General features: G+C 38.3%; 3 protein-coding genes across 5 annotated transcripts; 2 read left to right on the forward strand and 1 right to left on the reverse strand.

Annotated features, from left to right (window-relative positions):
• Positions 1-23,798: 23,798 nt before the first annotated feature.
• Positions 23,799-24,406, reverse strand: C4H11orf71 (chromosome 4 C11orf71 homolog). Its single transcript, XM_063095323.1, has one exon. It carries the CDS (start codon positions 24,244-24,246, stop codon positions 23,857-23,859), a length of 390 nt encoding a protein of 129 aa, XP_062951393.1. The 5' UTR covers positions 24,247-24,406; the 3' UTR covers positions 23,799-23,856.
• A 129-nt stretch (positions 24,407-24,535) lies between these two features.
• On the forward strand, positions 24,536-32,565 carry RBM7 (RNA binding motif protein 7). Of its 2 annotated transcripts, none has more exons than XM_063094333.1 (5): positions 24,536-24,677; positions 25,623-25,785; positions 26,685-26,772; positions 29,552-29,645; positions 31,153-32,565. In XM_063094333.1, exons 1-5 carry the CDS (start codon positions 24,582-24,584, stop codon positions 31,510-31,512), a joined length of 801 nt encoding a protein of 266 aa, XP_062950403.1. In that variant the 5' UTR covers positions 24,536-24,581; the 3' UTR covers positions 31,513-32,565. The 2 variants fall into 2 exon arrangements, with proteins under 2 accessions (XP_062950403.1, XP_062950404.1); XM_063094334.1 differs by having other exon boundaries at positions 29,555-29,645.
• Positions 32,566-58,317: 25,752 nt separating this feature from the next.
• Positions 58,318-68,071, forward strand: REXO2 (RNA exonuclease 2). 2 transcript variants are annotated; one of them, XR_010023405.1, is made up of 8 exons: positions 58,318-58,510; positions 59,517-59,600; positions 62,130-62,207; positions 62,811-62,922; positions 64,200-64,308; positions 65,730-65,783; positions 66,989-67,087; positions 67,680-67,756. XR_010023405.1 is itself a non-coding variant. In XM_063094086.1 (7 exons), the coding sequence occupies exons 1-7, from the start codon at positions 58,364-58,366 to the stop codon at positions 67,807-67,809; spliced, it is 714 nt and encodes a 237-aa protein (XP_062950156.1). In that variant the 5' UTR covers positions 58,318-58,363; the 3' UTR covers positions 67,810-68,071. The 2 variants fall into 2 exon arrangements, 1 of the variants encoding a protein (XP_062950156.1); XM_063094086.1 differs by lacking the exon at positions 66,989-67,087 and having other exon boundaries at positions 67,680-68,071.
• Positions 68,072-72,089: the final 4,018 nt, after the last annotated feature.

Below are 72,089 nucleotides of genomic sequence, written 5' to 3' on the forward strand. Positions count from 1 at the left end.
TTCAATTTTTCCAATTCCCTTGCTTCCCACCCCAAGACCCATCTACACCTGCAGGGGCTGCATCAAATCCTGCATGTCTAAGAATTACTGAAAAGGCTTTATTCAGTTCCTTCACATTCACAAATTAATAAACCTTTTGTCTCTTGCTGATATTGATTGCTTCCCATGAATTAACTTCAATGAGTAATGATATTAACCAAGTCCTTGTCTCTTAACTGTTTTACCAAAGATTCCTCTCCTAAGAAAATGTAAAGGAGAGAAAAACGAGGGAAGAAATTTCCATCTTGCCACAGATTACTTGCACCGAAGAAGTGGTGTAAACAAAGTCATGTGACAACACTGGCACTTGAAGGTGGAAGCACGGAAGACTTCATGGAAGAGGTGATGTTTATTAGTGGGGTAAACACCACATTGTGCACAACATTGTGCTTTATATTGTCAAATTACAAAATGGAAGATATGGCTCCTGTCCTGAAGAAGCTCTGAATCTAGTCAAGGAATTAAGACAAACACACATGAAATTAAAAAGACAAGACAACCTATGGTTTTACATGTATGATACAAATACATTGAGATTTTTGGAACTGAAATTTTTCTGTTTCTGTGCTAAATAAGACATAGAACTAGGTGAAAGTAACTTAGCTACTTGTTCCTGGAAAGACATGTTTCTGGAAGTTAACCAACGAAAATTGTAGCTTACTTTTCAAGACTAACAGCTTGCTTGTCAATACTCATTTTAAGACTTGCTTTGTGTGGCCACATCAATCAGAATCTCTCATGCTGTTAACTCTGTTCAATGTCAACTAGTTCTCTGAATTGCAAGAACTGCCTTAATACACCCAGATCTGGCCCTAAAATACTAAAAGTATCCTTCCCTAATTCCTCCCCTCTCAGATAAGATTAAGCCTGTTAAGGTAGTGCTCTCCTTTATTGCAATGAGTCTGATAAGCTTTGCTTGATCAAAAGTGCTTTCTAGTGGTCTTTTTGGGGATTGACAGAACAATTCAATAATTTTTCATAAAGACAGATGTCTGGGCTACTTGGTAATTTCATTAGCCATATGGTTTGTGCATAAATACTCCCTTTATTTCTTACTGTGTTTGAGGATGGAGCTCAGAAATAAAGCCATAGCCATGATTGAAAGGTCATGCATCTAAAACACTAATAAAGTGCTGGGGTAAAGGCAAGCATTAATCTGAGTGGTTCCTGGAGAACCATAGGAGTGGCACTTCTGTTTCCTGGTGGCACTGATGATATAACAGACTGGAGCTGAGATTTGGATACTGTGGTGGGAAAATAGAATAGTTTAATCAGGGCCCCTTGCCTCAGGTCCAGTTGGGGGTGGTGCAGCACATTCTTTGTAAATAGTTGTGTGTGGGTGGAGTTAGTGTGCCTGTGCGGTTCCACTACCTTGGCTGGTGTCGACTGCTTTGGGTGTCTGCCTGCATGGCCATGCTCTTGGACCTATGGCTCCAAGGACCTTTCGGCTGGTTACCTAGCTCATAGACCTGTGTGTGAGGGGTCTGGTGACCCAGCCTGGCATGTGAGGGGTCTGGTGACCCAGCTTGTCATGTAAGGGGTCTGGTGACCCAGCCTGGTGTGTGAAAGGTTTGTGACCCAGTCTGGACAATGGGCTTGAGGGGTCTGTGAGCTCCAGACCCACCGCTAGCTTGACAATTGGCCCAGTTGGCAGGATTACAAGCAGGTAAAAGAGCCCTACAGTTGGCATAGTCAGCAGGATTCTGCCATTAGCCCAAGTGCTACAATTGATGTAGTTGGCAGGATTCTGACATTAGCTGGAGCACTACAATTGGCATAGTCAGCAGGATTCTGAGCAGGTACAGGAGCTGAAAGCCCTTGGAAGATGGAGGAAATGTGACTACTTTTGAATATGCTGTGCCCTATGGCCACCTACCTGTTGACTGGAGCCTGGCTACTGCTCATTATGCTGCAAGTTGATGGAGATTTGAAGCAGAAAGCAGAGTTGTTGGCAGATGACATGCAGTGACTGGCCACTCCTGCCTCTCACACCAGGGAAGATGAACAACCCAGTGGTGAGTTGAGGGAGACTGTGCATCTCCAGGCACGACCTGTTGTGCATGAGAAATTGAGACATGAGTAGCCTATGGAACCAGATGGACAACTGGTGGGTGATCCACAGGTGACCCAGTTCACCACATATGTCCTGAATACCTAGGCTAAACTGGTTGACTTGGGGAAACAGGAAAGCAGCAGAAACAGGGAGAGCTCCTGGCTGCTGCAGCTATGGGACCTAGGGGTGGATGGTGTAATGTGCTCTAGAGATTATGTAGTAAACTCATGTCACATTTGTCCAAAGGCAGAAGGCTCGGATGGTGCCACTTAAACCTGATCGCTGGCCGGTTGCTATATAAACCCAAGTAAAGCAGATAGCTCAATGGGTCCGTATAAACCTGAGAAAAGAGTGACTGAGTGAATGTAGTTGTTTGAACTGTGGGCGAAGGCTGCAGAACTGCCAGAGACTGTCAGTGAATAGCCGGTGTAAACTGAGCTGATTCACGTAATTCAGGAGCCAGGGATGGGGCAGCTAGTTGCTAATAGCCAAGACAATGAAAAGGCCCTGAGGGCATTTCAGAAGTCTGGAAGGGTGTCCCACCCATCACAGGCCCTGAGGCCTAGAAGGATTGAATTGTCCCAGAGGGCAGACCTGGGGCACTGCTGCCCTTGGCAAACTGCTCCCTGTATCCCAGCGGCTCTGGCTAGAACAATCCTGCCTCAGCATCTGCAAAGAGCTGAAAACTTTGGTGGTGTTCACATTGTGTTAAGTTTGCAGGCCAGCAGTATGTGAGAGTAGTGGAGGCATGGCAGCCTCCACCTAGATTTTGGAAGATGTATGAAAAAGCCAGGGGACTCAGGCAGAGACCTGCTGAAGGGGTGGAGATGCTGTGGAGGTCCTCTATGCAGCAATGTGGAGCAGAAAAATGGGATCGGAGTCCCTGAAGAGAACCCCCACTGAGGAAATGTCTAGTGGAGCCAAGATGGCAGGACTGCCACCAGGAGCCCAGAACTATGGGGCTGCTGGCAATGTGCAGTGCCAGCCTGGAAATGTGCAGTGCCAGGCACCAGGCAGCTCAATGGGCTGCACTTGGTGGAGCTGTAGGAGAGAGGTTGCCCAACGCTTTAGGGGCCTAGATACCCCTGTGTGCTTAATGTTTGCCCTGTTTGAGTTTTGGATTTGTTTGGGGCTTGTTTCTCCTTTCTATTCCTCCCTTCTAGAATGGGAATTTATACCCAACGTCTGTCCGACTGTATCTTGGTCATGGCGGAAAGAAGTTTTACCTTTTGGTCCTAGATGAGACTTTGGATTTTGGACTTTTGAGTTGGTGCTGCAACAAGCTAAAGACTTTTGGGACTGGGATGGAATGTGTAATATGTGAATGTAAGGGACATATATCCTGGATAAGGGAACATTGTGGAAAATTCTGAACACATAGATTGTATGGCAAGAGACCCTGAAGAGGTGGATTGTTGGGAAAATAGAATAGTTTAATCAGGGCCCCTCACCTCAGGTCTGGTTGGGGGTGGTGCGGTGCATTCTTTGTAAATAAGTTGTGTATAGGTGGAGTTAGTGCACCTGTGCAGCACCGCTACCTTGGTTGGTGTTGACTGCCTTGGGCATCTGCCTGTGTAGCCATGCTCTCAGACCTATGGCTCCAAGGACCTTTTGGCCAGTTGCCTAGCTCATAGACCTGTGTGTGAGGGGTCTGGTGACCCAGCCTGGCGTGTGAGGGGTCTGGTAACCCAGCCTGGTGTGTGAAGGGCTTGTGACCCAGTCTGTGAAAGGGCTTGAGGGGTCTGTGAGCTCCAGACCCAGCCCTAGTTTGACAATTGGCCCATAGTTAGTGCAGGATTACGGGTAGGTAGAAGAGCACGACAACTGGTGACATCGGCAGGATTCCAACATTATCCCAAGTGCTACATACTGCTTTGTGTAAGCCTTTGTAATCTCACTTCATTTCCTGGGCTCTATTAGCTGAGGTTCCTCCTGGAAAAAGAAATACATCATGTCAATGCCTGGGGATCAGATATAAACCGAATCGTGACAAACCGGAGGAAGAAGTGTTGGAGTGAGCAGGACTGAAGCCATATTGGGACCTAAAACTGCCTGGGCTGCAGGGGGGTGAGAGGTGTGTGTGAACATTTTAGATAGGCCAGTTTTTTTCTTTCCATTCTTTCTTCCCATCCCCTGACTTTCTTATTTCACTTGCTAAGTAGGAAAACAAGGCCGAGAAACAAATTAGTACTTTGCAAAGCTAACAGTTCTTTGTTTGAGACTTGTAGAGTTTTGAGAAATGATCAAGACCAAACAACTGGAAGCTAACTTTGGGCACCAGCCAAGTACACAGGCGCAAATCAAAATCTTGCAGTGTCCTGAGGTAACAGCGAAGATGAGAACAGAAGCCAGACGAGGCCTTGGTGAGACCCTACACCTGGACCCATAGACACGGACCCTGGTAACACACATCTACTCTCCCACTTTTCACCTCCCACATTCCATTCCCTCAACCCTTCCTTTAAAAACCTCTCAATAAATGTAAATCTTTGAGATGGGACAGCCTACCATCTCCTTCAGCTGAATACATCTACTTTCCTAACACCAACCATTTGAATTCTGAGTCTTTTTCTTTCCTTCTCAAGGGGGCGGGCAGCTGGACCTGAGTTCAGTAACAGAAGGACACTCTAAGGAAGCCAATTTTCAGAGGACATTGGACACAGAAAACTCATCATAAAGTGGGAGAGTATACAGAATGAGCATCAGTGCCTAGGGGTAATGCATGTGCAGCCCTTGGTCCTTGGACTTACCCATGCCCAATCATCCTTAAGGCACACACGTACTCTGGAAGTATATAGAACTACAAGAACCATCTCACTGGACTCAGCAACACCTTAGGGCCCAAGCAACCCTGCTGTGTGAGTCCCCTAAGTGAGTGAAACAATGGGGGAAGGGTTTCTCCAGCTCAACCCTGGGCAGATCAAGGACTTTGAGGCACAGAGGAGAGTGAACAATGGGTCTGAGTCTCTCTTCCTTGGCAGGAGCAGAGGCCCACAGAGAGCTTGCATGTCAGAGCAGCAGAGGCCAGAGACAGTAGCCCTGAAACATGAGCATAGGTCAGACCACTGTTCTCCCTGCCCCAGAGTCTCAGAAGGGCTTGGGGCTTGGATTTTACAAGGAACTAGAATTATGTTCATGTGTAATAAAAGCTGAGAACTAACAAGACGTAAGTTTGATTCTTAAGGAACTCTAAGCTTGAGTGCACAGGCTGGTGATGCTTGAAAACATTTGAGTGGTATCACACAAAATCATTGATTTCATGATGATTTCCCGTAGGAGTCCTGGCAGGAGGGAGACAGCTGGGGTGGTGGGGGTCATGCATGGAGACGACTTACAATAATGGCTTCAATCTGTGTCTCTTGGTCTCTTTTACCCATTGAATTCTTACTCTTTATAGACTGATCATACTGGGGAGGTGGCTAAGAGTCTAAAGAATTCTAAAATAATAGAAGCCAGTGGGAACTGGAATGGCCACAGAAAAACATTTGTGGTAGAGGAAGATAATCTGAGAAGGTTGGTAAAGAGAATAAGTGAAGGGTTTTTACCACCTGAGTCTATACATCTGCACACACACCCCGCCCCCCATAGCCTGGGACACCGCAGACAGTGCAGCTACCACCTCAGAGTCTTTGTCCTGGGAGCAGGGAAGGAAGCAGAGGAAGTTGCTGAGCACAATTCTGTCACTAAGCAGCACCCACACCTTTGGCTGCATGTATGGATGTTAGCAAACATTCTAGCTTTTCCTGGGCAGCTCTAGTTTCAAATGGTCTGCCCCATCACCCTGGGAGAATGGTGGGGGTAAAGAAAAGAACTGAGGAGCCAAACTACTAGTGTTGTTTCTCCAGGGCTGTCCCTTAACTAGCTGTGGACCCTGCAGGAAGTCACTTTCTCTCTCTGACCTGTTTCCTCACCTGCAGAATGAAGGACTAATACAGACCTGTATAAGTGCGACACACACTGCCAGCTTTCATTCTTCCTTTCTTTCGTAGTGACAGAAATGTAGCAAGGCCCAGGGCTGACCAGCCACACCACTTGTCACCACCTTCTGTGAAGATGTGACTGAGTTCTCCCTAGGGGAATGTGATAGGAGTGACGTTTTCCCTTTCCAGTCTGGCATATTAAGACTGGCAGGAGAGATGATATACTTTCCCCTTTTCACTGACTATGACCCAGGTGAGGTGCCACTCAACACTGGACAAAGACACAAGGTGGGAAGGACTCAGGCCCCTGAATAATTGTGGGGAGAAGAGCTGCTTGCTAAGCTGGTTGGTTCACAAGAAAAAAAAGTATTTTGCTTAAGCTATTGCATTTTTGGGGTTCCCTGAAGTTTAACCTTATCTGGTTGGATGTATCTCACAGGACTGTTGAAAGCCAAAGAAAATAGGGGATGTGATGCCCTCTTATAAACTATAAAGTGTTTTACAAATATATTATAGCTGCCACGCAATTGAATTAATGGGAGCAACAATTCAGAAACTAAAATTACTGTTCAACTGAATTATCCAGCCTGATCTTACTACTCTGGGCAAATGAAACAAGGATAGTAGGCACATGATGTTATTTCTGTGTTTGATAATCAACCCTCTCTTCCTATTAACATCCCTTCTCTTTGGGGAGGCTTGGAAGGTAGTGGCCATAAAGTCTGAGAGGCCATGTCCCCCTCTCCCCACTTCTGCATACAACCAGCCTAATATGAGGATAATGGGAGTTCATGTCCATTATACTTTGGGTGGCAAGAGGCGGACTAGACCATGCCTGAGGACTGCCATTTGCTGCAGAGCAAGAGCCTGGACTGATGCCCCAGGCAACAGTCAGCTCTCCACAGCTGGGTTTCCTCTTAGACACAGCCTAAGCAATTAAACAGTACCTGTCTTGAGAATCTCCCAATTCACTTCATTATAGCCCTTCACGAATCCTTTCAACATCCCTGAGAAAGTGGAAAGCAGTGTAGCTTTCCTAAATTGACAGCCAGCAGATGTTTGGGGAAAGAATTAGCCAGCCCATGAGGGCACACAGGAGCAGAAAGGAACAGAGAGTGGCACAGCTGCCCTGGGCACCTGTACCTGACCAGGGCTGCAGAGCCCACTTTCTACCTAAAAATAGTGTCCTCCCTGGCCCTGGGGGCCAAAATACTTGGCACCTTCAGGGTTGGAAAGTAGAGACTCACTCCTTTGTATTTCCTAGAAATTATGTTTCTTAAGCAGCAAAAAGCCTCAGTAAAGGAGTCTCACACTTGTGTCATTAATACCTAAGCTGGTGAGTCACAAGAGAGGGGCCCACAAGACACCCCTATAAAAGACAGAAGGGAGATTAGAACCCATTTCTCTCTCACTGTAAAGCTCAGACACGCCCTTTCCATTTTACCACACTTTGTCCCCAGCACTGAGAAGGACACAGGTCACCAACTCTAACTGGGTCCCCTTTCTGAAACTCCCTCTTTACTGCAACCTCCCGAGAAAACAGACTTTTGCTTCAGGAGCTTTTCTGCTTGTCTTCTTTTTCCTGTTTTGTTGTCTCCTCATCGAGATTTCCGGTTTGTCATTGAGCAGTGCAAATGACAAAATCTTTCCCCACAGCCCCAGCAATGTGCGGTGGCTACAGGACAAGGGGAAGGCAGTCCCGCAGATGCCGTGGAGGACAAGCGTGTCCTCATCCAAGAGCTCTGCTGCTGTGGCGCCCTCCAGCAAACGCTGTACCCAACTTTACCTCTGATTCATGCTCACCCACTACTTACATGTTTATACCAAACAAAGCACAGTCTCTGAGTACTTCAGACCCATTTTGGAGACAGAAGCCTTTTCCTTTTCCCTCAACTTTCTCTTTGACATAAGTATGTCAGTGTCTGATCTTTCTTTAAATTCTCCCCGCTGCTGTAGACCTTGATTCTCCTAAAGACCAGTGTCTCCTCCCAGCTCACGATCACCTGGCCTTTCTTTGAGGCAGCTGACATTCCCTTCTTTAGAGGGGAAAGGAAGAGTTAAAGACTTTGTTTCTAACTCAGACTTTGACTTTGTTCTGTAGCAAGACATGAACTTCCTTGTGGAAGGACCATGCTGATAGAGCAGGCTGCCACCTCACCTGTGGCAGATGACTCCCTGGGGAGGCAGGACCTGAAATGAGCTCAGAGGTAGGTAGACCTGGGTCTGGAGCCCAGCGTGGCTTCTCACTAGCTGTGATGATATGGACTAATTACTTAATGCCTCAGTGTCCTGCTCTGTAAAATGCAGATAAAGACCCTTTCTCACAGGCTTATTGTAATAATTTAAAAATATAATACATATTAAGTACCTGAAGCTCAGTGACTGTTTGTTTCCCCCATTGTCCAGCATCCTGTACATAGAAAATTTGGAGGGAGTGGTAGCATTGAGACAAACAATTCTGTGCTTTAGTTGCTTGAGATACAGCCCAGGACTGCTTCTGTTGTAAAATACAAAGAAGCATGACAAAAGGGATTGCACACTCCCCTCCAGCTCTTGGCTATCATGCAGTGAGATGTGGTGGTCTTAGTGGGATCTCATCAAAAGGAAACAACAGCAGAGTGGCAGCCTATTTTAAATTTACTACAACTGATGTGCTAATGAGTTATTCCTGCAGTTCTTCAAAAAACTTAAACTACAAAATGTCAAGCTGGAAAAGAGAATGGAATGTGATGATTTACTTGTTTATTTAATCTGAATAACCATATTTGAACTCTTCTAAATCAAAACACATTCGAATTTGTATTCAGATCTTATCTTTAGGATAAACTCTGTTTCCAAACAGTCCAACATTTGGCACTAACTTGGGCCACTTTGGTATATTTTGTTTCACTAAGGAAGATATCAACATCAAAAGATGGGATGAGGTATGAACAGGACTATGTGTAAAAGCCAGTATGTGTCTGAGTCTTTCAACTGTACCTTCGAAATATATAATACAATCACTGAAAGAGAAGTTTTATTAAATGACCTGCAGAGCAAAAACTGAAGTCATTTGTACCAAATGCATAAGACAATTCCTTCCCTTTGTTGAAAAACAGCCTTGGAATCTGATCCTTAGGGAAAGGGCTTTGTGTTTGGAGCGGGAGCTCTTTATAACTCCCATACTCCCTGAAATTATTTGCCAAATTTTGCATAAATATGACTATGTATACTTTTTTTTTTTTCTGGATAGAGAGTCCATCTCTTTAAGTAGATTCTCAAAGGGGTTCTTTATCCCAGATAAGTGTGAAAGTCTCTGGTTTGGAGGAGATTGCTCAATGCCAAGAGATAACCCATTCTTAACGTGTCGTATTACCATGTCTAGGCCAGGCTACCAATCCCACCCTCTCCCACTTGCCATGTTCTCCTCTGTCCCTTCCACAGGCTCAAGGACATGGTTACTGACAGTCTGACTGTGCTTCTGCTCTTTTTGTCACAGAAGGTGCAGTTTACCAAACCTCCCCAACCTATCCGGCAAATTCTCTCCTCCCTGGAAGACTTCTCTTCCTGATGCCATCATAGCCAAACAGTATGTGTCAACTGGAAGTGATCTATTCTTCAACAGACACTGAGCACTGCTTCTCTTCCAGGCACTTTTGTATGATTAAACTCTTTGCCTAAATTAATCCTTGTTGCAATTCCATAAGGTGGCTCTTTTTATTATCATTTTAAAAAGGAAGTGACTGAGTCTAAAAATGGTCAAGTAACTTGTCCAGGTTCTCACATCTGGTGTATTCAAAAGGAAACCACTGAAGGATATTTAAGTTGAAGAGTAATATAATCAACTTGCATTTTTAAAAGATTGCTGATGTCTGTTCAGGAAGTGGGTTGAAGTGACACAAGAGTAGGATTAGAGAGAACACTTCAGAGGCTATTGGCAGTACGCTAGACAAGAGATTATGGTGGCTTAGGGTAGAGTGGTAATAGTAGACAGAGTTGAAGTATAGATGAGGTAGACTGGACGTGTTATTGACTGCAGGTGGTGGAGACTGGGGATGTCAAAGATGACTCTCAGGTGTCTGGCATGAGCAACTGGATAGTGGTGGTAACCAGCCTCCAGGATGGCCCCAATGATCCTCATCTCCTGGCCTTCACACCCTTGTGTGCTACCCTTCCACACAGAATCATGGATATCCTGTGTGACTAAGAGAATACTGAGAAGGTGACTGATGTTTCCTTTTGAGGCTGAGTCATAAAAGTTACTGCAGCTTCCTCCTTGCTCTTTCTCAGATCACCTACTCGGGAGGAAACCAGCCACCATGTTGTGAGGACACTCAAGCAGCCCTTTGAGCTCTATGGAGAGTCCATGTGGGTAAGAACTGAGTCCTCCTACTAACAGACAACACCAACTTGCCAGCCATATGAGTGAGCCACCTTGGAAGAGGATCTTCCATCCCCATTCGAATCATCTTGACTGAAACCTTGTGAGAAATTTTGAGCCAACCACCCAGCTAAGCCACTCTCAAATTCCTGAGCCACAGAAACTGAAATAATAAATGTTTACGATGGTGTTAAGACACTAGATTTTTTAAAAATTTAATTGGATTAATTTTAAAATTTTTTATTAGTTATGAATATTCATGAGATATAAAGCTGATTGTCACCCCTTGTCCCCAAGATGTGATGGCCAGACCCATACCAGCAGCATACCCATTACTACAAATTGCGATTGTACCCCGTGTCCCTCACCCAGTTATCCCCAACCTCCCGCCCCCTCTCCGTTTCCCCCCACTCCACTTTGTTCCCAAGGTGTGTTCTCTCCCTCTGCAAGTTCGATGCACCACTGTGGTCTTTCTTTCCTTCTTTCTTAGCTCCCACTTATGAGTGAGCACCTGTGGTATATATCCCTCTGAAGACACTAGATTTTATGGCAGTTTCACAGCACTAGATAACTAATTCAACATTAGTGCCAGGTTTGGGTTTTTTGAAGGAAGGGTGATGAGTTTGGTTTGAGCGTGTTTAGTTTAAGATGCCATCTAAGTGAAGATGTTGGGTAAACAGTTATACATAAGTGTCTGAAGCTCAGAGGAGCACTGGACTGGAGATTTAAATCTGGGAGTCCTCAGCATATGGATGGTATTTGAAACCAAGAAAGAGTGTGAAGAAAGAGAAGAGAGTGTGAAAGACTTCTGGGAAGAAATGATACTGGCCTAAATTTTTATACATGACAAGAGTTAGTCTGGAAAAGGAGCTGGAGATGTGAACAGGAGGAGAATGCCAGTGTCTTCAGGAAGTGAGGGTATAAACAAACTACATGTGGAAAAGTGGTCTATTTCATTTAAGGCCATGTGCATTTCTAAGTATCTCTGAGCTGAATGATAAAGTTCTCAATTCATACATGCACCCCCTCCAAAGGCCGTCCCTGGTATTATGTTAAAGGATAAATGAAATTACTACACAAACATAAACAAAATATTTGTGGTTAAAAAAAGGAACATATACAGCAAAAAAGTTCATTTCGTAGGTAGAAAAACTAGAATTAGCAATAAAAAAGAAATTGGTAGCATATTCTGTACCTCTTCATGTCCTCTTCTACAAGCCTAGAAGTTTAAGAAATAGGTATTTCCATTCAGTTGACTCCTTCATTTCTCATATACATCCCAGTTGCTAGGTTAAATTCATATAATAAATTAAGCTTTGATATTTATATATGGAATGATATATTTTTAAAAAGTGGCATAGAAAATACCTGGAAAGATTTGAGTTAGATTCTAAGAATCAAATAAGTACAGAGGTAGTAATCAGAAAAAACATATGTAGATATTTACAAGTACTCTGTGCTATGAGATTAGCCCAAATGGTAAGGGTCTGTGTACACAATTCCTGTGTTCAACAGAAAAAAGGAATATATTTTCTTTCCTGGCTACAGGCATGTAAGAAAGGATTAACTCAGCTACCTGACTTTTTGAAATTTAATGGATGTGTTTATGGAGGAATATTAGAGGTGACTGGTCTTGATTCAAAAATGTTAAATTTCCCAAACCTGGACTATGTTTTCAAAAACTTGAGATGGATTTAGCAAAGCAAGGAAAAATAAATTCAGGCTGCTAGCTTGGCAGCTGGTCTGGATACAGTATTTTGCTCTGTTTACTCTGTCAGGAAGCCAGTTCCATTTGATTAAATTCTGAAATTAAAATGCATGCACTCTGGAAGATACCAAGCAGCTTCATGCTTTTACCCGTATGGAAAATGTGATTAAGGAAATGAACTCAACGGCTGTAGCATCAGAAGAGATCAATGCAACAGCTGTATTCAACTAGGCTCAATGGGCTAGACTTTTACTTTATTAAAATGGATGGCTTTAGCATAGAAACTGTGTCCACATCACAGAACTGCCGTATTGCTCTGAACTCAGGCCTAGAAAAGAGCCAAATGGAGCTGCCATCAAATATTATGGCAGCAGTGCGAATGCAGATCCACTCTCACACCACAAAGCAAAAATTTAGCCAAAATGAAGGATAATTACAGAATTTATATGCACAATCTTCCGACACCAACATAATGGCTTATTTTCAAAATTGCTGATATGTCCTAATTTAACAACTTTTCCAAAATCCCCCCCTCCAATCTCAAAATTCTTTGTGGGTGGCAGCATCTTTTGCTTTGGCTGAAATGAAGTGGGCTATGAATAATAACTTACATGTGAAATATTGTAGAGGCCAGATGTAACTAGATAACCCAGCAAAAATACTTCATTGTGTTTATTTACCCAGTCAACAGAGAGGTAGAATTTTCCTGAAAAATATTTAAATTGTCACCTATGATTGCCAAGTCTTCATTTTGGCCATATAGACTTGTTAATAAGTTGAAAAATGAAATGGAATTGAGGTATTATTACTGTATCTGTGAAGCTCAGAGGATGTGGAGGGAGTGTGACCTAAGAGATGTTGAACTGGAGGATGAAGGAGATAAGACCTTCTAGAACAGAAGTACATTGATATGGACACTGTATTCCAGGCTTCAGACATGAAGGAACTCTTTGTAAGGGCCACCAAACACGATCAGATTATTTGGAACTGTTTCATGCTAACCAAACTCACAAGAAGCTGGTACATAGAGCAGAATGCCAATAAGTATGTGGTATGGTTTGAATGTCCCCTCCAAAACTACTGTTGAAATTTAATTGCCATTATGATGGTATTAAGAGGTGGGAGTTTTAAGAGGTGATTAGGTCATGAGGACTCTGCACACATAAATGGATTAATGCCGTTACCTTGGGAGTGGATTAGTTATGTAGCGAATTCAGCCACCTTTTTCTCTCTGTCTCAGCGTTCACTTGCCCTTCTGCCTTTTGCCATGGGATAACACAGAATGAAGGCCCTCACCAAATGCCAAGGCCGTGCTCTTGGGACTTCTCAGCCTCCAGAAGCATAAGCCAAATAAACTTCTATTCTTTATAAATTACCCAGTCTATGGCATTCTGTTATAGTACCAGAAAACAGACTAAGATACTGCGGGACCTGGAATGCTCTGGTGAGCTGAATGCACACTCTCCCTTAAGATGTGCTAGATAAATGTTTGCTTGGTCAGCTTGGAGCCAGGGCAAGAAAAGCTGATGGATCTCACTTGTCAGTTTTATCTGTCTATGCACCCATCTCTACATATTAGATAGTGGTGTTCTCTCACTGGGGTACTACTCTTCCTTCAACAGGAGAAAACCTGGGAAACACAAAATTTAGAAATACCATGTGGACTAATACTTTTGTTAGTATAATCTTTGTTTCTTTGTTTTCCAACTTTATTTAAATATAATTTATGTACAATAAATGCATCCACTTTAACTGAACAGTTTGGTGAGTTTTGACTGTTGCATCATATGCTCATGAAGTGATCATCACAGTCAAATGTAGAACATTTTCATCACCCTCCAAATATTCCTTTGTGCCCCTTCCAAATTAATTCCCACTCCCAGGTAACTCCTGATCAGCTTTTGTCAATATGGATTAGATTTCTCTTTTCTAGAGTTTCATCTCTATAGAAACATATAGTAAGTGTATGTAGTTGGTCCTCCATATCCTTGGTTCCACATCCATACATTCAACAAACTGCATGTCAAAAACATTTTTTAAAAAAATTGTGTCCATACTAAACATGTACAGGCATTTTTTTCCTGGTCGTTATTCCCTAAAAGATACAGTCTAACAACTATTTACATAGCATTTACATTTTATTAGGTATTATAAGCAATTACAATTATAGGTATTATAAGTAATTATAATTATAGGTATTATGAGGGGTAGTCCACATGGTATTTCTAAAAAGTTACATGGTATTTCTAAATTCTGTAAGTATTTGCCAGATTTTCTCCTGTTGAAGGAAGAGTGTACCCCAGTGTGAGAATGCCAGTATCTAATTATTAGAGGATGTGTATAGGGTATATGCAAATACTATGCCATTTTCTGTCAGGGACTAGAGCATCTGCAGATTTGGGTATACATGGAAGGTCCTGGAACCAATCTCCTATGGATACCAAGGGATGACTGTACTCTTTTGTGTCTGGCTTCTTTCACTCAGTATGTTTTTGAGATTCATCTGTGTTGTGTGTACATCAGTAGAAAATTTCTTTTTATTGCTGAGTAGTACTCCATTCCATGTACATACAACAATTGTTTATCCACAATAGTCCTTTTCTTTTTTATTGTAATGTAGTTGATTTACATTTCTGTGGTACAGAGTTGGATAGCATTACTTGTGTGCAATATGTGACATTCAAATCAGGATAACACAATAGCCTTTTGATAGTACCTTCAGAGAGAATTTATGAGGTGCATTCTCATTATAGCCAATAATGAAATGGAACTTGATACAAGAAGGGGTCTAATTTTAGTACCCACACATCAAAATAATTTAGTGACATCATTTTAAGACCTCATTTATAAGATTTTACACATGTATATTTTGCAGTGATTAGAATAATGATCGGAAATCATATTATATATACACTTACACATAAATTAGTCTTATATATTCTAAAACAATTTAGAACAAACATTAAAACAAAAAGGGCTTCTTTGAATTAAGCAACAAAACAACAAAAACAACACCATCTGTATATTTTAAACAAGGTTTTATATATGTCGTTTATGTACGTAAATAATCACATGTACTAGGGTAAACCACTTTCTCTGGTCAAATAAGGCCTACTTGCTCAACAAGTTCATTGAGTACAGAGATCAGAACCAAAAACACTATTGTGTCAACACAAACAATCTTTATTTTGATAAGGTTTAAGATAAATGACTCAGCAGAGGTAAAACATTTGTTCTTCAATCTAGGCTATCACCCCTACATATCATTTAGGACTATTTTGAAGTGACCTACTAGGACAATATAAGACTTGATTGACTTATGTTAAGTAGTTAAGATAACCTAATTAAAAATAATATAGTTAAGGAATAAGAGAAATAATGGGCTTATTAAAATATTTTACAGATGATATAAATTTTAAGAAATGTTTTCTGATAAAAATTTACAATTATTTTATGAATTCAGAAAAATATAATGAGCATATTAGCACAAATCACCACAAATGCCACCACCCAGAAATAATATTTTGGCAAAATTACTTAGTCTTTTCTATGCATGTTGTATTCACATAGGTGAGATCAGATAATATATACAATTTTATATCCAGTTTTTATCATATACTTGTGTAACATTAATGTCATTATGATACAAATAACTTCACATTACTAAAATTTCAAAAATGTTTGAATGGCTACATGGAATACCATTTTGATTTTTTAAAATTTTTATGTGTTTATTTATAGCAACATATTGATTATAAATATTTGTGGAGTACAGAGTTGAATTTCAATACACGTATAAAATGTGTGATGATCAAATTAGGGTAATCAGCATATTCGTCATCGCAAAACTTAATCATTTCTTTTTGATGAGGACATTTGATCTCTCTTCCAGCATTTGATAACCTGCAGTAACTTAATGCTAATTTTAGATGCCTACCTATCTTGACTGGACACCAGTAGAACTTATTTTTCCTATCTACTTGTTTTGTGTCCATTAACCAATCTCTCACTATCCCCTTCTTTCTCTTTCCCACCTTTAGTAATCCCAATTCTGCTCCCTCCTTCTGCGGAATACCATTATAATTTTCTTTTCCTTTTCCTTTTCCCTTCCCCTCCCCTCCCCTCCCTTTTCCTTCCCTTCCCTCCTTTCCCTTTTCCATATGTCCATTCCTCCCTTCCTCCCTCCCTCTCTCCCTTCCTTCCTTCCATCTCCAAGGTCAAGGGTATGGATCCCACACAGATAGCCACAAAAAAAAAAAAAAAAGAAAGAAAGAAAGAAAGAAAGAAAATTGGAATACCAGGAATACCTGGAATACTAAGGCTGGCAGGTTAGCTCAGTTGGTTAGAGTGTGGCCTTGTAACACAAAGGTCAAGGGCTCAGTTCCTTGTACTGGCCAGCCACCAAAAAATAAATCAATAAATCAATAAATCAATCAATAAAAGAAGTTATTAAAAAGGAAAATTTGAATACCATTTTAAATGAGAGGCTGCAAGCTCAAATGGTTTCAGGGGCCAGGCAAGTAACTAAAATACGTGAAATGGAGGTAAGATAGTAGGGGGTGGTGGTAACCTTAAATACATGTCCCACCGAAAGGCATTCAAATTTAGTTTTATTTTTAAACACGGGCTGGCAAAACTTAGTGGAGAAAATCAGGAAGTCACAAAAGAATGTGTGCAGTATAATACCATGTATATTGTTTTAAAGCCGGTAAAACAATTTGGTATTACACTTTGGCATACAGTAGGGATACACATGGAGTGAAAGTAGTTTAAAAAAATAAAGCATGGGAATGCAAAATACCAAATTCTGGACAATGATTGTGTCTGACAGGAGGAAGTGATGTCAGCAGGTTATCGAAGTAAATTAAACAAAAGGGATTTAAAGTGTGGGGTAATATTTTATTTAAGTTGGGTAGTAAGTACATGGGTATTGATTGCATTTTTATATTGTTTTGCACATATTAAATATTGTATAATGAATCTTTTTAAGAAAAACAAAACAAAACAAAAACTGTTAGCTACAGAAAACCCCAGGCTGGATTTGGCCACTGGCTACCCTAGCACAATAGTAGTATGTATTGGATAGTCACCAAGTAAATAAGCCCAGCCAGCCTGCCTGATCAAATTTGAAACCTAAGTCCACCACTAAACAGTTGTGTGTGCCCTTGGGCAATTACTAAAATTCTCTGCAAACTAAGTCCCGAAAGCTAAATCTAACACTCTGCCAGTTTTTTTTTTTTTTTTTTAAATTTCTACTTCCTGCCAGTTTTTGGACAGCCCTCTATCAAAGAATGGTTTGTACACTTCTAAGTGGTTGAAGAACTGCTTTCAACCACTGTTACAGAAGTGTGAATGGCTTTGGATATTAGCTTTTGCTGCAGACTTGATAATTTTTCTCAAATGTAAAATTATAAGCCAAACAGCACTTATATGCCAAATTAAACGGTAGTAAAGTCATTTCAACAATTAACATTGTTTGAATCATGAGCAATCTCAAGCTGCTGTTTACACTTCCTGTGCTGTTAAAGTTAAAATAAGAAGTGAGATCTCCATATCTGGAGGAAAATGAAGGAGAACACCTGATAAAGATGGAGGCACTCTTGCTCTCCAGGATTTAGACTGTCAGCAGAAATGCAAAAAGACCGAGCCAGCAAAAATTTGTAAACCTTAACCACAAACCACAGATTTCCTATTGAGTTACCTAGGAGATGGGGAAGTATGGGAGAGGTTTACAGCTGGCTAAAACATATACAAGACATGCCTTTACCCAATAAAGTTGCTTAGTGCATGCGCTAAGCCCCAGAACCTTGTGTCTGGTCTCTGGTTGACCACCTCGCCAGGTGGCAGCCCCTAGCTCAAGATGTGCTTTGAGCAACTCACCTTGCTGCACTCTCTTGGCAGGGCTGCATGCGGCCCGGCTCTCTGAGGGACTCCTGGCATAGGCTATGTGTGGTCCTGCCTCCTCAGACCCTCAGGACCAAGAGAAAGGTGCACATATCCACACAAATTTGTAGCAGATATATTTTCCAAGGTCAAAGCAGAATTCTAACAGTGCCTTTTGGACCTGGACGTAAGTACAAAGAAACTTTTCATATTTCAAAATCCATTTAACTGTGCAATTGAGGAGCTTCCACCTAAATTTCAATGGGAAACGATTTGCGAAAAGGTAAATATGAAGAAAGAATAGAACTTCATAAATGCCTTCTAGGCAATGAATATGCTCAATTAAAACCACACGCTTGTGTATTCATACCGGTATTTGACAGTACTTATCTGTATGAAAAGGCATTTTCAAACATGAAATACATAAAATCTCATTAAAAATCAGCATTAACAGATGAGCATTTGCTATTGATTTTGATGATAAAGAATACTTAACTTTGTAGTCTAGTTAAGGGAAGTTCCTCCCCCAAAAGAATTCCATTTTCTCCTTAACAGCATTAGCATTACAAAAAAATGATACTAAATTATTCTTATATTTTTGATTTTATCGGTACAAATTTTGAGGTTGTTTTCTCTCGTTGTATAAGTGCCCACATAAGAGCCTTGCTACTGCCTCTTGGACCACAAAGTCTAAAATATTTACTACCTGGCTCTTTACAGAAAGTTTGCCAACCCCTGTCTTAGTATAAGTGTGAGGATTAACTAAAATAATCCTTGTGAAAGTGGTTAGTAGCCACCTAGCACATAGTCAGCACTCATTTATTTTCCTTATCCATCATTTACTTTGGATATATGTTTCCACATTTTTTGTTTTTTTTAATTATAAATAAGGAAAGTGTTAAATGCATCAAACATTTATGTGCATTAACATTTGTCCACATCTTGGATTAGGATCTAACTTACTTTAGCTTATGTTTCTAGAGGAATGTTGATTTCAAATTGAAATAAACTTTTAAGCGAAATTTATTTCTTACCATGTTACTCTTATCTGCTAAGGCCAACAGATAGTTTTAGATCAAAGAGACTCTAATTCCTGCCCGTGCCTTACTGGAATGTTCCATTTTTAGATATTGATACCAAGGAGAGAGAGCCTTCTGTGAAGTTTATTCATTCATTTAACAAGCATTCATTAAATATCTACTTTTTGGACACAACAGGTACAAATAAATTTAGACATGCCGTCTGCCCTCAGGGAGCTTCAATGTAGTACAGGGGATAAGACATAGATTATACTTCTATCACTGGAGCTCAGTATAAAGCCTCACCCCAAATATTTGAAAGAGAATGAAGGAGGAGGCTTAAAGAAAAAGAAAAAACAAAAATATCAGACGTTTACACTTTCCCAGCTCTGTCAGTCAATATAGTCCATTTTTTCACTTAACCTGGTTAAAATTGGTGTGTTCTTTGCAATGTAAAGAGCCTTGACAAATCTAGATGGACAGAAGTTTAACTGGCAGAAAATGAGGACAAGCAGTTTTGTTAAGGAGACTAGGATAGGCATAGGCACAGAAGCAGAAAAGAGCATGTGACCACATGCGGGAATTATGGATAAGAGAAAAGTCTGGCAATGTAGCTTAGTCGGATTATGAAATGTCTTAAATGTCTGTTTGTGGAGCATGCAATTTATTAGGGTTGCACTGCTTCAGTGACTCTCGGGTCTTTGGGAAGCTGAAGGCAATACTTTTCTCCTCTGACTTAGAAGTGCATTTTGTAATATCTGCCTTCAGATATTACAGTGAAATGAGCCAAAGAAATCATTATTTTTTAAAAAAATTACATTGTTAGCATACTTAAAAAATAATTGCACCTACCTGTAGTTATCAGAGGATGTTCCTAATGTCCTTCGTTAGTAGCAATTAGTCTTGATGTTCAGTGTCTAAGGAATCTGCATCTGCTTGCTCGCCTCCCTGTTCCCACTCACCCGCCAAAGACATTGATGGGGATAGGTCACCATGTGCACTAAAGGTGGTGCTGAATCGCATCAATCCATGAGTGAGGAAACCAACCAATTTGCCTAATGAATAACATTCTGGAAACTTACTCAAGTCTGCCTCACTATATAAAAACCCGTTCCTAATATCTGAAAAATTGGGGTCCAGTGGGGACCCAATGGAGCTTTTTGAGTAAGGCAGCATTTCCGTTTCTGTAGAAGAAAGTCTCCTTAGGAAGATAGTATTATGCAAAAATTTTAAATTTATGGACAAAGACATTTGTGGAACACTAAACAGGTTTTTCTGATCTTTGAACATGTTATTACACATTCTGATTCCCTAAGAAAGTGATAAAGCATGCACCAATTGTCAAATTTATTGACTTCGTGTCTTTTTCAAAGGAATGTCTTGTATTTCTAGTGAAGGTTCTGTAAAACATACCTTGGGAAACACTGGATCAGTAGCTATGTGATCAGAGGTGTGCTTTAGTGTCATTAGTCTGGAGGCTATATCCATTTCAGATGAAGTAGTAAGAGTCAAAGAAAACAGGCTATATATGTCTAGGTGATTAAAGTGATTACAGCAATGTAACATAAATCATTGTGAATTTAAACTGGGTGGAACTTTGCAATTGAATGGGCATAGGTAATAAAGACAGGACATCAGTGGTAAGGAGTTACAGGTATTCAAACTTATATATTTGGTTGGCTAAGAAAATGGGCGTAGTTTTCATAGAAATTGGGAAGACAAAAGCTGCACTGTAGCAGGATCTGGGTAAATTCACCAAAGGAATGAAAGACACCATTAATGCTGCTTGAAATGCAGTTGAGCCTTTTGATCATCACATACTCTTCCTTCCTATAGCACTTTCCTCCCACCTTTCCTTTTCCTTTCCTCCAAGTCATCCCTCTTGGAGTTGTGCTTATCACCAGATCTGGCTAAGTCTCATTGGTCTCTTTTTTTTTCTATATCCCAAATGAACGTTCTTTTAAGAGTTTTAGTGCTGATGAGGAGAGGACATAAATATCCTAATAGGACTCCTCTCCAACACATGCTAGCCAGTTGCTTAGTATGATATAATAAGTAGGGGCAATAAAAACAAACGGAAAGTTACAATGGCTTTTTAGAAACATAGAAGTATTAATTTTTTGGACTACTCTTAGCACTCATCTATTTTTAAATGACAACGTGTTTAATCACTGATATTAACAAAAATTCATTTTGTGCACTAACATAGATTTTTAATAACATGGTCTGCTCTTGGGAAAACTTGGTTGTCCCTGCTTTAGGAAATTTCATTGAAAGTTTTATGTCAGTTTTTGCTTCTACAACAGTCTTTGTGACTTGAGGGACATGTTGTAACTTGGATGGTACTACAGAGGTTAAGGACAAGAATTTAATCATCCATTGATTCATTTAAAATAATGCAGCACTTATGTCAACAAGGTTCCCCTCTTTCCAAACAAGACACAATGAACTACACCATTTTTTTTTTTTTTCTGGCACATAGACTATTATTCAACCAAAGCCCTTCTTCAGATGACTCCCACGCTAGAATAAACAGAAATAAGGTCACTCCCACTTGGTCCTCCCTTGCCCTTGTGCACTTTTGTGTACTCTTATGGAAGTCAGCTCCCTGATTTTACAGATTTTAGCCCTTGTTCCCTGGTAAGACGAATATGCTTCAAAGATGTATTTAATGCCCAATTATCTTGTAGGTGATGATTATATAAGCCAATTGGTCTGACTGTGACAGTCCCTATTTATGCCTGTCACCTCAGCATTATTGATAGCATCTTCTTCTATTCTCAAGTGCCCTGGTTTACTGATAAGGTCACCCTATGTATCACAGCTAATTTTTTTCTTCTCATTCCCCAGTTGCCCATTTCCAATTTTAAGCAAGTTTATTTTTTAGTATATAGAATTATAGATTAAATGGGAAAGAAGTCATCTAGCCCTATTTCACACTATGAGAATTTCTTTGACAAAATCCTTGACAGGATTCAGCCTCTATCTGAACTTTCTGGCATCTAATTCATTACCTTTTGACTTGGTATTTTCCAATATTAGGCATCTCTAAGTTTTAATAAAGTCCTCCTTACCTTCAGCCTTAATTTATTCTTCCCCAGTCTAAAACTCATAGTATATAGCCTGGGATTTCTTTCATAACCATGGGTTTCCGTAATGCCCAGCCCAAAGCATCCACTATACATTATGAACTAACTTCTTTTTAGAAATCTGAAGTAGTATTGTTTATACATTATCCTTGGGAAAAATGAGAATATAGTCATTTGTGTTGTATGGTTTAGATGAGAAACTTTGGTGGAAAAGCTGCAAGGCCCTGTTTACTAGCTGTATGACCTTGGAAAATTTACTTCATCTCCTTCAGACTGTTTCCCAGTAAAACAGTGAACACATAATACCTCTCTCATGGGCTGCTGTGAGAATCAAATAACACATACAAAGCTCCGTAAGAACAGACCTTATCTACCATGTTCACTTTACTCTGAGTGCCTAATGCAGGCAGTAGCAGGCACAGAATAAGTCATCCTCAATAAACATTTCAATAAACAAAGAATAAGAGCTCCTAGCACATTGCCCTGCACACAGAACTTAATAAAAGGTAGCTATTATTATTCTTTCAATTATTCTTATGAAAGCTCTGGTTTATCAGCATTCTTCTTGAGATGTGGTTCTAACAATTAAATACTGTGTGGTGTGTGACGATTTGGCTTTATCTGAACATAATTACTTTAAGAAAGTCTAAACAGACAAGAATCCACTGTAGAAAAGCCAGTATAACTCTGCTTACATAAAGAGTTGGCACTGAACAAAACCCAGTTTCTCTCAATACCATGCTTTAAACCTTGGAGAATGTATGACTAAGAGAAAAATAACAAAAAAAGAAAAAAGTGATCAACCAGGTAAGAAAATAAGCAGGACAGTGTCATGTTATGGAAAGCCACTGCAACCAGTAATTATATTACTATATCTAACAAACAGCCCAGTTTGGTGATTACCTATTGATTTATTAGCCTCCCAAGCTAGAACACATGCATTCTTTGATCTCTTTGATGGCAGGACCGTATAAAGTTCATCCAGTGCTGACCACAGAGAAGATCCCCAAATACTGGTGGACAGATGAATGAGTAAAGACAAGACATTTCAAGGAAGATGCTACAGCAGATCTACATTAAGGAGCCAGGATCGAATCCAAATAATAAAATGACAAATATAAAGCGAAATTTCATTTGGAACCTTTAGCAAAGAAATGAATGCCGTTTAATAATTTGAAAGAATAATAAAGTTTAGGTTTTGTGTTTTTAGTGTGATTGAGATTGAAGTTTATAGACATCCCTGAAAAAAAAAGGGGGGGGGGGACGGGAAGGTGGAAGAGGGTAAGTGCTAGGGAAAAGATGAAAGGATGAGCCAGTGTGATAAAAAAAAAGGGCATTTCTTTTTCACCAACAGAAGTAACGGTAAAGAGGTAGGCAGTTACAAGCTCGGATTACAAGTCTCACAGTAGAAGAATCTGCAGGGAAGGGACGATACACTTGTGAAAACCGGAGAAGGGAGGATCTGCTGTTGGAAAGATGTGAACAAAAGGTGAATGAAAGGACTGTTGACCTCTGAGGAGAATGGCCCCAGTAGCTCAGCTTTGTGCCTACCTAAGAAAATCCCTTCTACCGCCCTCTGATCTAATCATTCGGGACGCATAAAACAACTTGAATTAATCAATAGTAATTTTTTCTTTCGTGCTAAGATATATTAACAGAACTCCTACGTATTATATTAAAATGAGCATACATCCCTCTATAAATAAGACTGCGATTACACCAAGAAAGGGGTTTAGAGTGGCCTTGTTAAGTAGCTAATTGAGGAGCGGAGGAAAGGCATCCGTTTTACACTGAAATTCGGGCGGCGACGACCATTCCGAAGGCAATCAGTCGCTGGTGCAGCACACTTCTTAGGAGATCGAGTTTGACCCCAGGGGACGGGTAGGGTGAGAATCTGGCTTGGCGGCTTCGGCACCGGCCGTCCAGTTCCCTTCCCTTTATAAGGCGGGTCGGGCTCCGGCCGCCACCAGTCACTCTAGGGCTCTCGGGCCGAAAGCTCGGTCGCACCGCCTGCTGACGTCCCGGATGAATCCCCTCAGGCCTGGCAACGAGGAAGCTGTCTCCAGAGACCTTCGCATAGGCTAAGGCCGACGGGCTGAGGTCGCCGTGGGAAGCACGGAAGGTCACCCTGTTCCCATGATCGCCGGCACACAGGAACACGGAGTTCAGAGCCATCTTCAAACACTGCCCGCAGTATTTGCTCTGCGTCCCTGAGTCAAAGGAGGCCCTCTGTCGCTCCGCAGATCAGTTCGGCGCGTCTCGGACGCGGAGACTAGCTACAGCAGGAGCCATAACTAAGGCGGCGGCAGATAGAGAGGCCGTCCTTAACGAGCGCCCTCCTCGTGAGCATGCGCGGTCCGTGCGCGCACGTCGACGCCAGCTGAGAGCGAGCGTAAGGGTCGTTTACGTCGGTGACGCCTGGGGGCGCGAGGACGTGAGGTTTCCGAGAGTGCGCAGTGGGTGCGTCGGCCACGACTGTTCGGCCTGATTAGGGAGGGGGCGACACTGAGATGGGGGCGGCGGCGGCGGAAGCGGATCGCACTCTCTTTGTGGGCAACCTTGAGACTAAAGTGACAGAGGAGCTCCTTTTCGAGCTTTTCCACCAGGTAAGCAGCTGGGTTCAGCCCCTTTGCCTTTCGTTTCCCCCCTCGCCTAGAGCCCGGCCCAACTGCCGTCCCCGCTTTTTTCGCTCAAGCTTGGCAGTCCGTGGGACACCCCACAGGTGGGCTGTTTGGGGGTGGAGGGTGCTCTTAGGAAAGGGGGCGTTCGCTGGGTGTCGCTTTATCAGAAGACTGGTTAGTTCAGGCCGAAGTGTGACGGCTAAAGGTGGTGGAGGAATCCTCAACCAAGCATTTCCGTGGTAAAGATTCAGGGGCCCCGAGAGACATAATACCTGGGGCGGGGTCTTCCTTGAGCAGTTTTTTTCCTATTCTTTTCTCGTCTTCCCCATAGGGTGAGTAGTCTTTGGTTCATCTGACTGGAAACTTGTATTTCGGTTTCTTTGTCAGTATCTGTTTTCCTCTTGTTTATGAAATTGCAGCATTATTAAAATATTTAAAATATAATCATAAGTACTCCGTAGAAAAGCAGCATTTTAATGTTTCTGTATTAAAATATGTGGAAAGTTTTAAGTATCCCGTTCCCAGTCTCCTAATACCTGGTAATGTTTGATTAATTGATTTAAAAAAAGTGAATTTTTAGTCCGAGAAAATCATTCTCTTGCTCTTGTTTTCGATAAGCATTCGTTTCCAAGGAGTGGGAAAATGATGGCTGTTGGTCACTGTGTTAAAAAGTCATACAGTTCTGTGAAACATAAAGGTGATTGTGTTTACAATTCCTTATGGGCCCCTTCCCCAAATAAGTTAATCTGATTTTCAGTAAAAGCTAGGAGTTTTACTCTAACCAAAATGGAAATCTTTGTGCCTCCATTTTTTTAAAAGTTCCTGATTACATTTCTGTTGTTTTTAAACTTTGTACTTTCTTTTAGTTGTAAAATTTGAGTATTTTCCTGAAATTACCTTATTTGAATTTGAACACTTTTTTGTTTGTAGGCTGGGCCAGTAATAAAGGTGAAAATTCCAAAAGATAAGGATGGTAAACCAAAGCAGTTTGCTTTTGTGAATTTCAAACATGAAGTATCTGTTCCTTATGCAATGAATCTACTTAATGGAATCAAACTTTTTGGAAAGCCCATCAAAATTCAATTTAGATCAGGTAATGTATTAGTCCGTTTATGTTCGTTATAACAAAATACCTGGAACTGGGTGATTTATAAAGAAAATGAAATTTATTGCTTACATTTTCTGAGGCTGGGAAGTCCAAAGTTAATCTGGTGGTGGTGACAGTGACTCATTGCAAGATGGTGGAAGCAGAGAAAGACTTCTTCTTTTAAAGCCATCAGAACCATGCCCCAACCACCATTTTTAATCCATTCACTATTGCACTGTCCTACAATCCAATCACCTCTTCAAGGCTCCACCTTTCAGTTATCATAATACGATTTCCCACCTTCTTAACAGTCACAGTGGGAGCTAAGTTTCTAATACATAAAACTTGGGAGACAATTCAAGCCTCAATGAGTTTTGGGGGGAAATAATTCTATTTACTACAGGTAACTATTCACTGATGTAGTTAGGGGGAGGGGGTGGTTTGCTTCTTTGTTTTTGTTTTTAAATTTATTATTCAGTTTTAAAGAAACTTTTTTTGGATGAAAATACTGGGGGTAACTGAAACCTCAAAAAGCGAAACTGTAGATAAGGAAGGGGAGAATTACTGTATTGTGGCCAAATTGGATATTTATATGTTGGATAGTACCTTGTATGGAATGCTTTGTATTATGTATGTTATGTTACACACTTAAAGGGTGGCTGGTTAGCTCAGTTGGTTAGCTCAAGGTGTTATAACAAGGTCTAAGAGTTCGAATCCTCTTTTGGGCTAGCTGCCAAAAAAAAAAATTCACTGTGATGAAACTATAAAGCAGTCTATATAGCAATATGAGATTTTTCTCTTGTAGACTGTGTTTACCTTTTTTGAAGTGATTTGGGGTGGGGGGGGGACAAAATTTCAAATTAAATTTTCTATCAGGAAGAGTTTTTCAAATCATTCCGTTTTAGGAAGTAGTCATGCCTCGCAGGATGTCGGTTTGTCATATCCCCAGCATCATGTTGGAAATTCAAGCCCTACCTCCACATCTCCTAGCAGGTAATGTTTCTCACCTATTGCTAAAATCATTTATCAGGAATTTTCTTAGGTGATGATCTCAAAACATGTAGTGAGTGAACAGCTTCCTTCTTTATGCTCCTGTCTCTTTATTTTTGTGCTGTATTACTTGCATTGTTGGATTATTGTTATATATCTAAGGGAATTTTAGACAGGCATTGGATATAGTCTCCTTAATATAGATATATACATAACTGTATTTATGTTCATTTGTGAAGACATACCCACACATACATACACATGTACAGAATTGAAACAGAATTTCACAAAACATTACTTATGTTTACTACTTGCAGTACACTCTATTTTCTACTTTATTCATCTTTTAAAATTTTAAATTAGTTTTATGACCACTAAGTGGTTGTTACTTGCAGTTTAAAAATACTGATTAGTAAACAGACTACTAGACTAAGAATTCGTAGAATGGATTCGAGGTCTTCCTCTACCAATTGTGTAATTTTGACTTAGTCTCATTTCTCTGGTTCTACCCCTCCATTTGTAAGGAAGAGAAGTTTAATGAAATGATCTGTAAAACTCTAAAACCCCTACAGCTACCGAGGGTTAGAAAAGCTACCATATTTACTTAAATAATTTTATTTGTTTGGGGGAGGCTGATACTTTACCAGGGACGATTTTTCCTAGTATGTCTGTAGAGCTAATTAATCATAGTGGGCTTCATTCAAGAAAGATTTAAGAAATGCCTGCCATATGTCAGGTTCTTACATATATGATCTTATTTATTCCTCCCACAGCAGTCTTATGAGATAGGGATTATTTTCTCTGTATGAGAAGGAAATGAGGAGTGGAGGTTAACTTGGTCAGGTCTGAACTGCTCATAAGCAATGGGCTGGGATTCAAACAGGCAGTGTGATTGAGCCCAGCTACTATGATATAGTGTCTAATGAAGCTTAAAGTCTAGATGAAGACACATACTTTTTATATGTATACACACATGCATATCTATATTTTGTTTTTGCTAACTTCTCTGTATCATTCGAATTTTAGTATCTGTGCTGCCAAAGCAAGCACTATATATGTATTTTTGTGACCGCCTGTTTAGTTGCTATAATAAGGCCTCTGAAGGAGTAGAAAGTGCTTTGAGAAAAATTTTAACAGCAGGAGATGATATAGATGGATGAGGAACTGAAAGAAGACAGTATGCATAGATCATAATGAATGAAAATAGAGAGCAGTAGGTGATATTGGTGAAGTAGACCGGGGCTGGATAAGGTGGTATAGGCTTTAATCAAGATTTTAGGATTTTATTCTAAAATCAGTAGGAAGGTATTGAAATATTTTAAGTAGGACAGTGATAGGAACAAGGTTGTACATTAAAGAGTTGTTTGGTTGTAGTGGGAGAATGGTTTGGAGCAGACAAGAGTGAAAATAGACCAATTAGGAAGCTGTTGGTAGCAAGTTATTGGTATTGGTAGAAATGTAGCAAGGAAGCTATTGGGGCGAGGTTGGTGGTTTGGATTAGGTGGTGCAAAGAGCTGGAGGGAAGTGGATGGATATGAAGAGATATTGGAAGGTGGAGTTGTAAGCAAGCATTAGTGCAGAAAGACTACCCTCACCACATCCCTTCTTGCCAGCTGAAATTAATTAGTGGTGTTTAAACACTTCTCAGAGCAGTTCGAATTCAAAGCATTTCCAACCACTTTTATGGAACCTTTAAAGGTATCTGAGGTGGAGGGGGAAAAGGGGTTTTCCTGCTTTAGAATTTCTTGGGGAAAAAGATATACAAGTAAATACTTCAGTTTTATCAAAGGCTAAAGAGTTTATCATTTTTATACTCTTTTATAATATAAATTAAATTGTACTTTCCCCCCCTTACCATACAGATATATATAACCTGATTTAAGAAAATCAAAAATAAAAAGATCTAAACTGTAAGACAGACCAATTGGTTATTTGATTCTAAAGAGATATTTTAAAATAATTTAAACATTTTTAAAGTGAGCTTTTCTGTAGAGCAAGTTACCTCTTTAGGAAGTGAGGAGTAAGGTATAAGTCCTTAAAATTAATATCCTATCTATGTTATAGAATCTAATTCCTTATCCCCCAAAACCTGTTTCTCTTTCCTGTCTCAATAAATGGTCTACCCAGTGGCTCAAGCCAGAAATGTAGACTTTATCCTTTATTTCTTCTGTTTTCCTCATCCTTCATATCCAGTCCATCAAGTCCCTTCTGTTTTAGTTCTCAGCATTAGCTCCAGGACTGAAAAATTTTTTCTGTAAAGGCTCAGAAGGATAATATTTTAGACTTTGCAGGCAATACAGTCTCTGTCTCTGCCATTGTAGCACTAAAGTAGTCGTAGATAATACAAAAACAAAAGAATATGGCTGTGTTCCAATAAAACTTTGCTTACAAAAACTGAATTTGGCAATTTGGCCCATAGAGCTGTAGTTTGCTCACAGCTGCACTACCCCTTCCCTCATCTGGGAATGTTTTGCCTCCCAGTAATCTTACTATTCCGCTTTAATTTCAAATGTCTCGTTTTTTAGGAAGGTTGTCCCTGACTAGCTAAGCTAAAATAGAACCCTCTTCTCTCTTACCTTCACTTGATCTGTAATCATGAATTTATATCACGTATAACCATGTGAAAAAATCCAATTGTCTTTATTCTTGTCCTGGCTCCATGAGAGCAGATATTTTGTCTATCCTGTTCATTTCCACCATTGAAAACTACTTTTTGCTCATGATTGGTATTTAGTAAATATTTATTGAATGAATGGCTATATGTTAGTTTTCTTATTTTTAGCAGGTACGAAAGGACTGTGGATAACATGACTCCATCAGCACAGATAATTCAGAGATCCTTCTCTTCGCCAGAAAATTTTCAGAGACAAGCCGTGGTAGGTTGATTTTTTTCAACTTGAGTTGCTAAAAAATAAAAAATCATACTTAGTTAAAATTTTCATGTTATATCAGATAACTGTGATTTTTAATTACCTTTGTTAAGTTGGAGGTTTTATTCCTTAAGTCTTTAAGACATAGATGTAAATTAACTTTTTCTCAAATTTTGTTAGACTGCCATGGTCTTTGTAGTTTGATTGCTCATTTTAGTTTTCACTGGGCTAAAATGCATACTTAAAAGACTGAAGATAAATAGAAGTAAGACTGCATTTTAAACTTGTATTTCTCTTTCCAACCATCGTTGTGGGTTATGTGTATTTACAAATACTAGAGATTTATTGTTTCATGCTCTTGCAACCTATCTTATAAACTCTTTTTAGTATTTTAATATACTGGAGTCTTCTAGACCAGCTCTTCCATGAACTTTCCATTTTTTAATAGTAATATCACTGTGAAAAAATAGCTAAAGTCTTAGCTATCTTTTACTCTTCCATCTTTGTCTCTACTCTTTCACCACATCCTTCATGTCTTTATTTGCAGTAGTTCTTAACGTTCATTTCTTCCTTTCTATTTTCTTTACCCAAATCATGATCTTGACTTGTGGTCCCCAGGCTTTTGTATTTCACAAGTCTGCAAAATAAAAATATAAAAATGAAATAAAATAGAGAATAATATAATGGGATGTCAACTTTTATGTACATACTGCTTATTTTTATCATTTTACTATAGACCATAACTAAAAATCATCCTGGATTAATATCTATCCACAGGCAGAATTTGGGAATCACTGGGCAAGTCAGTTAGTATGTCTCCATTTTCCCCCTCACTAATCTAGTTTGCACATCATTTAAAAATTAATATTTTAACTCTGCTTTGCTTATCTTCCCTGCACATCGACTTTCCGTTGCTTACAAGATAAGGTCAGATTTCTCTAGACTATTTGTTAGGCATTCCCATCTGATTCCAGTAAACCTTTTAGCTTTACCTTCCATCCTGTACTGCTTATAAGTTCTATAACCTATCTCAGCCAGAATTACTTGGTACTTTATGAATCCAGTCTGTGTTTCCCTGTTATTTTTGTTTGTGTAATTTCCATTCTTCTTAAAAGCATGCCTCCCTCTTAAAATATTTCATCCATTCTTTTAATACTCAGATCACATGCCACCTTCACGAAGCTTTTCCTAATGATACTGAACTCCTGGTTCTTTATATGTTCATTATACAGTGATTTGCATTATAATCATTTTGTGTTGCTTCTTCCCTTCTAAGTTGTATTCTTGAGGGCAACAAGTAGTATTTCTGTACAGGTATCTTACATAGGCATACATTGGAATGAATGCAGCTATTGTATTGTACTACTTTAGTTATGTTTAACTTAGGATCCATCTATGCAAGAGTGATTTTGCTTTTCCTTCATTATCCATTTGGTTAACTGTGACCGAATAAATACTGGCTTTATCTAGAAGTATTTGCAGTTAACATTTTCTTGTTTTTCTCTTCCCTCAGATGAACAGTGTTTTGAGACAAATGTCATATGGTGGAAAAGTTGGTTCTCCACATCTGGATCCATCGGGATTTTCACCATCAGTTCAGTCACATAGTCATACTTTTAACCAATCTTCAAGCTCCCAGTGGCGTCAAGATACACCATCACAGCGCAAAGTCAGACAGAATTCTCATCCCTACCCTGCAGATAGACATTATAGCCGTGAACAGCGTTATACTGACCATGGGTCTGACCATCATTACAGAGGAAGCAGAGATGATTTTTTTTATGAAGATAGGAATCATGATGGCTGGAGCCATGACTATGACAACAGAAGAGACAGTAGTAGAGATGGAAAATGGCGCTCATCTCGACACTAATGAGTGTTCAAAGGACATTGTTTTTATAGAGTCATTTTAGGCCCTTTTGCCTAACTTCTGGAAATATTTTGTTGAAAACTGTACAGAGCAGCTTTACAAGTTGCTGCATTTCTTCATAAATTTTTTTAAATCTATAGCTACAGTTTAATACAGAAATGGAAAGAATTGTGGTTCCAATTTTATTACACTAATAACCTTTTACTCAGGTTTTGATGAAGAAGAAAGAGTTTTATGCAAAAATGCCTAAATTCTTAATCGTTTTAGATAGTGTAGGAAGGGGCAAATTATATAGATTGGTTGTACTATAAAGCAAATATTTTAATTATTTTCTTTTTGTATTATGAGAAATTTCTGTTAGCAAAACAGATTTCAGTGTATATAATAGAAAACATCCAAGTTGATAGTCTGAAATGGGTATGAGTATTTTGTGAATATATTAGAAAATACAACTTTTCAGTGATTCATTTTACTAACATTTTATTTGAGAAAGCTATTGGTAAAGTTTGGGGATAAATCATATTGCTTAACTTCGGGAACTTAAGTATCAGTTCTGTGGCATGCTCTTTTTAAGTTTTACCCTAATAGAACATATACGTGTAAATCTACATGTACTGTTTTATTCTAAAAATTTATAATTTGTCCATTAAATCATTTTGTATGACTAAAGTTACTCAGGAAGTTAAATATTTTACACGTATATTTTTACATTAAAAATACGGTGTTGGGGGCTGGCCGGTTAGCTCAGTTGGTTCAAGCTCAGCCTTATAACTCCAAAGTCATGGGTTTGGATCCCCATAACTGCCAGCTGTAAGAAAAAAAAATGCAGTGTTAATGTAAATCCCCTTTTCCAGGAAGAACAAAAATGCCAACACATGGATAAAGTGGTAAAATGTTTTACTGAAAGTATACTTTTCTGGAAGAAAGATTCATGGAAGTGTAAGTGCTGCCTCTATCACTCAAACTTTAAAATTTTTTAACATTTTCAAAGTTTCTAGCACTTCTGTACAAAGCATTTTATTATGGAGATTGTACATGTTGCTTTTTTGTTTGAACATTTGGAAGAATTTAATCTTAACATTTTCTGATTTTAAAAATTTAAAGTCTTTAACAAAATTTATGTATCAAGATATTCTTTCCCTTTCATTACAGAATTGTTTATAAAAGTTAATTCCTTGAAACATTTGGATCCTTTTTAATACAGACCACAGCATTTGTACTATGTTGCTTTATAATATATTAAAAACATAAAAAGGGGACATGTGTCTTATTTTTTGACTTCATTAACTTCAGAGACACTGTATGTAAAAAAATTAGCAACATACTGTTATTCGGTGATTGGTGTTAAGAAATGTGAGTAATTTACTGCATCCTGAAATATGTCTTTTGTATGTATTGAATCTGAAGATTTAGAATCAGATATTCAGTGACCCCTGGATTATACTTTGGAACACTATAAACTAATTTAGTTACCCTTCCTGGGTAACTAGAAGTGTATGTACATTCAGATTTTCTGTGTTTCTAAATCAGTTTTTCTATCTCAGTAGATGGAGCTATTCAACTCAGTATAAAGTTAAGACAAACAGTTTCTGTTTACTTAAGCAGTTTAAAAGTAGGATTTTTTCCAATGAGCCTGTTATTTTCAGGTATCTTATCTACATGAAAACTTAGCAGGTTTAGATGTATTAACAAAGATTAAAACTGCTTTATTACAATTAATCTGTGAGTCAGATCCATTCATACTGGTTCACAGGTGGTCCTGATTCAGAATAATCTTTTTCAGTGGCTTTTGGTGGAAACCTTGTGAAGTTCCAGTTAATCTTTTTCACTTCAATTTCACCTTGTTGAGGGTAATCAAACTAAAAGCATGTACTTTGTAAAGCGATAGAACAAGACAGCCTCAAAGAATTTGATATGGTTGGTGAGACTACTCACCGAAGTATTGACAGCTACAGAAATCGGAAGGAGATTTTTTGTGGGAGAGCAGTTTTAAACCAGTGTTTTCTATGGAACACTAATTTTATATGGTGTTCTGCAAAATAAGGATTCTGTAGTTAAATGTTTGGATCTTGTGTATGTATATGGTGTGACTTTCTTAAAGAGCAGCATGAAGGTCTGAGAAGTATGACTGTAAAGAAATCTTTTTATACATAACCTAGTATTTTCGAAACTTATTTGACCATGCTACCTTTTTATATGTAACACCTATTAAAACTCCCAAAGAATCTTTGACTCCACTCTTGCCCATTCAATCAACCGTCAAAGTTTTCAATACCACTTTATTTTTACGTTGTGTATGTCCACTTTCCCCATACCCAACCGCCAGCATCCTAGTGCGATGATTATCTCAGCAGGACTATTCCACAGCACCCTAATGCTTTCCTGCTTCCAGTATTCCTCAAGTTCTTCCCACACACTGAGTTGAGAATGTAAATCCGATATCACTCACCTGATTAAAGTTCCAGTGGCCTCTGACTTTTCTCTTGATTAAATACAAAATTCTTTGCCTGATATGACCACTAACAATTTGGTATCTGCTTATTTCAGTCCCCTTATCATTTCAGCCTTACTCCAGCCTTCAGGGTTACTCTTGTTCACTACTTACTTTGTGCATTACTTCCTTTAGAAAGCTTTTCCAGAGCTCTAAAAATCTGGATTAAGTGCCAATTTATGTATTCTCATAGTACCCTGTATCTCTCCTATCATATAACCTTTCTACTGTGTTACATTTTTTTTTGTTTGTTTTTTGTTTTTGTTTTTTTCTTTATTCTACTTGTTTATCTCCTGCTAGACAGCTCCATGAAGGCAGGGACCATATCTTATTCACCATTGAATTGCCAATATCCAGTGCATGGCACACACGAGGGTACTTCCAAAAGTTCATGGAAAAATAGAACTAAAATATAATACAAATCTTTCTGTGAACTTTTGACGTACTGTCTTATATACAATTGGTAAATTTTTGATGTGTGAAAGAAAGTTTGTCAGTTAATTGAATAAGGGAAAGGAGGATTTGACATATATAACTCATCTGAATAGATTTCCTAACCCTAAACCACCATTACAACCTATCCTAAAAGCTACGTGTCACAATATATTGTACCACCCTCCAATTAGACTTGGCTAGAGGCTTTGCTGTTGTTGGCATACATTTTACACTTATGTATATTACAAGCCCCACACTGCATTGTTATTTGTGTCAAAACAAGATTCTCTTTTAAGGAGACCTTAATAAGAAAAGATCTTACTATTCACTCCCATAGTTTCCGTTTCTGGAGCTCTTCATTCCTTTGTGTGCATCCATTTATCCATCTGGTATTATTCTCCTTCTGCCTGAAGGACTTCTTTAGACATTTTTTATAGGACACGTTTGCTGGTCGTGAATTCTTTTAGCTTTTGTACATGTGAAAAAGTCTCTTTCACCTTCATTTTTAAGGTATATTTTTGACGGGTATAGAATTCTAAGTTGAAGGGGTGTTTTAGTCCATTTTGTGTTGCTATAACAGAATTACCTGAGACTGGCTAATTTATAAAGAACAGAGGTTTATTTGGCTTATGATTCTGGGACAGCTGCATCTGGCATGGGCCTCAGGCTGCTTCTACTCATGGCGGAAAGCAGCAGGCAGCCAGCGGGTACAAGCGGATCACATGGCGAGAGGAAGCAAGAGACAGAGAGAAGGTGCCAGGGTCTTTTAAACAACGAGCTCTTGCGGGAACTAATAGAGCCAGTACTCACTCATTAATCCCCCCTCCCCCAGGGAGAGCATGAATCCATTCATGAGGGATGCGCCCCATGACTCAATCAGTTTCCTACACTGCCGCATTGGGGATCAAATTTCCACATGAGTTTTGGAGGGGACAACACATCCAAACTCCATCAAGGGGTTTTTGTTTTTTTTCTCTTTCAGTATTTAAAGAATGTTGCTCTATTGTCCTTTTGCTTGTTTTCTATAAGAAATATGCTGTCATGTATGAGGGTACTTCAAAAAATTCATGGAAAAACAGAATTAAAAGATAATATAAATCTCACCATGAATTTTTTAAGTGCTCTTGTACATAATGTGTCATTTTTCTCTGCTGGTTTTGGACGACTGATCATAATGTGTCTTGATATAGTTTTATTCATTTTTTTAATGCTTGGTGTTCATTGAGCTGCATTTATCTGTGGGTTTACAGTTTCCATCAAATTTGGAAAAAGTTTGGCTATTATTTGAATTTTTTGTACCTACTTTCCTGTCCTTTGGGAACTGTAATTGCACTAATATGTTACTGGCTACTGGAAACAGACACTGATTCTGGTCCTATGTGAGTGCTGGGTAATATTCCCTCTAATTCTTTTGGGAAAGACTAATATGAGTCTGCTTGATGTTGTCCCATAGCTCACTGTTCTGTTAAGTACAGAATTTTTAAAATTATTTTTTCCTCTCTGTTTTATTTTGAATAGTTTCTATTGCTATGTCTTCAATTTCACTAATCTTTTTTCTGCAATGTCTAGTTAGCAAATAATTCCATATAATCTTCATTTTAGACATTGTAGTTTTCCTCTCTATAAGTTTGATTTGGATCTTTTTTGTATCGCTGCTGATTCTACTTAAGTTTTTGAAGATATGGTATACAGTTTATAGTAATTTTTAATGTCCTCATCTGCTAATTCTAGTATCTTTGTCAGTTCAGATGGGTTTCTACTGGTTTCCGCTCTCCTCATTATTGCATGTATTTTCCTGCTTCTTTGTATGCCTTGTAATTTTGATTACATGCTGGGCATTGTGAATTGTACTTTATTGGATGATTGATATTTTGTATTTCTTAAGCTTTGTTCTGGGAAACAGTTAAGTTACTTGTAAATAGTCATACTCCTTCAGTACTTGCTTTTAAGATTTATTAGGTAGGATTTGAGAAGTATTTAGTCTAGGGTTAATTTATCCCATTATGGAAGCAAGACTTTTTTGAATACTCTAATAGGTGCCCACCGTTATGAAATTTTCTAGTCTGGCTAGTGGAAACAGACACTGATTCTGGTCCTATGTGAGTGCTTGGTAATATCCTCTCTAATTCTTTTGGGAAATTCTTTTCCCAGCCTTGACTAGTTCAAGCCTATATGCTGACCAGAACACTCAAGAATACTGGAGAAAACCTTTTGCGGGTCCTTAGGAGTTCCCTCCATGTGCAACCTACCCTTCATCCTTACTGTGTACTGGGCATTCTAGTTGACTTGGTTTCCTTGGACCCCTGGCCCCGTCTCTTCAACTCAGGAAGTTTGCCAGGCTCTGCCTACTCTGCCTGCCCAACCCTACCACATTGCAGCCCCCAAATTTCTTCAGGGTAGCAAGCTGAGGCAATTGTAGGGCTCACCTTGTTTCCTGTTTCTCAGGGATTACTGTCCTTTTTTCCTGATGTCCATGGTCTTGTTTTATGTATTTTGTCTGTGTATTGGTTGTTTGAGGTGGAAGACTAAATCTAATCCCTGTTACTCCATTTTGACTGAAAGCAGAAATTAATTCATGGGTTTCAATATGTAGTGTACTCACTATTTTTCATTTTAAATGATCTGTATTTTTAGGTTTGATTTTTCTCTTTAACTTGAATTATTTAGAAGAGACTTTTTATTTCTAAATAACTTTTTCCTTCATTCTTCTGCTGTGAGTTTCAATTTTATAGCCTTGTGGACAGAGAATGTGACCTATGTGATAAAAACTTGTAAAGAGACAAACTGGATCACTACCTGGGTGATAACAGAATTTTTCTAGATTGCCTGGCAATGAGCAAGCTGGACTGAATGTATGGCACAAGCACCCTCTCTAGAGGACTCCAGGGAGATTGGGACTGCACGCACTGTCCTTGGCCAGACCTTCTGCCTGGGAGATCCATCCTGTACCGTGTGATGCCTATGCCTGTATGGTGTTTGCCTACAGGTTTCTTTTCCTAACTAATAATGGTTCCATGGATGTTTGAAAAAGAATTGTTTTCTGTTTCAAAATTCTGTCATTACCACATGATTTATTACCTGACAAGATTTGTAAACCAAAAAGTCAGACTGAGGAGTCATTTAAAAAATAAAATAACCCAAATCTTTTTACAGTTGTCTTATGTACACTTAATCAGACAACAGATTTTTATAGTGATTCATCCTTACTAAATCTTTACAAAATATTCAACTAGTTTTCTAGAAACAAGTACTACTTTTTACATTTGCATTTCATTGGTTTACATAATATTTAATTTAAGAACTATATTAATAAGAACAGATATGAACAGGTGTCGAACACCGTAAGTCTTAAGGGCAAAAGTGGGTGAACATACAAAAGTGGCTTACTATTCTCTAGCCTTTGCATGTCAAGGGCACTGAAATTTATTAAAGAAAGAACAGACAACATCAGTTAATTCAACAAATCAGTTATATGGAGTTAGAGCTTACAATATGGTAGAAAATGCCTGTCAATTATATTTTTCAATAAATTATTCGTATTTTTTCTCTTCTTGATCTCCTAATTCTGAAAGAGATGAATTTAATTTGTCATTTTCTCTGTCTCTCTGTTTTTGCTTTGTATGTCCTGAAGCTATGCCAGATGTAAAAAGGATTATAACATTTCTTTATCAAGTACTATAACTTATTAATGTGAATATCATTGAGCCATTTTTATGCTTTTAACTTTTAATTCTATTTTGTTTTATATTACTGTTGTCACACCTTTATTTTTAATAATGTTTTCCTGCTATGTCTTTCCCTATTGGTTAACTTTTAATACTTCTGTGTCATTTGAGTTTAGGAGTATCTCTTACATTAAGATATGTTTTGATGTATTTCTATTATGCTTCCTTGTATGTCCATGTTTATAATACTGATCACCTTTTCCTTGTTCTTTTTCTTCAATCTATTGCAGTATTTATTTAATTTATTGATTGGTTATGGATATTCATGAGGTACAAAGCTAATTGTCACCACTCATGCCTAAGATGTGATGGCCAGATCCATACTGGCAGCATGCCCATTACCACAAATTGTGATTATACCCCGTGTCCCCCACCCAAATATCCCTGACCTCCCTCCCCATCCCCCATTCCCCACTGCACTTTGCATCCCTAGGTATGTTCTCTCCCTCTGCAAGTCCAGCGCACCACTGTGGTCTTTCTTTCCTTTCTTCTTTATCTCTTAGCTCCACTAATGAGTGAGTATTTGTCCTTCTGTGCTTTGCTTATTTCTCTCAACATGAGTTTATCCAAGCTCATCCATGTTGTTGCAAAAGGGAGAATTTCATTCTTTTTTTATGGCAGAGTAGTATTCCTTGGTGTATATATACCACATTTTCTTTATCCAATTGTCCATCAATGGACATTTAGGTTGGTTCCATATCTTGGCTATTGTGAATAGAGCTGTGATGAATATGGGTGTGTAGGTAACCCTTTGACATGATGATTTCCATTTCTTTAGGCATATGCCCAGAAGTGGTATTGCTAGATTGTACGGAAGATCTCTCTAGTTGTTTGAGAAACCTCCATACTGTTTTCCACAGTGGTTGTACTAATTTACAGTCCCACCAACAGTTTAGGAGCATTCCCTTCTCTCCACATCCTTGTCAGCATTTGTTATTCTCCATCTTTTTGATTATAGCCAGTCTAACTGAGGTGAGGTGATATCTCAGTGTGGTCTTAATTTGCATTCCTTAATGACTAGTGATGTTGCACATTTTTTCATGTACCCATTGGCCATTTGCATGTCTTCCTTTGAAAAAATGTCTATTCAGCTCCTTTGCCCATTTTTTAATTGGGTTATTTGTTTTTTTGCTGTGTATTGCTTGAGTTCCTTGTATATTACAGATATTAATCCCTTGTTGGATGCATATTTAGCAAAAATTTTCTCCCACTCTGTAGGTTATCATGTCACTCTGTTGATTGTTTCCTTTGCTGTGCAGAAGCTTTGTAGTTTGATATAGTCCCATTTGTTTACTTTTTCTTTTGTTGCTTGTGCTTTTGGGCTCATATTCATAAAGTCTGTGCCCTGACCTAGTTCCTAAAATGTTTCACCTGTATTTTCCCTTAGTAATTTTTTAGTTTCAGGTCTTATACTTGTCTTTAATCCATTTAGAGTTGATTTTAATATATGGTGAGAAGTGCTGTCAGTTTCATTCTTCTGCAATGGATATCCAATTTTCCCAGCACCACTTACTGAAGAGACAGTCTTTTTCCCAATGTATGTTTTTGTTGCCTTTGTCAAATATCAGTTGGCTGTAAGCCTGAGGGGTGATTTCTGGGTTCTCTATTCTGCTCTGCTGGTCCATGTACCTACATTTATTCTAGTACCATGCTGTTTGGGTTACTATAGCTTTGTAGTATAATTTGAAGTCAGGTAGTGTTGTGCCTCTGGCTTTATATTTTTTGCTCAGGATTGCTTTGGCTATTCAGGGTCTTTTGTTGTTCCATATGAATGTTGAGATTGTTTTTTCCATTTCTGTGAAGAATGTCATTGGTATTTTGATGGGGATTGCATTGAATCTGTAGATTGTTCTGGGTAGTATAGACATTTTCATTAACAATGTTAATTATTCCAATCCAAGAGCATGGAATGTCTTTCCATCTTTTTTTGTCTTCTTTAATTTCTTTCAATATTGGTTTTTAGTTCTCACTGTAGAGATCTTTCACCTTCTTGGTTAAATTGATTCATAGGTATTTTATTTTATTTTTTTGTGACTGTTGTAAATGGTCTTACTTTCTTGATTTCTCTTTCTGTTATCTCATTATTGGAGAATATAAATGCAACTGATTTGGGGGCATTTATTTTGTATCCTGCAATATTACTGAAATTATTAACCACCTCTAGGAGTTTTTTGATAGAGTCTTCAGGTTTTTCTGTACATAGTATCATGTCATCAGCAAATAGGGACAGTTTTGACTTTATCTTTTCCAGTCTGGATACCCTTTATTTCTTTCTCTTGCTTGATTGCTCTGACTAGTTCCTCCAGTACTATGTTAAATAGAAGTGGTGAGAGTGGGCATCTTTGTCTTTTTCCTGTTCTTGAGGGAAAGGCCCTCAGTTTTTTCCCATTCAGAATGATACTGGCAGTGGGCTTGTTATAGATGGCTTTTATTTATTTTTTTTATTTTTTATTTTTTTAAAAAGATGACCGGTAAGGGGATCTCAACCCTTGGCTTGATGTTGTCAGCACCACGCTCAGCCAGTGAGCAAACCGGCCATCCCTATACAGGATCCGAACCCGTGGCCTTGGTGTTATCAGCACCGCACTCTACCGAGTGAGCCACGGGCCGGCCTTAGATGGCTTTTATTTTGTTGAGATACTTTTTTTCTATACCTAATTAGTTGAGTCTTTATCATGAAGGGATGTTGAATTTTGTCAAACGCTTTTTCAGCATCTATTGAGATCATTATATGGTTTTTGTCCTTGATTTTATTGATGTGATGTATCACATTTATTGACTTTCATATGTTGAGCCATCCTTGTATCCCTGGGATGAATCCCACTTGTTCATGCTGTATAATTTTTTTGATGTGTTGCTGTATTCTGATTGCTAATATTTTGTTGAGGATTTTTGCATCAATGTTCATCAAGGATATTGGCCTGTAATTTTCATTTCTTTTTTTTGTGTGTGTCTTTGTCTGATTTTGGTAATCAGAGTTATGTTGCTCTCATAGAATGAGTTTGGGAGAATGGCTTCTGTTTCAATTTTTTGGAATAATTTGAGGAAAATTGGTATTAACTCCTCTTTAAAGGTTTGGTGGAATTCAGCTGTAAAGCCATCCAGTCCTGGGCTTTTTTTTTGCTGGAAGATTGCTGATTACCTCTTCAATCTCGTTGCTTTTAATCGATCTGTTCAGGTTTTCTATTTCTTCTTGGTTCAGTCTTGGTAGTTTGCATGTGTGCAGAAACTTATCCATATCTTCAAGTATTTTCATACTTTCAAGTATTTTCATACTTGTTGTCATACAGTTGTTTATAATAGTCTCTAATGATTCTTCATATTTCTGTGGTATCAGTTGTAATGCCTCCCCTTTCATTTCTGATTTTTGTTCTTTGGGTCTTCTCCTTTTTTTTTTTTTTTTTTGTTAACCTAGCTAATGGTTTGTCTATTTTATTTATCTTATCACAAAACCAAATTTTTGTTTTGTTGATCTTTTCTACCATTTTTAGGTCTCTGTTACATTTAGATCTGCTCTGATCTTAATTATTTCTTTCCGGCTACTACCTTTAGGATTGGATTGTTGTTGTTTTCAATTTCTTTGAAGTATAGTGTTAGGTCATTTATTTGGAGTCTTTCCAGTCTATTGATGTAAGTGTTTATTTCAATAAATTTGCCTCTTAGTACTGCTTTTGCAGTATCCCACAGGTTCTGGTATGATGTATCTTTATTTTCATTAGTTTCAAGAAATTTTTTGATCTCCTGTTTAATTTCTTCTTGGACCCATAGGTCATTCAGGAGCCTATTGTTTAGTTTCCATGTATTTGTATAGTTTCCAGGATTTTGCTTGTTATTAATTTCCAGTTTTAGTCTATTGTGGTCTGAAAAGATACTTGGAATGATTTCAATTTCTTTAAATTTGCCAAGACTATATTTGTGGCCTAATATGTAATCTATCCTGGAGAATGTTCCATGTGCTGATGAGAAGAAAGTATATTCTTTAGTTGTTGGGTAAAATGTTCTGTATATATTTGCCAGGTCCAGTTGGTCTAAGGTGCAGTTTAAATTCTGTGTCTCTTTGTTGATTTGTTGCCTAGAATATCTGTCACATACGGAGAGAGGGGTGTTCGGGTCACTCACTATTATTATATTAGGGTCTATCTCTTTCTTTAGGTCTAAGAGTATTTGCTTTATATATCTGGGTGCTCCAGTATTGGGTGCATACATATTTATAATTGTTATGTCTTCTAGCTGGATAGATTCTTTTATCATTATATAGTGGCCTTCTTTGTCTCTTTTTATGTTTCTTGGTTGAAAGTCTATTTTATTGAATACAAGCATAGCTACTCCTGCTCATTTTTGGTTTCCACTTACATGGTATATCGTTTTTCCATCCCTTCACTTTTAGTCTGTGTGTGTCTCTACAGGTGAGATGGGTCTCTTGAAGACAGCATGTACTTGGGCCTAGCTTTTTAATCCAATCAATCATTCTATGTCTTTTGAATGAGGAGTTTAGTCCATTCACATTTAGGGTAGTTATTGACAGGCATTGTTCAATTCCTGTCATTTAATTGCTTCTTGTTTAGATGATTTAAATATCTTTTGATCATTACTTCCCCTCTTATTTCTCTTCTTCAGTGTTAGTTGCAAATTTGAGGCAGTAAAATTTGGCTTCTTTCTTTTTCTTGCTGGCATTTTTAGTTTAATGGTGAGTTTTGCTCTTTCTTGTGTATCTGTAATAGTGATCATCATTATTCAGATTCCAGATGAAGGACTCTCTTGAGAATTTCCTGCAGGGCTGGTCATATGGTGGTGAACTTCCACAATTTTTGTTTTTCTAAGAAATACACTATTTTCCCTCATTTCTGAAGGAGTGTCTTGCTGGGTAAAGAATTCTTGGCTGGCAATTTTTTTCATTTAGTGTTTTGAATTTATCATTCCACTTTCTTCTGGCCTGTAGGGTTTCAGTTGAGAAATCTGCTGTTAGTCTGATGGGGTTTTTCTTATAGGTGACTTGATGCTTTTTTCTTGCTTCTTTTAGAATTCTCTTTTTGTCTTTGAGCTTTTCAAATTTGACTGTAACATGTCTTGGAGAGGATCTTTTTGGATTGAATCGGTTTGGGCACCTTTGAGCTTCCTGGATCTGAAGGTCTGCATCTTTCCCTACACCTGGGAAGTTTTCTGTTATTATTTCCTTGAATAGGTTTTCGATACCTTTTCCTTTCTCCTTCCCTTCTGGAATACCCACAATTCAGATGTTAGAGCGCTTGCAGTTGTTTGTGATCTCTCAGATTTTCCTCATTATTTTTAATTCTTTTTTCCTTTTTTTTTTTTTTTGTCTGCCTGGGTTATTTTGAAAAGACCATCTTTGAGATCTGAAATTCTTTCTTCTGCTTGCTCTAGCCTGCTGCTCAAGCCGTCTGTTGTGTTTTTATTTCATTGAGTGAATCTTTCATTTCTAGGAGTTCTTGTACACTTTTTTTTTTTTTTTAAGGTGTTAATCTCTTTTTAAATTTCCTCTTTCATATCCTGGATATTTTTTCTTGTTTCCTTGTGTTCGCTTATTCAGTCTTCTTTTATCTCTTTAAGTTTTCTTAAGATCATTGCTCAGAATTCCTTTTCAGACATTTCAAGGATTCCCTATTCCATGGAGTCTGGAATTTCAGCATTACTGTATTCCTTCAGTGGTGTCATATCTTCTTGTTTATTTTTAGTTCTAGTATTTTTTCATTGATGTTTGGTCATCTGGTAGAGGACTTGGTTTTCTATTACTCTGGGGAAGGCTATGAGGATAAAGATGTCCTCTTCTATTTGCAGTCTGTACTGGTTACTCTTCTTATATCAATGTAGTTGAGTGAATGGCAGGTTGCCTGTAGAGCGGCCCTGGCTGCTACAGTGGTGGTGAAGAGTCCTTGTGGTGACAGAAGGTGTGGTGGTGTCTATATTACACCACCTTGGCTTCTGTTACAGCTTTCCATGGCCCTAGACTGAGCCCCTGCTGCTGTGCAGGTCTTGGCTCACCTTGGCAGCTGCTGGGCTGTGAGTGCTTCCCTTCTCTTTGGGGTCTTAGACTGGATCCCTGGTGCCACATGGGTCTCGGCTCACCTCAGCGGCTGCTGGGCTGTGTGCGCTTCCCTTCCCTTGGGGCCTTAGACTGGGCCCAGGTGCTGTGTGGGTCTCAGCTCTTTGCAGCATTTTATGACCTTGGGTACATATTATAACCACCTGGGAACCTCTAAATAAAGCACAATAGTGCTTTACTATCAGTGCTTTACTAATAGTGCTAAACTTTAGCCTCTAATCTCAGGGAAGGACGGTGTTATTAGTATTTTTAAAAAATAATCTAATATGCAATCAGGATTAAAAACCCTAGTGTCACACTATTTGTATTTCTGTGGTGTTTCCCAAGAATCACAAAATTTTCAGATTTAATTATGAACTAAGTTTTGCTCCTTTTTTAGCTCACCACTCTTTGTTATATCCTACTTCTATTACTACAGAATACACTGTAAGAAATAAATACTATTTTCTGTAAGAGAGTTGCTTCTGTACTTATGATGGGGTTAGATCCTGATAGATCCATCATAAATTGAAACTATTGTAAGTGAAAAATGCATTTATCCACCTAAACTACTGAACCTCGTAGCTTAGCCTAGCCTACCTTAAATATGCTCAGAACACTTACATCAGCTTACAGTTTGGCAGAATCTTATAACACAAAGCCCATTTTATAATAACTTATCCTTCCACCATTTATTTATGTATATATATTTTCATTTTTCCTCTTTTCTTTCACATGGTGCTTTTAAACTTAACAATATAACCTAGAGGTCTTGAATTGTTATTATTTAAATGCAATTTTTATGTATCTGCTAAAGAACATTCTTCAACAAATTTGCAGAATTATTATCATTTTATGTGCCTTATTACCTTGCTTTATTTCAACATCAGTGTATATTACACTTTAAAAAAAATTATAAGTATAATATTCCTCAAATGCATTAATATTTATTTGCCAAAGATACAAGAGAGTGGCCAAGTTCCTGGTAGTGAAGATAAAAATGCAGGTATTCCATTTGTTCTAGTTATCTATTGCTGCTAACAAACCACCCCACAACTCAGCGTCTAAAAAACACCAATCATTTGTGCAGGGCTCAACAGGGTTAATTCTTCTCTGCTCCACTTAAAATCACTGGGGTGGCTCCAATGGGGGCTGGAAGATCCACCTTCAAGATGGCTTACTCATATGACTGTGAGGTTGGTGCTGGCAATTGCCTGGAAGCTCAGTCAGGGCTGTGAGCTGGATGCTTTTGTTCCTCTCCATGTGGGCCTTCTTGGGCTTCCTCACAGCATCGTGGCTGGGTTCCAGGAATGAGCATGCCAAGAGAACAAGGTGGAAGTACATGGCATTTTATGACCTAGCCTGAGAAGTCACTTCTGCTGTACTCTATTGGTCGAAACAGTCGCAATCATTCATTTAGTTTCAGGAAGAGGAGGCATCGAGCCAGCTACTCAATGAGAGAAGTTTCAGTTATGTCATAAGAGAAGACTGTGGAACAGAAGATATTGTTGTGACTATCTTTTAAAAATTCAGTCTGTCACACCATTCTTTCAGGACCTGGATACTGCAAACACCACCACCCAAACCATTTACTATTGTTTTCTTCTAGCAATTTTATTTTTGATTTTTTTCCCATTTAGTTGCTTAACTCGTTTGGACTTTATTTTAGTGTAAAATGTGAAGTAAGGAGTCAATTAAGCTTTTTTACAGATAACTACCCAGTTGCTAACAAATTTATTATTAATCCATGTTTTCCCCATGTTATAGTTTGAATGTTCATCCCCTCCAAAACTCCTGTTGAAATTTAATTACCAACATAATGGTATTAGGAAGTGGGGTATTTAAAAGGTGATTAGGGCTTTACCTTCCTGGGTGAGTTTAATGCCTTACTAAAAGGGCTTTCAGGACTGGCTGTCACTCTTGGTCCTTCCACCTTCAGCCACATGATGATGCAGCCTTCCTCCCCTCCAGAGGACATAGTATGTGAGGCTCTGTCTTGGAAGAAGAGAATGGCCTCACCAGACAGCAAACCTGCCTGCATCTTGACTTTAGACTTCTCAGCCTCCAGAACTGTGAGCCAATGAATTGCTGGTTGTTATAAATTACCTAGTCTTAGGCATTCTGTTATAGCAGCACGAATGGACTAAGACACCCCGCTTACGTGAAACGATGTCATTACCTTATTTTAAATTCACTCATTATATTAGGTCTATTTCTGGATTTTATATTTAAATGTATGACTACACATACCTTAAAACCTAAGTATTGCAGGACTAGTTTTCCTCACACCCACCCCTTCACTCTTCTTTTTCAGAATTTTGTTAACTATTTCTTGCATATTTCTTTTTCTTTATGAATTTTATAATCAGCTTGTCTAGTTTTAAACCAAAGTCTATTGGTATTTCCATCAAAATGGTAACTATTGATTTTTAAATTTCTTTTATTATTAATGAGATTGGGTATTTTTGCTTCTTCGTACCAGTGAATTATAGTTCTTAATAAATTGTCCATTCGTATCTTTTGCCCATTTTCCTTTTAGAGTTTTAGATTCTTCTTATTGATATGTGAAAGCTCTTTGTATTTAACAATACCAGAGCTTTGTTTGAAATATTTCCTACAAATGTTTTCCCTAAGCAATTAATTTTGTTTTTGAAGTCTTGAAATAAATAGTAAACATGTGTGTGTGCATGTGGAATGAACAAGTAGGGGGGGTAAAAACTAACCATGTTTTCTTATATGGTTTCTTCTGCTGTTTTGAGATTTTTACATTCTTTCCCTACCCAAAAACAAATGAAATATTTAGTCATATTTTTCAGGATTTTTTTTATGACTTTGTTTTTATATTTAACTGTTTACTCCATCTAAAATTTATTTTAGTATATAGTATGAAGTTCTGATTGGACCAGTTTTTTGCCTTGTCAATTTTTCCATCATTATTAAACAAATGCTTTTATTTATCTATTTTTTAGCAACTCAAAATAGGATTTAAAAACACTATTTATTTATTTTTCAAGTTTGGAGAATATTAAGTTATGATTTTGACTGCAATTGTGTGAAGCCCAAACTAATACTGGCATTATAGCTTGAATGAGAAGCGACTTGTTGCTGGGAGATAAGCACAACTCACAGATTTAAGGTCCTCTAGTTTATATTTTAAGAAGATGTTGGACATTCTCCCAAATTTGATGATCTGTGAGTTTTAAATTAAAATGTATAATTCCCATTTATAAGGAAATAATCCTTGTTTCTTCATCTTGGAATCCTTTATTGTGGTAAAATATATACAACATAAAATTTTCCATTTTAACCAGTTTAAAGTATATACTTCAGTAGCATTTAGCACATTCACAAAGTTGTGCAACCATCACTCTATGTATTTCTAAAACTTTTTCATCACTGCAAACAAGCTCTATGCCTGTTAACAATAACATCCTATTCTCCCTTCCCCTCGGTCTCTGGTAACCTTTAATCTACTTTCTATGAATTTGCCTATTCTAGTTATTTCATATAAGTGAAATCATGCAGTATTTGACCTTTTATGTCTGGCTTATTTCACTTAGCTTAATGTTTTCAAGGTCATCCACATTGTAACATGTATCAGAGCTTCTTTTTATGGCTGAATAATATTCCATTGTATGTATATACCACATTTTGTTTATCCATTAATCTGTTGATGGACACTTGGTTTGTTTCCACCTTTTGTTTATTGTGAATAGAAATAATTCTATTTTAATAAAGCACTTGATTGTCTATCAACAAGACTCTCAACATTTTTTTCTGAAGAAATAAATGAGTTATTAGTTTTTGAGCAGCCCTTAAAACCAACTAACCTGAAAAACAGTCAACTTAAACAGGTTAGGGGAAGAAATGCAGTGCCAACAAGTTCTTTGCATATATGTATAGTTCTGTTTCTTGTCTCACTGATCTTACTTTTCCAGAAACATATTTCAGAAAAAGGAATGGGAAGGATGGCAGTTTTTGAATTGCAAAATGTTTTGTTCTGTTTGCTGTGCACTTGGGGAATTTTAAGCAGAGCCTAAAAGGAAGGAAAAAAAAAAGGTTCTATTAAAACAAATAAAACATTCTTACATATCTGCCAAATTATATTTTCTGAGAGAGAAGCAAATATAATAAAATAGTTGCCATTCGATGAGGTTTAGGACGTGGCTGGCACATGAGGTGATGAAATCTTCACAGCAACTTTAAAAAGTAGGGGACTGTTTAGTTTAGTTTTTTAATTTCATAAATGAGGAAAAAGGGGGTTAGATAGGTTTCATTCCAAATTCACACACACAGACAGTGACTAGTAGAGTCTTAATTTGGATGAAGGTCTCTGACTCCTAAACCCATGTTCTTAACACCACAGTACCACATATTATTTTTTTCCCCCCAAGACGAAGTGTTTTGCTTTGGAAACAATGGTCTAGATGTGGCCAAAAAAAAAAAGAAAAAAAGAATCCATTAATTTTTTATGTCTGTAATTTTTCAGTTTATATCCTTTCCCCTTAGGATGAATTAAAAGGCCACTTGAGGTCAGTGCGGAATTAGAAGATTAAAAAATGGAAGATATCTTCCTGTTTAGAATGTTTAGGATGAGGAATGAAAATATTCTCTAAAGTGGACTGCATGTTTCTTACTGCTTTTATAGGAAGCAAAATAGATACAATAAATTCCATGAATAAAATAGTACTGAGAAGTTTGTAGAGCTTGCATTTACAGCAATGCCTAAGCTTAGCAGTATCACATTTATAATTTTTGTAAAATAAAATGAGATGTGTGCAATTAGATGAAACAAAAATAGATCAATAAATATTTTAGTTGTGGAACAAAATGAGGACTGAAATTCAAAGTTAAATAATAAGCTCTGAAGAGTGATTTCCTGAACGTGCTTCTGGTGTATTAGTTTACTCTTAGTTTATTTTTTAACTACAATTAAAAAAAAAAAAAGTCCCATTTGATTTAAGCTAATCTGCAATTTCCCCAACACTTGTGTTTTCACATGAAGTTTTCCTGTTGTTGCAAGATCTCTCCCCCTTCAAAATTAAGTACTGAGTGTTGTCATGTTTACTTAAAATTTAATGTAAGTGTTGGTAGATGGTACTTAATTTACCAGATAGAAATAAAATGACTATTGTCAGCATTTACGTTTGAAAAATTTTGTCAGGGAAATTATTTTAAAAAATAGTTCTCATTCAAAGGAGATTTATTGTTAAAATGATAATTTCAAGGTTTGACCAAATAGCTGTGCTGCTGTGCCTATGGTTTTGTTCTCCCAGAACCTTTTGCACAGACTTTTTTCTGAGTTTCATTCCCCTCTCCACCTCCTTTCATTTCTTGAGCTTTTTCCTTTCAGCCGCAATCTACTCCTTACTCTTATCTCAACGGACTTGTTTTCTCCTTTACTACTTTTCTTTCATTCTCTCCAAGATATCAAAAAAGAACCTTTACTACCTGCTTTGTCAATTCTCTTATTTGCTTCTTAAGCTACAGCAGAATTTCATGCTCTACTGACCAAATACAATGACATCTTTTCAGACTTCATTCTGAGTTTAATACCAATGACCTGACTTCACACCTTCATTCAAACTTTTTCTTCCTTTAATTTCTGTAATGTTGCATTTTCTTGAACCTCTTCCTACCATTTTGCCCAACGGTTTTTCATCTTTTTTCCTGAATTCTTTTCTTCACTTACCATTAAAATACAGGTAATCCCCAAAGTGAGTTCTTTATGTGTTCAAAATTGTCTTAGATGGTAAAATCAGGGGCTAAAAAATAGTGGCTTAATCTACTAGGGATTTTTCTTTCACATAAAGCAAGTTTCTAATTACTATGAAAGCTCCCCTAAGTCACCATAGAGAGACTCACGTTGGTCCCATCTTTCTGCTTCACCCTCCTCACCACTGGCTCCACCTTCAAGATCACATCATGTTTCAAAATAGATGCTGGGGCTCTAGCCCCCATGACAAAATTCCACATATTAGGAAGGGTAAAAGAGCACTTTCTGCCCAGCGGCAACCAACCAAGCTGCTGTTGGAAGTGCCCAGGGCTCTCCTGAGCTGGGGTGGTGGGGGGCCGAGGGCCTTGGCCACACTCTCCGACACCCACAGCCAGCTCAGTGGCGACCACCAAGCCACTGCAGGAAGTGCCCCGGCTTCCTGAGCTGGGATGGTGCGGGACAAGGGTTTTCCTACACCCCCCTGACATCTGCTTCTAGCCCAGTAGTGACCAAGCCACTGATGGAAGCCCCTCAGTCTCCCCTCTGGGAATGATGGGGTGCCACAGGCCACAATCCCGTCTCTCCTCCTCCCACCTTCTTCCATCCCATTTCCTTCCCCTTTCCCCTCTCCCTCTCCCTCCCAACTGTTCTGCAAAAACATCCTAGAATGTAAAAAATAATATTAATAAAATTTCATTTTCTAAAAAAAAAAAAGAGTACTTTCTCAGTTAAATCAACTGCCTTTAAGAAACCTTTCGGAAACCCTATAATTTCATGGTCCACGATTTAGTAACAGGACCACACTCAGCTATAAGGATGGCGAAGTGCGTAGCTAAAAAACAAAAATATGAGTTGCTTATAGAAATACATTAAATTAGCTCCTACTACATAGTGTATTAGTTGTTCTACATATTTTTATTTAATCATACAACACATTTTACAGATGAGAAAGTTAAAGCCATTTTCTTACCTGTAAAAGAAATAACTCCAAACCCCAAATAAACCATCTTATTCTTGGATGTTAAGACTATCTTAATATCTTAAATACCTATAGTGTCTGGTATAATAATTATCAGGTTAATAAAATTAGTTTTACTTTGGTATTCTATTGCAGTGTTTGACATATACTAGGTACTCAGTAAGTGTTTGTTGAACTGAACTGAGATAAATTGCAATTCAAATTTTACAAACATCCTTAGAGTGTACAAGATGCGTTTTTTTGTGATTGTGTTTTGTTTTTTGTTCTGCAAGCTGGCCCATAAGGTGATCTGAACCCTCGACCTTAGTGTTATAACACTGTGCTCTAACCAGCTGAGCTAACTGGCCAACCCCTCCAGGTGTATTTTAAAGATTACAGGTTTTGGCTGCTATTTTTACCCTGTACTTTTCCAGTGATAGAGAGTAAAGGCAAAATATTTGTCATATTTTACTCCTCCCCTGACCACTGGAGGGAAGTAAACATCAGTTGTGAGTTAACAGCAGTAAACCCTGATGTCAGCATTTCTCAAGATGAAGTTCCACAAAACTGGAAGAGAAGAGATATCATTATCAACCAGTAAGCATTCATGGGGTACCTACTGCCTATTTAAAAATGCTTGATAAATTGTAGGACAGTTTATAGATGTGAAATAGACTCATTACCTTGATGACTATTAACTAGTGCTACCACCATTACTAAATGGCTCTATGCTAGTCCTATAAAAGTGTAAAAATTAAAGTATTCTGTAAATTAAAGTTGCTGTGGATTGGTTGAATTGTATTCCCCAAAGTCCATATATTAGAAGCTTAATCCCCACTGTAACTGTTGAGGATGGGAAATCCTATTATGGTAATCAAACGGTGGGGCCTTGAAAAGATGATTAGATTATAGGATATGCTATAGTGAACAGATTAATAATTGTGGTCAGGGTCGTGGTTCTGAGGGCTTTAAAAGATAGCTGATGAGAGTCTCTCTCTCTCTCTCTCTGCTCCACCATTTTCTGCCATGTGAGATTGCTGCATTGCTGCAAAGTCACCACCAAGAAGACCCTTACCAGATGTGTTTTCTGGACTTTGGACTTCCTAGTCTCCGAAACTGTAAGCAATAAATTTTGTTTTCTTACAAATTGCCCAGTTCCGTGTATTTTGCTAGAAGCAACAGAGGCAGACTAATACAGAAAATTGGTACCAGAAAAGTTGGGTGTTGCTTATAACAAATACTTGAAAATGTGGAAGTGACTTTGTAATTGGGTGTCAAGAAGAGGCTGGAAGAGTTTGGAGGAGCAGGCTAGAAAGAGCCTAGCTACTGGTGGGAGTTTATAAAACAACAACAACAACAACAAACAAACAAACAAAAAAAAAAAAAAACAGGGAAAGTTTGGAACATCTTAGATACTGTATATTTGGTGACAACCAGAATTCTATTTCAAATACGGACAGTAAAGGCCATTCTGAGACTATTTCAGATGTAGATGAGAAGGGACTCTTTGGAAACTGGGGCAAAGAGCACCCTTGCTATGAACTGGCAAGGAACTTGGATGCATTCTGTTCGTGCCCAAAAGTATTATGGAATGTGGAACTTCAAGGTGCTGATCCAGGGTATTTGACAGAAGAAATTTCTAAGCAGCAAAATATTCAGGAAGCTGCATGACTACTTGCAACTGTCTACCCTGAGTTATGGTAGCAGAGGCATGATGTAAAGCCAGAATTTAAAAGGGAAGCAGAGTGTAAAGATTTGGGAAATTTGCAGCCTGGCCATGTGGAGAGCATTTTCATGAGAAAAATGCAATGGTGCTAAGAAGATTAGTACAAAAGAAAGGGATTATCAAGAGAAAGGGGAAAGGGTCCTGAAGGCATTGCAGAAGCCTCTGGGGCCAACCCTTCCATCATAGACCCAGAGTGTGGAATATACTAAAAAGCATATGTACTTCACAGGGCCTGGTTTTCCAAAGCCTTGCAGTTTCAAATATTGACCTTGCAAGACAGGAAATTTCCCTCAGGCTATAAGTCTCTGTTGCAAGATAAGGATTGTGGCACAGCAGGTTGCTGGCTCAAAAAACAGACTAGCTACTGATTGTTATGTAAAGATACTGAGAAATTGCTGTTAAGAAGGAATGTTTGCTAAGATCAAACTGTTGTTGATAGGACCACTTAATAGCCTTACTGGAATGTCATCTGGCTTGTTTCACTGAAAGTTACCAGCCTATACTGTTAAACTATAACCCCACCTTTGTTCTCTTCCTGTAACTTCCTGGTCTGAAAAATAAATTCAGGCAGAGAACCCTAATTTGGTGGTAATTTCCCAAGGAAGGGATCCCTCTCGCTTGAGGGTTCCAGCGAGAGATTAACCACTTTGGGGCCTCTCACTGCTCAGAAGAGATGGGCTTTGAGTAATCCTTCGCATCTCCGTCACCCAGGGGAAGTGGGGTGACAAATCCGTGGGGAGTGAAGCAATGCAAAGCAACACCAGAGGCCTAGGGAAACAGAATGATCTTGGGGAACAGGCCTGAGGGGCCCTCCATGGGCTTGCTGCCCAGGGCCACCTCAGAATGCTTGTCACTGCACAGCACCCCAGCTGTTTTGGATGCTCCAGGTGTGGTTAAATTGGCCTCAGGTGTGGCCAGACCTGCAGTGTTCAAAAATAAAAGCTGGAATCCTTGGTGGTATCCACATGGTGTTAAGTCTGCAGGCTCACAGAATGCAAGAGCTGTGGAGGCTTAGGAGCTTCCACCCCAATTGCAAAGGATGCATGGAAAAGCCTGGGGACCCAGGAAGAGATCTGTTGCAGGAGCAGAGTCACCTCAGACAGCCTTCCTAGAGCAATGAGGAGGGAAAATGTGGGGTCAGAGTTGCAGCAGAAAAACCCCAACAGGGCCATGCCTAGTGGAGCTGTGAAAGTGGGACTGGCATGGAGACCCCAGACTTGTGGGGACTCCAGAGTGGAACACCAGCCTGGGAGAGCTGAAGTGTGGCCTGAGACCAGAAAAGTCATAGGAGCAAAGCTGCACAAGGACTTGGGGTCCCAACGCCTGCAACAGCATTCAGAAGACACTGAACATGGAGTCAAAGTACATGATTTGCCAGCTTTGGGATTTAATGCCTGCCCTGCTGCATTTTGGACTTGTTTGAGACCTATTACCCCTTTCTTTTGGCCTATTTCTTCCTTTTTGAATGGGAATATGTACCCTGTGCTTGTCCCACCATTGTATCTCTGCAGTATATAACTTGTTTTGATTTCACAGATGGGACTTTGGACCTTTTAAGTTGAAATAAGTTAAGACTTTGGTGATGGAGTGAATGTGTTTACCTGTGAGAAAGACATGAACTTTGGGAGCCAGGGGCAGAATGCTATGAATTGATTGAATTTTGTTCCCCAAAAGTCCATGTATTAGAAGCTTAATCCCCACTGTAACTGTTGAAGGTGGGAAGTCTAAAGTCTATTATGGTAATTGAAAGGTGGGGCCTTGAAGAAGTGATTGGATTGTAGGACCATGCCGTAGTGAATGGATTAATATTAGTGGTCAGGGTTGTGGTTCTGATGGCTTTAAAGCAGAGCATGTGAGAGTCTCTCTCTCTCTCTCTGCTCCACCATTTTCTGCCATGTGAGACCCCTGCATAGGCTGTACAGCCACCATCAAGAAGACTCTCACCAGATGTGTTCTCTGGACTTTGGACTTTCTAGCCTCTGAAACTGTAAGCAATAAATTTTGTTTTCTTACAAATGACCTAGTTCCATGTATCTTATTACAAGCAACAGAAACAGAGTAATACAAAAGTCTAGTTTGACAGAATGGTGATAAAGTGCTTCAGATAAAACTTTCAAGGAACATAATTGTTACCATGTTAAGTTTGTGAACTTGCTGTAGCAATTAACATGAGGAATCAAGGGCCTCTCGTAAGAGGACCTAGGGAAAGACTTTTTAAAAATAGGGTTTGGCAATTGCAGATAGATCTACCATATGACCCAGCTATCCCACTGCTGGGAATATACACAGAGGAATGGAAATCATCAAGTCGAAGGTATACCTGTTCCCCAATGTTCATCGCAGCACTCTTTACAATAGCCAAGAGTTGGAACCAGCCCAAATGTCCATCATCAGATGAGTGAAAATGGAAAATGTGGTATATCTACACAATGGAATACTACTCTGCTATAAAAAAGAATGAAGTACTGCCATTTGCAACAACATGGATGGACCTAGAGAGAATTATATTAAGTGAAACAAGTCAGGCACAGGAAGAGAAATATCACATGTTCTCACTTATTTGTGTGAGCTAAAAATAAATAAATAAATAAATATGCAAATAACCTGGGACGGGGGAGGGAAGAAGACACAACAATCACAATTCCTTGAAGTTGATACGACAAGTGAACAGAAAGGACATTGTTGGGAGGGAGGGGGGAGAGAGAGGGGGGAGGGAGGTTTCGGTAATGGGCCACAATAATCAACCACATTGTATATCAACAAAATAAAATAAAATTTTAAAAAAAATAGGGTTTGGGATGATTCTAAAGAGGGACCAGGGGAGGGTGGATCAACTCTGGACTGATGATCACAGTTATCATTGCTCAGGAGGTGCGAGGAACAGTGCCGGGATGGGGAAGTCACTGGTAAGAAAGCAGCAATAACATTAAGTTTAAAACTTTGTAACTATTCACAATAGACAAAGAGTGGAAGTGCCCCAAGTGTCCATGGACAACTAATGGCTCAACAAAATGTGGTGTACACACACAATGGGATGTTATTCACTTTTAAAGAGGAAAGAAATTCTGATACATGGATGGACATTGAGGACATTATGCTGAGTGAAATAAGCCAGACACAAAAAGACAATTACTACATGAATCTATTTATATGAGATAACTAGAGTAGTCAAATTCATAGAGACAGAAAGTAGAATGGTGGCTGCCAGGGGCTGGTGTTGGGGGCTGGTGGAAAGAGGGAATGACTGCTTAATGGGTATGGAGTTTCAGTTTGGGAAGATGAAAAAGTTCTGGAGATGGGTGGTGGTAATGGGTGATTGCACAACAATGTGAATGTATTTAATGTCACCATGCTGAACACTAAAAATGGTTAAAATCATAAATTTTATATGTATTTTTCACTACAATTAAAAAAATACAAATAAAAAATGTAAAAAAAAGGAATAGCAATTTCTCAAAAAGGGAAAGATTTGTGTGGTCTTGGTCATGTCCTCTTAGAAACACTGTCATAGATTCTGTTAAAAACATCACGGTGTGATTACCTGATGCTGAGAATCAGACTCAGGGTCCTGTTTCCTTGGAAACTACAAAGTTAAGATAAATGTGGAATGTTGTGTCTGAATCTCTGAACTGGGGTTGGAAATTAAGGCTGCTTCTCTGTGTCAGCAAACTTTCTCATAATGTATGATTTTAGAAAATAAGATTTCTTGGCATTATATCTTGGATGTTAATGAACAAAAACAGTTTTTATAGGTTCACATCAGAATTGAAAAAGCGAAGTCTCAGAACAGAGTAATGTGGCTTTGAGATAAATCCCATTAAGAAAAAAAAAAAAAGGAAAGAAATGATTGAGGCCACCGTGGGTACCAGGCTGATTTAGGTTCTGGGGCTGCATATTCTTGTGTCTGTCCTCCCCCTTATATACGTGGTTTGGATTTGTGAATTTGATGCTTGCAATACTCTACTTTGGGACATTAATCTTTAAGATTACCAACTGAATGATATTACATACAAAAACCAAGAAACCATTATAACACCATTTAACTAAAATTTGTGTTTATTGTTAAAACAAAAGTACATTACTATATCTGAATAAATACTGAAGTTTTAATTAAATGTCTACACATCATTATAAATACCCATTATTTAAAAATTATGGTCATGAATCTTTAGGCTGTAAGTTCTCAAATGTCAATGCCATCATTGAAGTTGTAATTTGCAATAAAACTGGTCAATATTCCAGTAGTAACTTTGAGAACAAAAGGTGCTGTATGAAATTTAAAGAAATAATACTTTAGGAGGATAATAAAAGCCCAGGCGATAAAAGTTTCTATAATTCAATCGATTCTTTCTATGAATCAAATTTAAAACTAACAACAACAAAAAAATAAATAAATAACCTGAAGAAGAAATGCAGACCATTCTTCAAGTAGGCTACAAATGAATAAAAAAGCTATAGCAAAGTGATGTGACTCACCAGGCAATGCAGTTACAATATATACACATTGCCCACAGTAAAAACCTTTACATGTTTAATCTCTGCACATGTTTCGATGATCCTTCAAAGAGAGTTTCTCTGGGCCCTGACAGGTGGTGGGTTGGGCACACCAAAGGAATATGAGGTGAAATCCAGTACTTTACATTATCTTCAAAGCTCTGATTAGGCAACAAAGTTTCTCTCTCACAAAACCAGCTCACCAGGTACGAATTACTACGCAATGGACCACAAGCTCTGTAATTACGGGCAATACAGCTTTCAAAAAAATAGAGAGAGGATATAATTCAAGGCTGAGATCAAAATTTGTGACAAGGTCATATTCTGCACACAAATTTGCTACCGAACAGCCAAGATTTAAGAGACTCATGAAATATGACACAGTAGGGCCAAAAAGTCCTATCGCTGGCTACCTGTACTCCTGGACTGACGGAAAGTACAACTGTCATTGGAGATGATTAAAGATACTTTGATCAGAACAAAAGCAGAAGACAGAGCAGGCAGAGCTGTTTTATTTCATTTTAATTTAGTTTGCTGCACAAGGACAAGATTTAACTTTGAGAAATGTTAAGTAAGGGTCGAGTAGACAGTCATCATTACCATGGACATTAGCTGAACTGAAACACAGACCTCGTTCCACAAACAGTAAGAGATAACCCTTTGCCAAATAAAGGAAAGGAGTTAACTTTTACCGGACACCTAATACGTGCTAAGTGGTATCTCAGACAAGATCTTATTTAAAGACTTCTAAATAATTTAACGATAGCGGAATTGGCCTTCTGGCCTAAAAAAGCACACTGCTCTTTGGTCCCAAGAAAATGAGAAAAATAGCCAATGTGTGGAGGGGAAGGGCAGGTAAGTAAAATAAGAGAGAGAGAAATATTTGAAAAAAAATCATAAATAAAAATCAGGTCCTTTCCGACCAACCAAAAAGTAAAAGAGTTCTTCTTCAACTACGCGGTTTACAACTAATCAAAACTCAGGAAACAACTCCTGGAAGCAAACTAACCAGCTGTGAAAAACATGCGCGTGCAGTAACATCCGAAAAACACGTGGCGGGGGTGGGGAGTCCGGTGGCAGCAGCAGGTGCGACTCCAGGTCCCATCATCCCATGCGGCCGCCATGCCAGGCTGCTCAGGGCGAGCCGGCGCACTGGATGCTGGGACCTGTGGTGTTTGTCCCTGCGCCTCCCCGCGGGTTGGCGTCGTTTAGTGACTACCGCGCCTGCGCCGGCTGCGAGGCTGGGCCCGTGGCAGCTCGTACCGGGTGATGCTAGGCGGCTCCCTGGGCTTCAGGCTGTTGCGAGGTGTGGTTGGGAGTCGTGGGCAGTTTGGAGCGCGGGGTATCCGCGAGGGTGGCGCGGCTATGGCGGCAGGGGAGAGCATGGCTCAGCGGATGGTCTGGGTGGACCTGGAGGTGAGTGAGGTCGGTGGGGGGTGAGGGGAGGCGAGTGAGGTTTGGCGCGCGGGACCGAGTAGCCGAGCCTGTCCTGGGAGAGCGGCGGGTGTCTGGGTCTCAGGTGTGGCAGGTGAGCGCGGCCCGGCTGTGGGAGGCGCTGGGCGAGTCCGGAGGCAGAAGTCCTGCGGGCGTAGGGGACTGCGCTGGACTGGAGGGGGTGGGGGTTCTTCTTAAAAAGGAGGAGTCACCCATATGGCTCCCTCTGCCACCTCCCACCTCCGCCCAGATGTGGACTTCCCTAACGCCCTGGTGCCTCTGGTCTCAGGGTCACAGGAGTGAAGTGGGGGTGGGGTGTGTGGGGGTTGGAGACAGCGGCTCAGCTCCCTGCCTGTCCCCTGAAGCCTTAAAGGACCCTACGTTGTTAGAGTTGGACGGGACTCCGGAGATGACTCATCCTTACCCTTCATTCCTTTCCTTAAATGAGGAAATTGAGGTCCAAAGAGAATTCAGCTCATTCAAGGTCATGCTGTTAGTGAGGGTCTGAGTTGGGACCAGAACCCAGGTCTGATCTCTTCAGGTTTTCCATGTTCATACCAGGGGCTCCCCCCTTCCCTAGAGCCTCACTTTTCTGCCGTATGAAATGAGGATAATAACAGTACTTCCTACATTAGATTGTGAGGAAGATCAAGTGGTATAATTAGTATGAAAACTTTGTAAACTCTGCAGAGATGTAGTGATGTTAGTTGTCTGACTCTCCAAAATTGAGTTTAAAGCACTCACTTTTACTTACTTTGCATCTGGCCCAAAGTAGAGTCACAGTGCTTGACAAATAGCAGGCCCTTTGTTGTATAAATGAGGACTCATGTTTACAACCTGGAGAACTTGCCCACCTAGTGGTATTAACTCTTCTATTCTGGCTGTGGGATATAAACTGAATATATTTGAGGGAATTCCTGTTAAATAAACTTGGGTATAGGCCAGAAAAATGGTATTGTGTGTGTTATATATTTATTTTTTATTGCAGATGACAGGATTGGACATTGAGAAGGACCAGATTATTGAGATGGCCTGTCTGATAACTGACTCTGATCTTAACATTTTGGCTGAAGTAGGTGATGCCATATAATCCAGTCATACTGTTTGGAGGACATTGGAAATCTAAAGATCATTTTCCCCCCAATCTCTTTATTTAAAAAATAAGAAAACTGAGGTCATGTAAATTAAGGTCCAAAGTAATGTGCTAGGTCATGGTAGGATTGGAATCAAAGTAATCCATCTAGTACTCTGGTTAATTTTTCAATTAACCGTGCTAAAAATTTACAGAAACATAAACTTCGTCGTTTACTGAGAGCTTACTGTGTGTCATGCACAGTTCTAAGTGCTTTTACATGGATTCATTTTTAATCCTCACAACAACTATAAGGTAGGTACTGTTATGATGCTTATTTTATAGATGAGGACATTTGGGCACAGAGGTTGAATAATTTCCCCAAGGCCACTCGGCTAGTTATTGAAGAAGTCAGTAATTTTAAGTAGGCAGTATCAGTAAAGTGCTCCTAACCAGTAGGACAACCAATTATTGTCCCATCAGGTTTGGTGACTCATGGCAAAGTTTACATCTTATAAGCTTGAGTTAACTTTATATATAAATAAGTTATATAAATAACAACTCCGTATACACAGTTCTGCCTTTTTAACTAGCACATGTGATTTCATCTAGATCTATATGAAGATTTTAAAATTTCTGTTGATGCACATCCATAAAGTGCCCTCTTGTTCCCATATTGGGCATGATTAAGGTTTGTACATGCTGCTTTTAACTGAAACATTAAGTGAAACAAATAAAACACTCTTGTTGCATTTCAGCCACTTATGAAACATTTAATAAGTATGTGACACCGTCTGATTGGTAGGGGGTGAAATCCCTGACCTGGAATAACTCTGTCTATTTTATACTGTCAGCAGTATTCAGAGTCATTAAGAAATTCTAGAATAGGGACAAAGTAGGGATGTTTGTGGAAAAGAGGGTCTTGTTAAAATAAGTTTCTAGAGGGTAAGATTGATGTGTTATTGGCAGTGGATAAATTTCATAAGTCTACAGTGGAGACTATCATTTATTTTCCTGGGTGGGTAAAAGAGGTGAGAAGGCATTTATAGACAAATTGCTGTATCTGTGGAGTACCAGGCTTATCTTCCTGAGATCAGCTGAAGGAGAATCATGAGACTTTCTATTTCTATCATAACAACTGTTTAAAAAAACTTTATATAAATAGAGCACTGAGTTTTAGGTTTGGTTGTTTTCTTGGAATTTCCTGGAGATGAATAGTGAAGAGAAGTGTCTTTATTTTACCAGCCCTACTTACCCTTGGCCGAAGAAGAGTTTTTCCTTTAGACTGTTGATATTATGTGAAATACTGACAGCTTAATGGACCAGTAGGTTGATATGTACCCTGGAGGAAATTTGGGTATGTATTCACACAGCTGCAGATGAGTGCAACATTTGTAAATAGACTAAGTCAGATGAGGATAAAGATGTTAAAAAAAAAATGCTTAGGGTCAGTCAGTTTTATGGAAAATATGTTTTATTCTTGTATAAGACTGAGGAAAATGTTTTATGCCAACACCAGTTTTCTTGTTTGGCTAAAACTCCTTTTTAGTTGTAGGATATATGTAGTTATCGGGCATATTTTAGTAAAATTCTAGCCATTCCTTTCAGTGATTGCAAACTATTTTTACCAACTTAATAGAAATAATACCTTGTATTTATAGAATACTTTTCTTCTAGAGTGTTCAAAGAACTTTCATGTCTTTAATTTCTGTTATCCTGTTAATATCCCTATGAGGGAAGGGGGATGGTTTATTACTATTATTATTATTATTATTATTATTACCATCTTACAGAAGAAGAAACTAAGGTGACTTGCATTAATGCCACAGGTCAGGCTATTACTGCGAAGACTCTATCTGAGAGACTTACAGTTAAATGTTTTATTAAATGGAGCTGAGAATTTGAGGGCCACATTTTTGTTTTTCAGATGTCACCAATCAGCTCTTTAACATTTTTTTTGAAATATGAAAATACTGTTAATATTAAACAGTATAACTTTAACCAAAGTATATATAGCAAGCTACTGGTGTTTTGTCTTATTCTCCTGCCCCATTTTACTCCCCCAAATTTATGTTTTTTCTTGATATTTGTATGCATATATAAGTGTGTGTTTTTATTAAATAAGTATAAATGAAATCATATGCATGTGCATACTCTTCTGCATTTTGCTTTTTTCACTTGCCAATGTAGACAGTTCAAAATGAACTCAAAATCAGAGGTTGGCAGACTTTTTCTGGAAAGGGCCAGATATTAAATATTTTAGGCTTTGAGTGCTATATACTTCATCCTTTGTTCTTTGTTTTTTTTAACAATCCTTTACAAATGTAGAAATCATTCCTAGCTTTCTAGCCATAAAAAAACAACCTAAGGTTGGAGCCATAGTTTGCTGTCCTTTGATAGATAGGAAAGTGTTCTTATCTCTTACTTTCTGTTATGCATATTTAGTCCTTAAAGCAGCTTAAACTTTATCTCTGAAAGCAAGGTTATTCCTGTTAATTCTTAATGACCAATGGTTTTTTTCATTCACAGGGTCCTAACCTGATTATAAAACAGCCAGATGAGTTGTTGGACAACATGTCAGATTGGTGTAAGGAGCATCATGGGAAGGTAACACTACCAAATAACAGGATTGCTGCTTTGGGGATCAGTAACAAGCTTGTTGCTCCCACATCTGAATCCTATACCATTCTTGGATGGTATTTAAAAGAGGGTTAGAGGAAGATTGCTTGGCAAGCCTGCGAAACTGCTTGCTTGTTTACTTTTCATCTTTGGGACCTCTCGAGATCATCTTCTCCTGAATGTCCTTTTTTTTTTCTCTCCTACATTCAGTCTGTCGCGAACGCATTGTGGATTGTCAAGTATTACTCAAGTCAGTCTTTTGGATAAGGTTAGAATCACCTCTCAGAGAAGGGGGAATGCTGCTCTCCTGTTAATAGTTGTTCCTTCCCAGAGGTTATATCCTTGGACTTTGAGCACCATCTTTTCTGACTGTGTGGAAATGCTATTAACAATCAGGAACATAACTTACTTGACTTGGATTCTTTAAGAAAAAATTGGTGCAAAGATGGCAGTTTCAATTTGAACTTGAGCTCTAAAAATGGTCCATCTATGGTTATATTTACCATGTTAGAAGTGAAGTTTCATTTCTGGATGCCTTTGAAAACTGACTTCATGTGTTTCTGGTGGGGGGCTGGGGATTCTCTCTTGCAGTCTGGTCTTACCAAAGCAGTGAAGGAGAGTACAATTACATTGCAGCAGGCAGAGTATGAATTTCTGTCCTTTGTACGACAGCAGACTCCTCCGGGGCTCTGTCCACTTGCAGGTAAAATCCAATCCTATGTATATCTTGTAGATAGTCTTCCATTGTAGTGGTTCAAGAGACTGCAGAAAGACCAGCCAAGACCAACCATGTCTTCTACTTACCCTGATTTGGGTTATATATCTTACTTTTGTGTTCAGTTTTTTTAGAACATGAATATTGGGAAAATACCCTGAAACCTGACATGAGATCTGGGAAACACAGACTAACTCAATAGAAATTCCCCCATATTTTTATTATGGAGAAGTTTCAGATGCACAGAAAAGTTGGATTTAGTAATTGTTAACCTTGTGCCATGTTTGTTTTACCGATCGTTGGACATTCGAAAGTAAATTAAGGCATCATGACATTTCATTCCTAAATTCATCAAGCATCTTCTAAGAGTAAGGACTTTTTAAATGTAACACAATATCATTATTGTATTGAAGATAATTAAAAATCATTCAGTCCTTCAGTTCTAATCCATGTTCTAAGTTCCCCCAAATGTCTGATTGTTTTTGAACCAGGATTCAATCCAGGCTAATGCATTTCATTTGGTTATTATGTCTCTTTAGTCTCTGAATTTTAAACTGTCCACCTATCTTTTTAAGAGACCAGGCCAGTTCTACCAGGATTTTTAAAGGGCTGACATTGTCAGAGGGAAGTTAATGTTCTGTGGAAATGTATTTGCATTTATGTAAATTGATGTAGTAACTAACACTTAAACATTCGTAGAAAGTTTTGGCATTAAGTGCCATGGCATATATTGTATGTTTCCCCCGGCCAATGTGGCTGATGTCTATTTTAAAGTTCTCATTAAAAATTTAGTGTTTTTAATATAAATTACTGTATGGAAACATGAATATGGATATGATTTGTTAAAAAAATTTGGAATGTAAATAAAGATTTATTTACTTAATGTGATTCAGTTAAGTTTTTAGTGTTAGTGGTGTGGATTTTGTGACACTGGGAGAAAGTTTGTGTATCTGGTATGATCTTAAAAAATAAAAAATAGATTTGTGCATTATTTTAAACATGTGGAATGTTAGATTTATACTTTTGTCCATGAGAGGCCATTTACAAATTTATTACAAGCTAAATGGACTAAATAATACTTATAAATTTGCACTTGTAAACTAATTAGATGTACTCAAACCTGATTTAGAAATTTAGAGATGCTTTTAGGAATTGTTTGAATTAAAAAAAAAATCATCTCCATTTCAAATACAATTTATGAATTTTTATATCCTGTTGTATACTACTAGAAATACACAGATGCAGTATGCTTCGTGTCTTTCTAGGAAATTCAGTTCATGCAGATAAGAAGTTTCTTGACAAATACATGCCCCAGTTCATGAAACATCTTCATTATAGAATAATTGATGTGAGCACTGTTAAAGAATTGTGCAGGTAAGGGCTATATTTAGGATCCATTAAATTACCTTATTTAGCATGTTTTAACTGAGAATTTGTGGAAAGTAATTGAATAGAGCTATAGAACTGAGGGTACAAAGTGGGTGTATATATTCTTCATCCCATTCTCATTTATATAGGACCTTAATTTATTCTGGAAAGGTGTGAATTGGGAGAAACAACATCAACCATCTTCCTTATAAAATTGCGTTAATATAGAAAATTTATTGAGAACCCATTCTGTGCCAGGCATTGGCTATCTGCTGGGAACATATAGATGAAAAGTCCTTAAGTGGCTTAGAATCTAGTGGGTTGACAGATGTGTAAAAACCACACCCTAAAAATATACTATATGATGACTTCTATACTGGAAATATGCATGTGGAATACCGAAGGCACAAAGGAAGGAACACTTAGGTGCTGGAGCAGGAGGATTGGGAAGTCAGGGAAGGCTTCACATAGGAAATAGCTTATAAGTCGAAATTTAGAGAAGAGTAGAAACTTTCAAGGCATGTAAGTGAAGAGAGCACTCCAGCGAGTGGGCAGAGTTATGAGGATGTGAGGGAGCAGGAAGATAAGGCAAAATGTGTTCGAGGAATTACATATGGTTCATTAATGCTGGAGTGCAAAACATGAGATTGGCAAAGGTGGGAGATGAGGCTAAATTATGAAGGGCTTATATGTCATGCTGAGGAGGTTAGATTTCATCTTGTAAGGGATGGGGTTTCTTTGAGAAAGGTTAAGTAGAAGAATGAGTGATATGATAAGATCATTCTGATTAGAAGGTGGCAAGTAAAGTGGCAGGTAGATAAGAAAGGGGACTTTTGCATCATTTTGGAGGGAGAAGAATGAGCTAGGGAAATGACAAGTGGGGGTAGTGAGGGGATGGAGATAAAATATTTGAGAGGATTAATTGGCATGACACCAAATGCTTGGATTGAGGGAGTGAGGAAAAGGAAGAAGCATAAAGTGATTTTGGTGTTTGTAGTTTGGGCAGCTTAGGTGGATAATGGAATTGTTCAATGAAAAATGGTAAAATAAGAGGAAGAGTAGATTTGGTGGATGGAGAGGGAGGTATTAAGAATGATGAGTGTGGTTTTTTAGATGTTGAATTACAAGTGTCTGGTGGATTTTTAGGTGGAGGTGTCCAGCAGGCAGTGAGATATCTATGACAGAGACTCTGGAGAGGGCTGGGTTGAAGTTACAGGTTTAGGAAATCTTATACACAGAAGAGCTTGCTCAAAGAGGATATGTAGAATAAGGAGAGAGGGTAGAAGATAGAGTCCCAGGCAAAGAGGCAGCTTGAACGTCACAACCCAGATGTCTTTATTTTAATGTTAGTAAATTACTTGAAGGAGGTAATTATTCAGTGTATTTGAGACAGTTTCCTTTGAGAGTTCCATTTCTGCTGTGTATAGACGCTGGTATCCAGAAGAATATGAATTTGCACCAAAGAAGGCTGCTTCTCACAGGTAAGTTTTGAGTTCTGCCAAGCACTTGCCAATCTGACACACATAATTCCGGATTGCTTGACATACTGTTCTTTCTCTTTTTCCTTGGGCGAGCAATAAAGTTCTACTAGCATAATGATAACTTTTTTACTAATATTATCAGGAATTCTGATCAGGATCCTAGTATTCCATTCTGAGGAAGGTCATATAGTCTTCACCGCAGTTTTAAAACTTAGATAACTTTGGTTTATAGGTATTACGTAACAGTCTCTAATCTTTCTAGTAATGAGCAGTATTAATTTTTTTCACCCAGAGGATTTGGACTTTTAGCCATTCGGAATTAGAACAATTTTTCACTTTTTAGTTTTTCAGATTGTTTTATATCTGCAGCCTTAGGCACAGGTACACAAAGAATTTAAAGATCTTGTGTATTAAGCATCTGTACTGGTTCTTTACTTTTTGATTTTGTAGTCTTTTAGGAGGAACAAAACTTGATGGGAGATTTAGCAGCTGGCTTCTAGGGAAGTATTCTGAGGGTAGTATTTGGTTCATCCATTTACTGAGCTCCTACTATGTGCCATGCATAAATCTAGGCAAGCAGAAAGACCAGTTTCAATGGCGAAGCATCTGGCGTTCTCATTTTTCTTTCTTTCTTTTTTTTTAAAAATTGGGCTATAGCACAGATCTAGAATACCTTATCTGAAACAATTGGGCTTTGGTATATTTCAGATTTCAGAATCTTTTAGATTTTAGAAAGGTAATAATATACCTGTTTTGTTTATCACTATGTAACACCCCTAACAAGGTTTGAGGAAACACTCCATAATTAAACATATTGGTATTTCCACAGTGAAACATATTGATAGTCACACCAAATGGCATAACTCATGACTATGAATAGCCTCATATCAAGATTGGTCAGGTTTTGCCACATAATATAAAAATACTTTGGGGTTTCAGATCTATTTTAGATTTTAGTATTGAGGGTAAAAGGTGTATCTTTATTTAGCCAGAGGCTGTATTTTGGACAGCTTCGGCTTTTTGCCATATATCTGAGACCTGGGAAGAAAGCAAATTGTTGCCTTATCTGCAGAAATGACTGTTTTAAAATTCTTGAACTAAAGTTTGTGCAGTTTATTCTCTAGAAGAGGCCCTTGGCCCAGCATTCAGAGTTTATTGATTTACTTGCACACTGTTCTAATAATCTTGGTTACCTGATTTCTCAGACCACAACAGATGAGAAACAGCATGTTGGAGGCGAAGAAAGGCTGTTAGATGGAGGCAGGCTGCCACTGATTATAGCACAAATCACCACGAGAGAGGAGGTAGATCCTCTTGTATGGTTAGGTACTGTCTGATAATTGATGTTTTTTTATGATGACTGAGTCATGAGCTGTGTTTAAGTATGTCAGTATATTTTGTTCAGGGACAGCGTTAAGTATCATGCAGTGTTTCCCAAACTATGTTCCATGAGCTGTTAATAAGTATTCCACAAATGTGGTCGATTAAGTTTTAGAAATACTGTGTATATAGAGTAGCCTCCTTTTGGGAATTCATAATACATGTTAGTATATTAAGTGTGTTACGAACAACTTCAGAAAAGAAATATTTAATCTAGTTTTTCCTAAACTTATTTGACCCTGGAATTTTCCTTCTCCCATCACCATCTTATAGAACAGTTTGGGAAATTTTAATCTTCTATGTTTTACATTTTTTTTTTTTATTGAAAGTTTTTTAAAAAACAAAACACTTAAAATTGCTTTACTAAAATGTTCCACTTTTTGATGACGCCAGTTAGTGGCATTTACAGTAGTACCCATTGTTCTTTGGTTACCCATAAGAAGTTTTGCTGTATGAAATGATTTCCATCTTCTGTGTTTTTAGGCATTTTTTTCAGTATGATCTGTTTGCTTGTAGGGCACTTGATGACATTAGTGAAAGCATCAAAGAACTTCAGTTTTACCGAAATAATATCTTCAAGAAAAAAACAGATGAAAAGAAGAGGAAAATTATAGAAAATGGGGAAAATGAGAAGACTGTGAGTTGATGCCAGTTCTCATGCTGCCACTACATAGTTCTCTGGAAGCAACTTCTGGTGGTTTTTTTTTTTCACGCTGACTACTTGGCAGAGCACCTTCCCTCAGTTAACTTGTATTCCCAGATTATTCAAGCAGATATCCCCTAAAATACTATTTTTCTCCTAATGTGCTCTTTCCATTGTGACACAGCAGCTCCTTTGTAAGTACCAGGTCATGTCTATCTCTTGGTACATATCTGCATTTGCTTTTAGACCATTTCTTTTGTTTTTAAAAAACAAAAAGATAAATAAAGCTTAGTTCTATTGAAATGCAAACCTTTTTGTACCATCTATTCTTGAGTAGTTTAATCATTGTAAAAAGGTGGCTTTTTTTTTTTTAAGTGGTATAGCTAATGTTTAAACTCTCATAATGCAATTAGGAATGGGTTAAATTTGTTATGTCAAACAAGAAGTGAACTTGTTCTGTTTTGCTTTAGAAGTCAAGAATAGAATAACGGGAGATAGGTTCAAAGAAGCAGATTTGGGTTCATCATTGTAGTTATGGAACTAACAGCTCTAGATTAGGCTACTCTTTACTGCATTCAAGAAATTTAAGTAAGGCATTGGACAGGGATTCTGTAAGTAATAACCAAGGTTTATTGACGATATTAAGACATTCACTGTGCTAGGTTTATAGAATGGAAATAGCTTGCTGCTGTAGGTTTAATGGTCAGTAAGTAGCTGAGAAAGGATTTCAGTTTGAATATATTAAGTCTTTATTTTATGTACTCTAGACCACAGTACTAAGGTGAGTCCTCAGCCAGAGGGTCTAGTCGAATTATCTTATTTCTCTGTGTACCTCATTTTGACAAATGCCCCCGTAAGTCAGGAAGTCATAATTGGGAAAGGCCACAAGTGACCTGCCTCTAGTTGAGAACCACTGGATGAGAAGACTTCTGTGGTGATCTCAAATTACATTCCTATATGATTACAGTCATTACGTGAACACAGTATGATCCTCATGTGTGATACTTACAGATACAGAAATCACTAGATGTAGACCAGAATAATTTAATAATATTTCCATTTGACTAACACCTCAACATGTACCTAAGTTGTGTTACTTATACAACAACCATATGAGTAGATAGAGGTTTTAGTGTAACTTTTTCCAGATGAGCAAAGTAAGGCTCAGATTCACAAGTGTAATTAATAAGTACAGGTTGATGAAAGCATGTCTGCTGATTTTTCTGACCAGTGTTCTTTCTGCTTTCTGGAATGGCATGGGTTTTAGTTCATTTACCAACTTCAATGGTTTGGAAGGCAGGATTAGGCAATAGTTAAGAACAGAGCTCTTGAGCCAAACTCTGGATTCAAATCTGAGCTCCTGACATACTGACTGACTTTGGCAAGTTCACTTCTCTGAGCCTATTTCCGTATCTGTAAAATGAGGTTAATAATGGTACCTAACTCAAAGAATTATTGTTAGAATTCAATTAAATGCTATTCATATAGTTCTGAGCTCAGTGCTTGTTACACAGTGACCACCCTGTAATGATAGCTAACTGATACTGATAATAGATTAAACTCAGTTTAGGGTCTCTGTAAAAGGATATTATGATTAATTAGTTATGATAGCTGGGGGCATTATCTTAAATCAGCATTCACTTAATGCCTGTGACTAACCACATCATGCTGAGGACTATTCCAAACTTCACTAACTTAGGCCTTGACCTGGTTTAGTATTTCCAACTAAAATTTGGCAAGGTGGTCTTTGCTTTTACTTGGCTCTCAAGAATGTTATAAATTCTGATGCAAGAATAGATATGAAAACACTGAGCTTAATAAAGAGGTTCATAGGAACCAGATACTGCTATCTATGGCACAGGATTTCTCTCACATGACTGGCTGGTCTATGCATCAGTTTAACTGTTTTAGTCATGTCATTTAGTTAAAAAAAAATTTAACTCCTGGTGTTAAATTTTAAATCTGTCACATGAGTGGCCACCTTACTGATTTAATCCTTTGTTCTGTATCTGCATTATGTAGTGAAATTCTGTTTTCCTGGAATGGAGCTTGTGTTAGATTTTAGTAAAATAATTGGCAGCCTGTAAGATAAAATCTGGTCTGATGCAGTTCTATATGAAGATATGAAGAACTGTCAGTTATCAGTTCACTATTGGTCTGTTTAAAAATAAGAAATTTAAATTGTAGTGCTGGTATTCAGAATTTCACAGGGGATTCCTGAAGCTATGAAGTAATTTCTGTGAAATGAACTGCAGTGCAAATTGGTTTAAATATAACCACAGCTTGAGGAATGATCAGTATGTTTGTCTAGCAGAGCTTCCTGTTTCAGCTTCCTGTTTCGGCTATTTGGTGGTGATTCTGTGTATGCAGTAATTATTCTGCAAGCTGTATTCTTAGGATCATCCAGGTGTGTTCCCCCCATTAAACTCCAGGGGATTGAATCAGTACTTTGATGATAATATCTAGTTAGTATTCTTTGAGTACTTTAGCCATTGTACTGAGTATGTGGGCAAGAAAGATGCCCTTTTTCTGGCATTTTAGCCATAGGAAATAAGAAAGAAACCTGAGACACCTGTGTTTTCTCATTTACAAAATAACATACAGACAATCCTTGACTTAGTGATGGTTTGACTTAAGACTTGTCCACTCTGAGATGGTGTGAAAGCAGTAAGTATTTAATAGAAACTGTTCCTCAAGTATTTGTATAACCATTCTGTTTTTCACTTTCAGTATAGTGTTCAGTAAATTATATGAACACTTTATTCTAAAATAGGCTTTGTGTTAGATAATTTTGCTGAACTGTAAGCTAATGTAAGTGTTCTGAGCATGTTTAAGGTAGGCTAAGCTAAGCTATGATGTTTGGTAGGTTAGGCCTATTAAATGCATTTTTTTGGTTTTTGGAGTTTTTTTGGGGGGGGCATGGCTAGTGTGGGGATCTGAACCTTTGACCTTTGTGTTACAAGGTAGCGCTCTAATCAACTGAGCTAACCAGCCAGCCCATAAATGCATTTTTGATATTTTTAATTTACGATGGGTTTATTGGGATGTAGCTCCAGTGTAAGTTGAGGAACATCTCATCTCTTTGTTAAAAAGCCAGCTGACAAACTACAGGGAAATTGATAGTTTCCTTTGGCAGAACTGGTACTCTTACATGTATAAGCCTTAAAGAAAAAATAATAGCCAGTCATATGTTCAAGTGCAGTTTTGTCATATTGATTGCCTTGTGGTAGTCCATGAATGTCCCAGGTTCACTCAAATGCCCTAACATTTTGAAAAATTAATACACAGCAGGGAAAGTGGAAAATTGGTTGTTGCTAGGATAAGCCAGATGCAGCAGATTGATGAGGGCAAAAGCATTTATATTCCACAGCTATTCATGAGGGTGAAAACTATTATGTTCTGTAGCTGTTGATGAGGGCAAAAGCTGGTATGCTGTGTATCTATTGATATATGCTGTATATCTGTTGTGAAAATTAATTGTTTTAGTTATTTGAACAAAGCCTTTCATTTTATGTGGCTCATGATAAAACCATAGGTAGCCATGGTAGTAATATAAAGGAAGGATTCCTTACTAGTTGAACATTTTCTGTTGAATAAAGGAGTATTATAGCTTCAAAATCCCTTTAATAAGAAGGGATTGTAAAACTTCATTCCAGTACAATGCAGGCAGATGCAGCAGTTGGTTTCACAACTGACATGTCAAGTTAAATGCATAGGAACTGAGACTTAACTCAGTCTTTAGGATAATTTAATCAGCTTAATTTTATACCTGAATTATGATACTACTGATATTCTGGGATACAGAAAACAAGAGTCTCCCAATAGGGATAAGCCCTAGAAGCAGGAGGCTGTGGAGTTCTTAAAATGAAAACATACCATGAGCAATCTACAGAATCCTTTGGAATCTAGGATAAGATATATGATTTGGGTTGTACAATAATATGAATGTGCTTAATGCCACTGAACTGTACACTTAAAATGACAAAAATGGTAAATTTTATGTATATTTTAACACACACACATGATGCATAATTTACTGGGACCCCTTTTCAGAATGATCCTGTCTTAGGACCAATGTGTAATGGGGCTGGCTTAGAGGAGCTGAACTCTGGGAACCTTACTTGTGCCCTTAGGAAGAGTAACTTGCCCTTTGTTTCCCAATGTGGAATCGCAGGAAGTGGACAATTTAGGGAAGTGCTTTCTTTAAGTCAAACCATCAAAATGGTATAAGGAATTGCTGTTTTTGTTTACAGATAAAGGAAATTTGACAAGATAATATCCTT

Source organism: Cynocephalus volans, chromosome 4 (assembly GCF_027409185.1).
Source record: "Cynocephalus volans isolate mCynVol1 chromosome 4, mCynVol1.pri, whole genome shotgun sequence".
NCBI classification, from domain to species: domain Eukaryota; kingdom Metazoa; phylum Chordata; class Mammalia; order Dermoptera; family Cynocephalidae; genus Cynocephalus; species Cynocephalus volans.

Excerpts from the sequence above, each read along its gene's own strand:
- RBM7 (XM_063094333.1), top strand. The coding sequence starts at position 24,582 with ATGGGGGCGGCGGCGGCGGAAGCGGATCGCACTCTCTTTGTGGGCAAC. Across the intron at positions 24,678-25,622 it reads TTTTCGAGCTTTTCCACCAG|GCTGGGCCAGTAATAAAGGT; the intron begins GTAAGCAGCTGG and ends TTTTGTTTGTAG. Across the intron at positions 29,646-31,152 it reads ATTTTCAGAGACAAGCCGTG|ATGAACAGTGTTTTGAGACA; the intron begins GTAGGTTGATTT and ends CTCTTCCCTCAG.
- REXO2 (XM_063094086.1), top strand. The coding sequence starts at position 58,364 with ATGCTAGGCGGCTCCCTGGGCTTCAGGCTGTTGCGAGGTGTGGTTGGG. Across the intron at positions 58,511-59,516 it reads TGGTCTGGGTGGACCTGGAG|ATGACAGGATTGGACATTGA; the intron begins GTGAGTGAGGTC and ends TTTTTATTGCAG. Across the intron at positions 62,923-64,199 it reads GGGGCTCTGTCCACTTGCAG|GAAATTCAGTTCATGCAGAT; the intron begins GTAAAATCCAAT and ends GTGTCTTTCTAG.
- C4H11orf71 (XM_063095323.1), bottom strand. The coding sequence starts at position 24,246 with ATGGCTCTGAACTCCGTGTTCCTGTGTGCCGGCGATCATGGGAACAGG.